This window comes from Halichoerus grypus, chromosome 1 (genome assembly GCF_964656455.1).
Source record: "Halichoerus grypus chromosome 1, mHalGry1.hap1.1, whole genome shotgun sequence".
NCBI lineage: Eukaryota > Metazoa > Chordata > Mammalia > Carnivora > Phocidae > Halichoerus > Halichoerus grypus.
The window spans coordinates 110393700-110465788 of NC_135712.1; the positions used below are offsets into that span (position 1 = coordinate 110393700).

Sequence of the window (72089 nt, forward strand, 5' to 3'; positions counted from 1 at the left end):
GTAACTTCCTTCCAGAATATAAACTTTATGAAGCCAAGGGCCTTGTAGGTCTCACTCCCAGCCATATCCTCCGAGACTAAAGCACTGAGATCAAATATTTGTTGGATAATTCTCTAACTGAATGCAAAAATTATGGAATAAACTGTTTGATGTGACAGAAAAATTAAATGATTAGAATATTTATGATGTCATGTTCAAATGAAGAAAAGCATGGTACAAAATTATATATACTCACAAGATGTAAAACAAATAAATATGCAGAGAAAGATGACTCACAGAAAATACCTCAAAATGTTAATAGTGTTTGTTTCAGGATGCTAGAAATATGGGTAGGCTTTTTTTCCCCCCTTTTATCTTTATTTTCTGCATTTCCAGATTTTCTGTAGTGAGCGTGTATTACTTTTTAAATGTCTGGAGCTCTGGGTTAGAAATAATCTACCAGGTCATACCAGGTAATGGCCGCCTCCTTCCTGAGTGTCTCCTGATTCCCCTCCCCTTGGTCCCTACCCAGGAGCAATCTCATCGAGCTCCAAGACATCCTCTGTGCCCGTCTGGCAGCCGGCCACACGTTTCATCTTCTGTTACAGTTATCAAAGAACTTGTCACATCTCCCCTCCCTCTCGGCTTCCTTATTCATCTCTGTATTCCCAACAGTATTTCTTTGGCCCTTGGGCTGCACTTCAAACATGCTGCCCATTACCATAACCTTTTATCTCTATCCTCTCTATTCTCCCTGATCCTACTCTCCCATAGTCTAGTGAGCCTAGCAGAGTCTAAATGTAACCACACCTTGCTCAAAGCCTCCAATGGCTCCCCATCTTCCCTCCACAATTGATCACTTGCTTTCTCCACTCCAGCCACACTGCCCCACCCCCACCCCCGCACTCCCTCCCTATGCCTAGAATACTCTTCCCCGAGATCCCCCGGACCAGCTCCCTCACCTACCTCAGGCCTCTGCCCAAATATTACCCTACTAGAGAGGTCTTCCCTGCCCGCCTCTATCAAAAAGCAACTATTCCTGCCCACAACTCTGCACCCCTCCTACACACATTCACTTTATGTTTCTCCATAGCACTTAGGACCTTCAGACACACTGTTTATGGTGTGGTCTCCCTCCAATCTAAGCACCATGAGTGAGAGCAGAAACTGTGCATGCCGCTGCTTCCCCAGAGCCCGGGACGGTGCGTGCTATGTAGCAGGCGCGCGATAAATAGTTTTTGAACGAACAAATTACTGAGTGTACTAGATGGATAGATGGATGGATGGACGGAAGGATGGATGGAAGGAAGGGAAGTCATGTAGGAGGCAGGAAGGAGAGGGATAGCTTCAGCAGGGATAAAGAGCATTTACTTCTCTGTAACTGTAGGGACAGTCCAGAGACAAGAAACAATAAATAGAGTTAGGCTTACAGATTGAAACGGATGGAAGCAGAAGGGCTATAAAGCCAGGCCTTTGATATGAAACCAGGGGGGAGAGAGAAGGAGGATTTAGGGACTTCCCGTAGAGACAAGTGTTTGTTACAGCACCTTTCAAGGCAGTCTCTGCTGCATGCATAGCAATCAGGGGGAGATAGCGTTTGAGATAAAATATTAAAGGGAAAGATAAAGTGCATGTCACTGCTAATTAAGAGGCATTAAACATGCTTTCAGAAATCATCTTGTGAAACGAGCTTGTGGGAAGGGGGGGGTCTGACATTTACAAAGATTCCTCTCATAGCTAATTGTTATGGTCTGAATCCTTGTGTGCTCCCAAAAGTCTCATGTTGAGATACTAAATAAAGCCCAATATGATGGTATTAGGAGGTCGGGCCTTTGGGAGGTGCTTGGGCTCCGAGCGTAGAGCCCTTGTGAATGTTCTTATAAAAGACCCCACTAAGCCCCCTACCCTGCCATCACCTGAGGACAGAGTGGAAAAAACAGAGGTCTATGAACCTGGAAGCAGGCTCTCACCAGACACCCAATCTGCCACCACCAAATCTCCAGAACTGTGAGAAATAAAGGCCTATTGTTTATAAATAAGCCACCCAGCCTGTGGTATTTTGTCATAGCAGCCCAAATGGACTAAGACACGAACACAGCCAGGCTCATTCTTCATCAGCCCTCATCAAGGCTGTGGTCCTTTGCTATTGTTCCTCCACTATGAATGAGAGCAATGCTTAGCCAAAGCATTCTGAAGGGACCCTGTGCTTTCCTTCTGAACTGAGAGCTAGCTACCAAAATATTCTGCATGCAAATACTGTTTGCACTGGGCAAAAATTCTCTCTCTCGCCTTTCTTAAAGTGGATGTATTCATGTCAGTCTTCAGAGAGACAATGGTAAATAGAGCAACAATATACCAAATGATGACAACAGAGAACAATTATATAGGACTATATACTTTTGATAGGAAAAAAAATTTTAAATTGACTTAGCATTGGAAGCACCTAAAACATTTTACGGGTTATAAAAGTAACATTTTCTAAACAAAACTGTGTGGTTTGAAAAGTAAAACACAAGGGGCACCGAGGTGGCTTGGTCATTTAAGTGACCGACTCTTGATTTTGGCTCAGGTCATGATCTCAGGGTCCTGGGATTGAGCTCCACATCCGGCCTCCATGCTCAGTGGGGAGTCTGCTTCTTTCCCTCTCCCTCAGCATCCCCCGCCCCCACCTTGCGCACACTCTCTCTGATAAATAAATCTTTTAAAAAATAAAAGATTAGTTCTCAATAAGAAAAAGTTTTAATAACATGTATAATATAATAAAAATAATAATCAAATTGTATCTCAAGATATCCCGGTGAATTAGATCGGAAATCTCAGATCGAGGGACCGAGGCTGAACAAGCTCAGAGTCAGTTAGTGAAGGGTGGTGCCTGGTTCTCCAATCCCAGGCCCCCAATTTCAGAGAGCACCTGGACTAGGGGAGAGGAACAATAATGGCCCAGTGCCATCTTGTCTCTGATTGGCCAAAACAGAGAATGATGTTCCATTAGGGGAAATAAATTTCTTTGTAAATGGATCCAGGGGAAGGGATTCCTAAGACTTTCAAAAAGGCCTTAACAAAGGTCCTAAATAAGGCTTACTTAAAAATGAATTCACTACACGAGAAAATTCTGTAACAGTCACTGAACCAAGGAAGGGGCAGGCAACTCAGAATAAGCACAAGGACTTTCACCCTTGCTCTCTCCTTCCCGCCCCCCTCCCCCCCCCACCTTCATTTCCATTCTGCTCTCTGAGGACCCTGGGAACAAACAAGCTTGCCTCCTCTGGAACAAGTCACTTCCCCACCTACAAGCAGCTGGTGAATTGCATGACCTCCAAGGGCCCTTCCAGCATCAAAATGCTTTTATTGCCCAAAAAAGGGTTGGGCTGTTTTTTTCAAATACCACTTATCTTATTTGTACCTCGACCTCTCTACCGCACTTCCCTGTGCCAGCCCCGTTTCCTGCCCTGAGCCTGTTGGCATTTTTGACGGCTTTTCACCTCCTCTCCAAACACCCACATTTTACCCTGCCTTCCAGAGCAGCTCAACTACCTTCTCTCATCTGTACCGACTGCTTTGCTAGCCTACGAGAACTCTCCTTCTTCCAACAATATTCCGAGTATCTTTCTCTCTGATTTTCCGGAGTGCCTGGGCGGTTTTGTGCCTTCACCTGCCCTGTCCTGCCCCACTGCCCCACAGCTTGCCAGACCCCTGCCAAGGCGCAGGCGCGGTCAGTGAGGGCGGGGACAATGCCTCTCCTCTTCGCCGCCATGGCCCAGCACCCAGGAGAGGGCTAGCTCCTAGCGCTCATTAAATATTTGACAGTCATACTGCTTGTGATTCCAGATACCTAACTTCTCACTTCCTGCTCCCTTGAGAGCCCTGTTAGTACAAGTCTTCGGGGCTGGAAAGCTCGTAAATGGGAGTCCCTGATGCCAGGAACTGACCGAATATTCACAGCCAGCTCTCATGATTATTACAAGCTGGTCTGACAGCCAGGCCATTTTGTTTTCCTGCTGGACAGAAACATTCTGGAAGAATAATAACCTCAGACAAGATGCTATAGACTAAATGTGTGCTCTTAAAATTCTTATGCTGAAACCTGATTTCCATGGTGATGGTATTTGGCGGTGGGGCCTTTGGGAGGTGATTAGGTCTTAAGGGGAGAGTTCTCATGAATGGGATTAGTGCTCCTTATAAAAGAGGCCCCAAGGAGTTCCCTTGTTTTCTGCCACATGAGGACAGAGCCAAAAGACAGAGGTGTATGAACCCGGAAGCAGATTCTCACTAGACATCAAGTCCGCCTGACCTTGTTCTTCCCAGCCTCTAGAACCATAAGAATAAATTTCTGCTCTTTATAAACACCCTGTTTATGGTGTTTTGGTATAGCAGCCCAAACTAAGTAAAACCAAGGTGACTCTGACACCATGATAAAATGAAATAAAACAAAGCACCTCATAATTTTGTCTAATCATAAAAATAAGGTCACTGAGCCACCACAAAATACTCCATCATAGAATAGCCCCCACTTTCTGACAGCATCCAATTCAGAGCAAAAGCCTGCTTGCTTCAACCTTCTCCCAAATCATATAACTGAAGGCTACACCCTACCATGCTCTAACTAAGACACCTTGTTGTCATTGGTGATAAGGTATTTAATTACATGTGTTCCTAGGGTGGTCTTTGGCTGAAATGCATGGACAGTTATAGGCTGTCATTTCACATTCACTGATATCCACAAACATCTTAGGGGTAAAGTATTATTATTCCCAATTTACCCCCAGGGAAACTGAAGCTGAATGAGGTCAAGCGATTGAACAGATATCATACAAGGAGACTGCTAGACCTAACCCTGTTCACTTAATATAAGGATCAGTCCAGGCCCTTTTTACAACACCCAGATGTCCTCAGCCACGGAGAATCTCAGTTTGCTTCCTTTACCTTAGAGGTGAAGTCAAACAGCAAAAACACAACTCCCACCAGGAACATTTCTCAGACTTAAGAGGCCTTTAAAAGGAAGCTGAACTCTAGAGTGAAGATGAATATTCCAGTCTGGGTGGTAAGTAAACGGATGTCCCTTACCTGTATTGTCTACCTCCTTGTGTGTATACAGATATTTTACCAAAAAATACAATGAACTGAAAACAAAGCCCCCCGGAAAGACACAGGTGGTACTTAGAGTAGCCAGATGCCTCAAGCCTTGCAACAAGCATGACTGGGTCTAGAGCGAGGCACCCATCTCGGGCACAAAATTTAAGGGGCACCCAAAATCTCATTAATCGAGATCAAATCGATTAAAAAATCAAATCAGCAAACTGCGACCCAAAGGCCAGCGCCTGTTTTTGTAATAAAGTTTTATGGTAAGTTCCAGCATGTGTCTACTCAAAAACAAGTCCAGCATCAACAATACCAAGCGGCCTCACCGTGTCACTAGTAGTGGCTCTCCCTACCCCACTCAAACAAACACGCTTCAAAGGAGCTGAGAGGAAAGGGAGGTCAGTTCGCCACAGGCTGCCAGGGGAAAGCAGGTGAGAAAGCTCCTGAGCAGCTCTCTGCCCCGCCGCTCCTCTCCCCGCACCGCGGTCCTGCCGCTTTAAATCCCAGGGGCTTGGAGGCGCGCGGCGGGCCGTTGCCCGGGGAGACAGACGCACAATAGCGCGCATGCTCCCAGGCCCGGAACGGCGGCCGCGCCGGCCAGTGCGCTCGCGGCCTATCCCCCGCTCCCCGCCAGCCATGGCCAACTTGTCCTCGCGTCGCAGCTTCAGAAAGCCCGAGGAGGAGGAGGACAGGCAGGAGGAAGAGGAGGAGGAGGAAGAGGAGGTGTTGGTAGAGATGGAGGAGGAGGTGGAGGAGGAAGAGGTGATGGAGGAGGAGGAAGAGGAGGAGGAGGCCCGCGACGCGGAGGAGAAGACGATGGAGGTCCATGGGACGTTCAGCGATGAGTACTTCTGGAACGTTGTGGACGTCGGTGACAGCAATGGCGAAAATTCAGAGCCCTTCCTTCCCCGCTTAGCCAGCATCGTCAGCCCCAGCCTGAGCCCGACCCCGCCGCTCAGCCAGACGTCGAGCCCGTCGTGGAGCGAGACCCCGAGCTGGAGCTCACAGTGGAGCACGTCCTCCCAGAAAAGTACAGCCCCTGCCCGCCCCTTCCTCTAGGGCTTCCCGGGCCCTAGGGGCCGCTGGTCCCGCGACTCCAGAGCCTTGGTCTCTTCGCGCGTCTGGTTTCTAAATACATGCTCCACTCCACACGCAACCCAGTCTACCTCCGGCCCTTCTGTCAAAGGCATTGAAATCTTGGCTGAGCCTTTGTGATGGCTCACAATTTCGGACATCGTTGAAACGCTTGGTGAAACTGGAAGCTTGGGTAGTGCCATACGGAGCGCATTTGTAGTACTCCTGTGTGCATTCACGCCGTGATTGTGTTCTCTCTCCCCACCCCCATTCTCCTCTCTCTCTTTCACGCACGCACACACACACACGCTCCTGGAAGACTAGTGCCTTCAGTGTTGTGCTACTAAGACAATCCTGCGAAAAACTCATTTTTGTGTTTAAGTTCCTGTGCTAAAACCACTTTAGTCACTTCCTTTAAAAAGAGACGCAGAACAGTTATTTAGAGTAGGATTCTCAACCTCCCAGTATTGACATTTCTGTCAGGAACCTTCTTTGTTGGGCAGAGGGTGGGAGGGGGCTGTCCTCTGCATTATAGATGTTTTGTAGCATCCCTAGCCTCTAGCGGGGACTATGCCATTAGCCCCCACTCTACGATAATCAAAAATGTCTTTAGACGTTGCCAAAGGTCTCGTGGCAGGAGGGGGGGGCGGGGAGCAGAAATTGTTCTTTTGAGAACCACTGATTTAGAAGGAGTGGCTAAATTTTTAAATGTTTCATTCAACAGGTTTTCCTAAAATATTTCAGACATTTAGGAAAGACTTGTCTGGAATGAATTTAGATAGGTAAGAAATGTTTTGTTTTCATATTATTTTTGGAAGCTTATGATGTTTACCTCTTGAATAAACATGTCTGGAAATAGAGTAAAATAATCCAGAGCACTTACAACTAATTTATTCAAAAAGGTTTTTTTAAAAAATCATACTGTTAGACACTTTGGAGATAGAGAGCAGGTACCTGTCCATCTACCTGCAGAGATGGCATGTCCTCTTAATATAACATGAAATGATAACACCCTGCCAGGTGGGCAATAGCAAGGGCTCTGAACGTTTAGGACATAGGTCTCTATTGGCTAAATGAGACCGTGATTATAGACACCTTCTGTGAAGGAGACTGGAAATTATGGTCTTTTTTTCTCTCTCTCTTTTTCTTATTGTTGTTATTGCTATTAGCCTTCAAGCACAGGAAGACACCAGAGAAATACCTTTTGGAACATCTTTATAAATCTTCCCTGAAATCTCACACCAAACCTGAGTCCACAATCTTGAACTACTGTTCACCTAAGCTTTGCTTTTACAAGCAACTTTTAAATTCCTAAGCATCAGGAGGATTGTTCTGTCCCATTTTTATATTTTTATTTATCCTTTTAATTCAACTTTTTAAGAAAAAAATAATGTGTACATGGTTAAAATATTGAAGTATACAAAGGTATAAAATAAAAAATCTCCATGCCCTTCTTCATCCCCACACTCCCACTCATCAGTTAACATATTATTAACGGTTTGTTTCTAATATAATTTTATTTTTTTAAAGATTTTATTTTTAAGTAATCTCTTCACCCAATGTGGGGCTTGAACTCACAACCTCGAGATCAAGAGTTGCAGGTTCTACTGACTTTGGCCAATGAGGTGCCCCTCCAATATAATTTTAAATAGCATATTTTCATTCCCTGATTTATCCATTTTTGACATAATTATGGGCTTCCCACCCATGAAAGATGAGGAATATAACTCATACTATTTCCCTCCTCTTCATTTTTGGTAATTATGTTATTTTTAGTTTTTCTAGCCTTTAGGACTTTAAGGCATTTAAGCCTCTGCTATCAAATTTATCAACTTTAGTGACTACCTATTAAGTCTTATTATGAGAAGTTAACACACTATCCTCTCACCCCTTCCTCCTCCAATTAACAACAAATTATATACATTTTATAACAAACTATATTAATGTGTAATATATATTCATATAAAGTCATTTTACTCTGCCAAGGTTTGTTATGTTCATATTATGTTTTATAATCATAATTAACTCAGTACAGGTTAATTCTAAAAATTGAAAACCAATCAACAATATAATTTCATGCTAAGAACCCAATAATGTGATTGGATTCGTGCACAAAAAAAAAAAAACAAAAAAAAACCCCAAATCCTTTGTCAGTAAAACTTGGCTCCTAAAAGGAGAACTTTTCAACTCTCAGTTGTTTTTAATTGTCTTCAGTTTTCCTGAGTTGGGTGCAGTGGTCACACTTTCTTGATTCCTATATTACTTGCTTTCTTCTATTCCTTTTCTCTTGGCTGGAGAAACTCCTCAGGTAATTCTCTCATGCAGATCTCATGAGTAGTCAGACTTCTGAGTTCTTGCCTGTCTGAAGATTTCTTCATTTGACCCTCATACTTAATTAATAGTATAACCTGGCATAGAAGAATACATTTAAAACCCTTTTCCTCAGAGCTCTGAAGACATTGCGTCTTTGCCTTCTAGTACCCAGTATTGCTAATCGTTCTGATTCTCAGACACTAGTGATGATACGTGAGTACTTCCTTCATTTGTCTCTGTCCTTTCCTTTAGGACTCCTACTAGATAGCTGTTGGGCCTCTTGGATATCTTCAAGATTTGGGGTGTTTATATGATAATATGCAGCCCTTGAGCAAAAATTTTTATTTTCGTATTCATTTTTGTCATTTCGAGGAGCCAGATCTTGTTCTCTTTTGCTTTTCAAATAGTGGTTGCTTTTAACTCTCTTTTGAGAGTACTCTTATACCAAAGTTCTTTTTTTTCAGGGTTAGTTCTGGTTATCTTGGTGCTTCTCTTCCATACTATTGATTGCCCTTAGGTGACTGGTAATCCTTGGTTATCGATTTGTATTTATAAATGAATGGCCAGGTAGGTGGCCAAAATGGCGTCGTTCTGCAGCTGAGTAGTTCCTCACAGGGCTTGCCTGGAAGGTTGGCTGTGAGTCCTATGTGGGTGGATGGGGGGATATCAGAGCCAGCCTCTTGTGGAGTGTCTGCAGGAAGCAGGCAAGCTGGATGCTCCACTATTACTAGATAAGGACACGTCACTCTGTGGTTGGAGTTCTTCATGCATTTCATTTCTGGATGGAATGTCCCTTCCTCCTTTCTCATCCAGGTCTATTGGGCAGGTCCTCTGGAACCTCATACTGTGCTCTGCTTCTCTTTCAGACCTAAAGCCTCCCCAGAGAGGCTGCCCACTCTTTGTAGGAAGCAGTTCTGTGGGCTTCATCTGGAAATAAAAACAACTGCCCTGTGTCAGGGGAGAAGAAGGGGGCCTGCCTGCCTGCCCAGTTGCTTTGAGTTGACTTCTTTAACTCCGCCGATGGCAGTCCCCAGCTCCCTCCTCGCTGCACTTGGTTGAGTCTGAGCTAGGAACTTCCCAGAAGAATTCGACTTACCTCTTTTGTCTGGAGCTGTGGTGTTCTCCACTCTGGTTTTCCATCAAATGAAAGCCATTTATTTTCATTCTTTAAGGACTTCAATATTACTTGTCTACTGATGACACCTTTCTTATTTTAAAGGGCTATTTTTGTATTTGTTTGTTTGTATTTGTTATTGCAGTAAAATCTTGGAAAGGAAGGGAATTGGGTGCTCAACTGCCATCTTGACCTGAACTTCCTAATATATGGGAACATCTCTTTACTTGATCAAACTCTTAATTTCTCCTCATAAATCTCCCTCAGAAGATGCTTCTTTTATATTTCTAAGCATTCTCTGGTGAAGTTGGTGAGACTGTGTTTTTAAGGAAATCTGTTCTTAAAAAGTCATAAAAATGCAACCAATCCTGGCTCACCTTCTATTTTGAATTGCCCCATTACTATTCTGGTTGAAAATGGGGCCAGCTGTAGATGGCAGATGAATGTGGAGAAACACAGGTTTTGAAGCCAAACAGGTCTGGACCCCATCTCCATCTGCCCCATGCAATGTTTCAGAAGTTCCCTAGAGCCTCAGTTTCCTTGCCTGGAGAAAGGGACTATTAATACATGCCTTGATTAGTTTTTGTTAATATGAATGAAATAATGTGAGTAAGGCAACTACTGTGAAAGTACTACTACATAGTAAGTTCTCAGTAAATGTTAATTTTGTTATCCCTCAGTCACCTGCCATCTTTACACAGAATTTCAGAAACAATCTTTGGGGTTGGTTTAAGGAAGGCAAAGAGACCTTGATGAATAATGTATTGATTTTGCTAACCATTGAATTGGGGAAAAAAATCCAAACATTAAATGTTGTGTAGGGATTGCTCTTTAATAGACCCTTGGTCCCTATAACTTGTTTCTCTGGGAGGTGACATAAACAGGACTCCCCCAGAGACTTGCACAGGTGGCTTTGGCATAGTTATTCATCACTTACTACAAGACACAGTCATTTCAGAATTATAACACCCCACTGATGCAACATGCCAAGGAACCAAGCATCCAAAAAGGAAGGTAGAGACATAAGAGAACTAAGAATGATGGGGGAAAAAAAAAGTGACAACCTAAAATTGACTCAATTATTTGAAAAGATTTGATAATTTTAGAAGATCCAGCAAATTATTACAAAAAACTGAAATTCAAAGAGGCAAAGGAACTTGAGGCAATAGATATTATTTACTTGTTACTGGTAACGGTCATTTTAACTAGTAAAAATCAATAAATTTCTGCCTTCCTATCATGTCAGTGATAACTCAAGTAACTGAACTACTTGTAGAAAGAATACAAATTGTTTGATTACAATGCATTTAACTTCAAACCTCCTAAAAATTTTTTTGGATTATTTTTAAGCTATTTAATTGGGGCACCTGGCTGGCTCAGTTGGGAGGAGCATAGGACTCTTGATCTCAGAGTCGTGAGTTCGAGCCCCATGTTGGATGTAGAAATTACTTAAATAAATAAAATGAACAAAATGTCTCATTTAAATTCAAGTAAATGCTTAAACACACACACCATCACCGCCACCGCCAACACACATGCCCAGATACAGTGGTAGTGCTTTATTCCCCGGGGCGGGGGAATGCGGCATTGGGAGCCTCGGGGACTTAGGAGTACTTTCCCTATGATGAAAACACACTGCCTGACTTTACTGAGACATAAGAATGGAAGAAAATATTTCAAAGAAAATAGAAACCAGAATCTTCTATGTACGTGCATTATTTGACTGTTAAAATGTGCTATATTTGGAAGAACTGCTAACAACTATATAGGTATACTCAAAACTAACTCTTTGTCTAAACTTCAGGACTATGTATCACACTTTGTATCCAGGAATCCCAACATCAGTACAAACAGAAGAAAGCTGGCTTCAAGAATTGTCTGGCAAAAGGCAGAGGAGTGAGTAGTTTGATTTCTTAGCTTTTGCTGGGCGATAGGCTTGCACACTGGAAAGAGCGTGGCTGGAGGTGGCGGGAGAGCCAGGTTTGAATCCCAGCCCAACACAAACTGACCTTTGCCCCACAGAGTCTCAGGCTCTTCATGTGCTGGTAATAAGAATAATACTTCCATCACAGAATTGTTAGGAAGATCAAAATGAGATGAAATCTTTAAACTCTTTGGCACCTAACCTGTGATAAATGCCAACGTTTATGTTCACATCAAGAAATAATCTGCCTTTATGTTTTGATACATATCTTCACTTTTTTATTAAGAAGTAACATGCATGCTGTTTCTAAATGCCAACCATTAAGAAATATGTAATATAAAAGTAAAAATTTTAATTTATCTCAGTATAAGGAATTATGAATAGCCCTTCCTTTGAACTTTTCTGTTTTATATTATGTCACTTAAACATCAGATGCTTATTGAGCACCTACCACATGCCAAGCACCCATCATAGTCCAAACCCTGTTTTAGGGAAATGGCAATGAAAAAAAACAAAACAAAACAAAACCCCTGTCTCAGTGATCTGGTATTAAAGTGTGGAAGGTGTGGGGAGTGGTGAAATAGATTATACACAAAAATAAGCAAATATGTAGTACATTAGGCTATAGACGTGCTAAGGAGAAAAAGCAGAGGAAAGGACAGGAGATGTTGGGTGGGAAGGGTGCAAGGTTACATGGGGTGCTGAGGGAAATCTTCACTGAGAAGCTAAAATTCTTGAGCAAAGACCTCAAGGATGCGAGAGACTGAGCCAGGATGATCCCTGGGGAAAGATGATTCCAGGCACTCGGACTAGCGCGTGCCTCCTCCTAGAACAAGGGGGCAGTTGGTGTGGCTGCAGCCAAGTAAGTGGGAGGAGAATCTGAGGGGAGAGGGTCAAAGGCACAATTGAGGACCAGATCTTTTTCAGTGGGAATGAAGTGGAAAGACGATAGAGAGTTTGCACAGAAGAGTGACACAATCTAACATAAAAATGGACCAAATACTAAAAAGATGTTAATAATTCCCAAATTAATCTGCACAGTCAATGTAACTCTGATGGGATTTTTCAATGGAATGTGACAAGTTGATTTGTTGCCCTGGCTTAGCAGTGTTAAAAGACAAACTGAGGCGTTTTCAGATTTCTGAGTTTGAGCAAACATGGATTGAAACAGAGCAGTGCCCAACAGGAGATAGTTAGGAGCGCTCCCCAGACAAGAGCGAGGGGAGAGGTTCTTACAGAGAAGACACCGGAGCAGAACAAGGAAATTTTTTGATTGGCTAGCTTACGGGCTTGAGTTATTTGGGAAGCCTAGTTGGCTGTTCCCGGTTGGCTGTTCTTAACCTTGAGGCATTTACAGGAATTGACTGGAACAGATCTTGGTTTGCTTACCTAGGCTACCAAGGAAGGTGTTAGAGCCACCTCATCTGATGGCTGCTCAGTGTGAACCAAGCAGGAACCTAGTGAGCCTACGTGTGCCTCTCCATTTCTTTCAGATCTTCTTCCATAGTTTCGTGGGGTTTTTTTCCCCCATAAAGGATTCATGCAGCTCTTCCTAGTTTATTCCTAGGTATTTTATAGTCTTGTACTGATGTAACAATTGGACACCTTTTTCCTGTTATATTTTCTAATTTTTGTCAATGCATAAGAAAATTATTGATTTCTATATATTAATCTTGTATCTGACCCCGCCCCTTGGTGAAATCCCTTATTAATTCTAATAGTTTGTACGTTGAAAGTCTACAAAACAATTAACATTTCCTCTGAGTAATGGCAACTTTATCTCTTCTTGAGCTTTTTTACTTAGCAGTGCATCATGGACATCTTTCCATGTCATGAAAGATTGATCTAATTCATTGAAACAACAGCACAGTATTCCCTTTTATACAGTTATTGTGGGTTATGTAATAAAACTGATTGCTAGATATTTCAGAGTTGGGTTGGTTTGGTTTGATGTTTTGAGCTCTTCCCCTTAACAACTAAATGCCTTAATAAAAATCTTGGTGCATTCATTTTTTTATACCTGTGCTGGTATTTCTGTTGGACAAAATGCCTAAAACATATTTAAAATTTTTTTCAGATACTTCACATAGGAAGTGCATCATTTTCTGAAGCCCACTTCTTTCTCCAACAGCAGTCCTTGCTGGCCCCGGCTCTGTGAGCAAATGGGCCAGCTCCCTCCCCTTACCTCTGTCCCATTGTACGTTGATCTGGTTGGTTTTCATCGTTCCAATTCTATCCGTTTAAATCTTCCAGACATTTATTCGAAGTTGCTGATGGTCACCTTCCCCATTTCCAGTACTGCCGTGGAATCTGGGGAGGGAATAATCCTCATGGTTGAGTTCAGTGTCTTAAAGGAGAACCCCCAGCACCCTTTGACCTGAAAAGTCTTTTACAGAATAACAGACATAGATAGACAAAGTAGTACTTTAAAAAAGCAGAAAACAAAAGAGCCCGCAAACCATGTTTATAATCAAGTACAGTGTGTGTCTCTGTAGTAGTCTAGGACCAGAAAGGAACAGGGAAACATTTTTAAATGTGATCCATCAGTGGTGGCTTTCCTCTGTTCCCCACTGTCGATAAAAAGTTATTTGGAAAAGGCAAAAAAAAAGTAAAAGGTAAAACAAACACAAATAAGCGTATTTGTTTTTCCAAAGGGCATATTTTCTTTTACATTAAACTTCCTTCCTACTTTGTCAGGATTGATGACGAATGTACACTCATTTTACAGGGAAGAAAGCATCCTCTGTAATTAAAGAAACTGACCATGAAAATCTGGCTTCTAAGTTAAGAGGTAAATGGATGTTTGGAGACCTTCCCTTTGCCCACGAAGGCAAACTGCCATTGGGAAACCAGCTTTAACGGGGACAGTGCCCACCCCCTCTCGAAAAGCCCTCCCCTAAGAATCTATGTGAGGAGGTGGTGAAAAGGTTTCAGGGCATTGTAACTCTGTGTGTGTGTGTGTGTGTGTGTGTGTGTGTTTGAGATGGGTAGTAGGTGCCGAGAAAGTAGAAGACCCTGTTACGAAGGTTTTAAACTTTATTGATGCTTTTCTCTTCAGAAAAATGGGTAATTAATCCAAAAGAGCGAAGACTGAGTATTTTATGTGAGCTGGAGGTAAGAAATGTTTATCAGTCCAATAGTACACAGTGTTCATGGTAAATATCATTTATTCAAACTTCAATTCTCTCTCTTTCTAAAAACGTAGTTTAAAGAAGACTTCATAACCCTGTTTGAGCCTTCTCTGAGAACATTGCCTAGCATCGGGCCACCGTCCATTCTGACATTCAAACAAGAGAGTTCCAATTTAGGCATTAACTTCAAGGTGATTTTAATTCATATTATTTTAAAATTTTGAAATTTTGCTTATTAATGAATGATGTAATAAGCCACACGATGATTTGCACAGAAGACGTGAACATACTTTAAAAAACAAAAACAGGCGAAGAGCTCTTTTCCCTGGAACAGCGCTTAGGGTGGCTCTGTCTCTCTGCTGGGGCTGCTAGAACAAAGTACTGCCCAGCGGGCGGCCTAAAACCACAGCAACTTGTTGTCTCACGGTTCCGAAGGCTGGAAGTTCAAAGTCAATGTGTCAGCCAGTCCAGCCTCTAGGGGAGCATCTTTCCTTGCCTCTTCCTCGCTTCCAGCGGGGCCATCGAACCCTGGCCTTCCTTGGCTTGTGCTGGCTCCACTCCTATGTCCGCCTCAGCTGTCCCGGCATTCTCTGTGGGTCTGTGTCCCAGTGTCCCTCTTCTCCAAGGACACCAGTCATGTTGGATTATAATCTGATCACCTCATCCTCACTTGATGACATCTGCAAAGACCCCACTTCTACATAAGGCCCCATTCCCAGGTACCAGGGGTTGGGACTTCAATATATCTTTTCAGGGGACACGATTCATCCCATGACAGTGGCCACAAGGCCTGGAAACAAAGGTGAATGTTGCCATACTTGATCATCTTAAGTGACCGATTAATGCCTCTGCCTGATGGGCAAGGGAAGAGCCGCCCTCCTAATTCCAACAGGACTGCACACCGTCCCGCTGTACCAGAACTGTGAGGGACTGATTGGTGGTAGGATTATTTCCATACTCAGATGGCCTGGCCATGTCGAGAGAGCTGCACACTGATCGGAACCCCCTTCATTATTTCCTTCGGGGTAGGCTAAAGGTACAGGCTTACTCCCTGGAAATAAGAGCCAGCAGCCGTGGGAGGCGGCCTGCGGCAGGTGTGTGTGCGGGGCTGCTGCGGATGCTGGGTGGGCGCGCTCCCGTGCTGCTCAGGGCCGCCTCGGGCAGTGCATTAAACTATACAAGTCTAAATATGCCACGTAAGGTAACATCAGTCAGTGTTTGCTGCTTGTATTTGTCCTGGTTTTTCTAAACTTTAGGGTCACCCTTTAGACTCTGCAGGCTGAAATTATTCAAACATAGCTCCTTCCTCTTTCTGAACCACAAAAGCTTGTACCCAAGGAAGTGTCTGGAGTTTTCTTCTGCTGACACCCAGAGATGGTCCTGAACATGAGGAAAGCCTGGTGGCCTTTCTTCCACGGGAGTTGTCCCTGCGCTGGCCCCCAGATCTTGGGCAGCTCTTTCAGGCCCGCTTACACGGGGCTTTGACAGGGGCAGCTGTAGCTGGCCTGCCCGCTCTCCTCTCCAGCTGCACCCTCTTCGGGTGCAGATTCCGGCCCCGCTCATGGTCTTCGGAAGCATCCCCGCCTTGCTTCCCCTGCAGGTGAAGGGGTGAAGGGACTGTGGGCTGAGGAGCTAATTACCAAGACCCTGGTAGGGAAATGGCCTGGCCTCACCACACTCTCTTTTTGTCCTGTCACCTGGGAGGCAAACTAGATGTTTCACCACCATCTCTCCAGGGCAGGTCTTTACCCGCGCCCCCGACCCATGGTTCCGCTTTCAGCCATGTGCAGTACTGATTATCAGGTAGTTTCTTTTTTTTTTTTTTTTAAGATTTTATTTATTTGACAGAGACAGAGCGAGAGAGGGAACACAAGCAGGGGGAGTGGGAGAGGGAGAAGCAGGCTCCCTGCTGAGCAGCGACCCCGATGCGGGGCTCGATCCCAGGACCCTGGGATCATGACCTGAGCCGAAGGCAGACGCTTAACGACTGAGCCACCCAGGCGCCCCTATCGGGTAGTTTCAGTAGCCTCAAGATAGTGGCCATCACTCCAGAGTGGTGAAGGCCTGGCTGCACTGGCCACTTCAGCCACCCTTTGGCCCCACGGTGGCCATTTTGCCGGTCCCAGAGAATGGCAGATACAGCTGGCCTGGTAGTGTTCATGACCTGCGAGTCACACATGAGTCACGCACGAGGTGGGTTTCTCCTGGAGGCCTATGCTGAGACTTGGCTGCTTGCCTGCCCAGGAGCCCCTGCAGTCACAGTGGTGACCTCAGGCCACTCACATGGCCATAGTGCCTCAACCCTTGAGCCCCTAACTCCAAGTCTCCTGTTGCTTCCCCTGGCCTCCCACACCCCTTCTGAATTACCGTCACCGCACAGACAGGAGAATTCAGAGCCCCAACCTGGGGCTCGTGTGTGTTATCCTTTGTCTCCTGCATCTAGTCACACACTGTAATCCCCCTCCCCCACAAGGGACTCTGATGTCAACAGTAAAGTCATTTGTGCAACTTTCTTTCTTCACTGAGGAGGCATCCTAAGGACCCACAAGCTCCTGATGGGCTCAGCTGCGCTCTGGTGAACCAGACAGAGGCCCTGAAAACACCACCCCTGCCTCTTCAGGCCTCCCCAGCCCTTGAATAGAAATAATGTCTCAATCCTGGAATATACAGATCTTGCTGGCTTGGTGCCTTCTGGTATAGGATCTCAGCCCCCTGCAAGTTCCCCACCAACTATTTCAGCCCCCAGGGATTCTGACAGGTTGGCACATCCCCCACCACCCCTTGCTCCCCTACTGGACGTTTGCTGGCCCTGCCCAGAGCCCTGGATCCTACTGCTCCCAGAGGCTCTGGGCCTCCTTGTGGGCACCGATTCATTTCTGTTTTCCCTTCTCTGAAGGAAGAAGAGGAGGAAATATCACCCCAGTGTGAGTTTTGTGGGTGCGATCTAAGAACATTTCTTTCCAATATGGATATTTTCTCTGATGATGATAACTCGGAATCAATAGAAGAAGTAAGTTCTAAAGCAGGTTTATGGAGGAAATCATGTTATTTTTCAATGTATGAAGTATTTCTGCATCTTCCCCTGCACTGCAATGCTTAAAAGAGTTACATGTTAGCTGGTGGGGAAATATAAATCATAGTCACGATGGGATACCATTTCATACCCACTCTGATAGCTCTAATCAAAAGGATGGATAATACTAAAAAATGTTGGCAAGGATGTAGAGAAACTGGAAGATAATATGGTGTAGCCACTTCGAGAAGCAGTCTGGCAATTCCTTGAAAAGTTAAATACATAGTTACCTATAGCCCAGCAATTACACTTCTAGGTTTATGCCCAAGAGAATTGACAACCTCTATCGACACAAAAACTTGTACACAAATGTTCATAATAACATGGTTCATAACAGCTGAAAAGTGAAAACAACCCAAATATCCATCAGCTGATAAACAGGTAAATAAATGTGGTGTATCCATACAATGGAATTTTATTCAACCATAAAAAGAACTGAAGTACTGATACATGCTTACATGCTACAACATAGATGGACCTAGAAAACGTTATGCTAAGCAAAAGCCAATCACAAAGTACCACAAGTGTATGATTCCACTTATATGAACTGTACAGAACAGGAAATCTATGCAGACAGAACACAGGTCAGTTGCTTCCAGGGGCTGAGAGGAGAAGAGGATGGGGGGTGGGGGGATGTGTTAAGGGATAAGGGTTCACATTCTAAAAGTTGGCTGAGGTGATGGTTTTGCACAACTCTGTGAGTTCACTAAAAACCATTGACTTGTACACTTGAAATGGATGCGAATTACGGAATGTGAATTCTATCCCAAGAAAGCTGTTACCAAAAAAAGTTACCATAGATCGTTATCCAAAGTTCATTAGCCATTTTGGGATTTTTCCCCCCTAAGTATCTTCATCGAGGACTAGTGAGATGAAAAATGACCTCTTTGTTTTTCAGGCCTCCTGTTGTAGGTATTTTCAAAATCTGATTGACTACATCTATGAGGAAAAAAAAAAAACCCAGGGCCCCAAAGCGGAATTAATCTGTATTAACCCTCACGCAGCCCACGGCAGTGAAGTTGATAGACTCAAAGCAAAGGAAAAAGCCCTGCGGAGGTAACACTGAGCCTTTGATATTGAAACTCAGGCCCACTGAAGTAGAGGGCTTTTGGTCGATGAACCTTGTTTTTTTCAAAATTTATAATTTTGAAGAGGTATTCCCAGAAAAGAAATAAAAATTGGGGGCCCCTGGGTGGCTCAGTCGGTTAAGCGTCTGCCTTCGGCTCCAGTCATGATCCCAGGGTCCTGGGATCTAGTCCCACGTCGGGCTCCCTGCTCAGTGGGGGGTCTGCTTCTCCCTCTGCCCTTCACCCCACTTGTGCGCCCTCTCTCTCCCTATCTCAAATAAATAAATAAAATCTTTAAAAATAAATAAATAAATAATTGGCCAAAGCAAACCCATTAAAATTCCTGGTAGATGTTATTGAGATTCAGAAGCTCCCAGAAACTCTGTGAATTTTTTAACAATTTAAAGTAGAAATCTACCAACTGCAAATTCTCAGCTCAATTTAGAATTCCCATGTTGGAGAAATTTGTCGACTAAAGAGAGTAGAGACCTATATGTACTGATTAAATGCCTGGATTCACAAGTAATGATAGGTAAAAATAATAAGGGACAGCATTTAAACAGTTAAAATTTGTACTAAAATTCTGTTTTAAGCTTCAAAACACATTTCAGACTTTTGCATCATATTTTTCAATTTTGTAGAAAACAGGAGCGACAAATGGCCAGACAATTTACAATAATGACAAATGGACAGCCTAATTTTTCTGAAGAAGGTGAGTTCCTCAACACTGATGCTATCAATCAGTTCTACATCAGAAAGCTCAGATGTTTGACCAAGAGCTGAAATTGGTATATTTAAAAAATAATATTTAAAATGTTCATTCCAAGGGTGCCTGGTTGGCTCAGTCATTAAGAGTCTGCCTTTGGCTCAGATCATGATCCAGGAGTTCTGGGATTGAGCCCCCCCATCAGGCTCCCTGCTCTTCGGGGTGTCTGCTTCTCCCTCTCTGCCCCTCCCCCTGCTCCTTCTCTCTCTCTCTCTCTCCCTCTCTCTCTCTCTCTCTCTCGCGTGTGCGCGCGCACGCACATTTGCTCTCTCTCAAGTAAATAAATAAAATCTTAAAAAATGGTAATAATTAAAAATAAAATGTTCATCCAGTCAATGCATCAGGTAAGATGGTTCAGAAAATCTGGTATTTCATTTAAGTGGCTTCCACTTACAGCTGTTATTGATCGAAATAAATTTGCAACATCTATAGAGCACTTTACAGGTAGCTGCAAAGAGCTTATGAGTTGCTATAGTATGGATAAAATTGAAGGAGCACTGATTTTTAGAACCAGAAGTTCTTGATTTATCTCCTTGCTTTTCTCCCTATAGGCTGGCTGATTTGGGGTAATTACTTAATCTTTCTGAGCATCAGGCAGCAACTCTACCACTCAGGAGCTATTGAAAAGATACTTAGAAAAGATAAATATTTGTTGTGGTTTAAACGAAATCCCTAGTATAAAGTTCCTTGATATTCAACTATTTCCTACTAAACATAAGGTCAGAAAATTCCACTTAATGAAAATCATCTTTCTTCTTTTAACAAAGGAATGTTTTCATTTTTTAACAAAAGAAGGCACTCACTTTAATTTAATGAAGGACCTCATTTTTCTTCCATTAAAAAAAGTCTGATGAATCAATGCATTTGTAATAGGTTTGAAATTTCATTTTAGAAGAGAGGTTTTGGAACATTTTAAACAAATATCTACTTTCATGTGTTTTTTTTCCTTAGATTCAAAGCACTTAAAAACAATTTCTTATCAACTTTCCGTGGATATTCCAAAAAAAGAGCTAATTGCTGACAGACTACTTGATTTCCAACTAGAAAATAGAAACATTTCCATTGTTTGCTGTGATGCTAGAATAGCATGTGGAAAGGTGATTCTCTTGTAATTTTTTTACCCGTGACTCTTTAAAATCAGTTCTTCCTAAAATTGTAAAAGCTGTCATAATGAATATAACAGGTTGGCTACATAACACATTTAACTCTTTGTCAAGAAGAAATGGTTCACACTTGGCTCTTTAACTTCTACTAGACTTTATGTTTTTTAGTCTCCATTGGATAAATTCTAGTTCACAACTCTCTAAACCATGTCTGTGAGAATTAAAAAGTCATTTTTGAGGGTCATAACCAGTAGAAATCAGACCAGGACTGCGTACTGCCCTTATTTTGGATGCCGTGGCCCTTGGGATGTAGCTGGAGACTGTGTCATCTTCCTTGGAGGCCTCCTGCACTGCTGAGTTGTCGGCATGAGCCAGCAGAGCATTTTGGACTCTCTGACCGTTTCAGCTGTTAGCCCTGTCACCACCGCTCATCATGCTTACATTTTTGCTGTTCTCAATAAAGCTTGTCAAAACCTGAAAAAAAATGCTTTTACATACATTTTATGGCAAGCTATTTTGGTTAAAGCCTTTTTATTTTAAAATGTGATCATTGGAACATTTGGAAGCCTTAAAAAACTAGAAAGAAGGGGGAGAAAATCACCAAAAGCTTCAAGCACTTCCCCAAAATCATTGCTAATATTTCAATATTTTCTAGATCCACACTGCCCAATAGGGTAGCAACAACTACATATGGTTATCTAAATTTAAAATAACTAAAATAAAATTTAAAATGGAATTCTTCAGTCACACTAGTCTCATTTCTAGTGCTGAACAGCTGTGTGTGACTAAGGGCTACCATATTGTATGTGGTATCAGCAGTGCTGATACAGAACATTCTTATGGTCACCAAAATTTCTGTTAGACGGCACTGTTCTAGACTTTTTACCCTTTGGCTTTGGTTGACATTCTTGTAATTATATTACACGTGTAATTTTTATCTCTTTTTAAAATTTATTATAAAAAATATTTCCATGATATTATATAGCTTACATTAACAGCATTTTAATATCTATGTGCTCCTTTATGTAGTTTATCTCACCCTTCCCCTGTTATTGGACAATACAGGTTAACAGTTTTTTTGCTATACTAAATAACATTGCTTTGAATATCTTTGTGTATAAATGTATGTTTATATATTTTTTCAGAATAGATTTCTAGAAATTAAATTATTTCCATTGGAAATTATGGAGACCAGATTTCTTTCTTTTGGGTGATATAGAATTTAAGGTGTGGCAGTGAACTGAGGTAACTGACAGAATCAAATCCAAATCCTGTCTGGGGGAAAGTCACCTGTCCGGCCCTCAGATTTCTCCTGCAAATTATACTTCAGGTTCAGTTACTAGCACATAGTGAAAAAGAATCAAGAATGCAAGGAAATTCAACACCACAATTGAAAACCCAGAGGAATAATATCTAATTAAAAAAAGACCTGCAAAGACTCTGGAAATTAAACTATGCTTATAAAAATAAAATATCAGCTTGAAGATATATGGAGGGAACAGAAATCTATTGTGACATAATCAGTTTGTAAAGAAAAAAATGGAACTTATAGAAATGAAAAATATAACAACTGAAGTTAAAAACTTAAAAGATGACAGTAACACAGGTTAGACCCAACTAAAGAGAGAACCAATGACCTGGAAAAAAGGTAAAAAAAAAAACAAATAAATAATGAAATTCTCCATGGGAACAAAAATAAGAATACAGAATATAAAGTATATGATATGATATGAAAATGAGGTGTCTAAAACACATTTATTCAAAATCCCAAAAGGAGAAGAAAAAGATAATCAGACAGAGGCAGTATCTGAATTTTCTAGAACTGATAAATGAGAAGAGCCCGCAGATTTTGCCCAGTGAATCCCAATCAAGATGAAATAAAGAAAAAAAATCCTAGACATGTCAGAGCAAAACCAAGGAACACAGAGGAAAAACACATCTTAAAAGCAGCAGAGAACAAAAAGTTCTGTTTATATTTAAAGAGAATTATACCATCAGATAACCTCCCAACAGCAACAATGGAAGCCAGAAGGCAATGGGAATTATCTTTAGGGTGCTTAAAGAAAATAGTGGTCAATCTAGAAGTCTATAACCAGTTAAAATATTTTTCAAGAAAATGTGTCCAAAAGGACATTGTCTAGTAAAGTCAAAGATAATTTGTCACTAGTAGCCCCTCATTAAAGGAAATTCTAAAGAATGTGCTTTGTGTAATTGGATGGTCTGAGATTCAAGAAATATGAAGAGAAAAAGTGGTACATTAGACCTTTTTTCATGTTGATTTATAAAAATTCTTATACATTTAGGATACGAGCCCTTTGTATGTCATATTGCTGCAACCACTTTTCACTTCTTGGTTTGTCCTTCACCATTTTAATTGTAATTTATCAAATCCTTCATGGATACTGCTTTTTTTCATTGGTTGGTAAATCTTTCCCAGACCTGAGATAATACAGCTATTCTCCTATGTTAAAGAAATCTCTGTAGTTCTGCATTTCACATTTAGATCTTTAATCCACTTGGAATTGATTTTTACATATAATGTGAGGTAGTGGTCCTAATTTCATTTAAAAAATATGGACGGGCGCCTGGGTAGCTCAGTTGCATCTGCCTTCGGCTCAGGTCATGATCTCAGGGTCCTGGGATCCAACCCCACTTTGGGCTCCCTGCTCAGCGAGGGGTCTGCTTCTCCCTCTCCCTGTGCCCCTCCCCCTCTTTGTGCTGGCACTCTCTCTCTCTCTCTCAAATAAATAAATAAAATCTTAAAATATACATATATGGATACCAGATTGTATCCAGCACTATGTATTGAAAAAGATTTCCTTTTTTCCATTACCATGCACTGGCACTGCTGTCCCACATCAGATGTTTATGGCTGCATGAGTCTGATTCTGGACTCCTTACTCTGTATCATGGATTTCTTTATCCTGCCCCAACACTACACAGTCTTAATTACTATATTTTGTGATAGATCTTAACATCTGGTAGAGCATATTCCTCTCTCTCAACCGCCTTCTTTAAGAATGTCGGCTCAGGGCACCTGGGTGGCTCAGTCGGTTAAGTGTCTGCCTTTGGCGCAGGTCATGATCCCAGGGTCCTGGGATCAAGCCCCGCATCGGGCTCCCTGCTCCGTGGGAAGCCTGCTTCTCCCTCTGCCACTCCCCCTGCTTGTGTTCTCTCTCTCGCTGTGTCTCTCTCTGTCAAATAAATAAATAAATAAATATTAAAGGAAAAAAAAAAAAGAATGTCTTGGCTCTTCTAAGTTCTTGACATTTCCTGTAAATTTTAGAATTGACTTGTGAAGACCTCCATTACCCCAACAACACACAAATAATACAATCTTGTTAAAATGTGAATTGCAGTTGCATTGGATCTAAAATCAATTTGGGAAGAATGTCATCTTTAAAATACTTAATCTTCCAATCTATGAACATTGGGTCAAATTTATTAGAGGGGTTGTTCAAATATTCTATTGTTTTATTACTTTTTTGGTCTAACAATCCTTGCAATTTTTGAGAGAGGTAGGCTAAAATATCCCATTATGATTACGGAATTTTTTAATTTTTCCTTTTCCTTTTGTGAAATTTTGCTTTATATATATTGAAACTATCTTAATATGGGAAAAATATTTTGTAAGGTTATATCCTCCTAGTGGATTTAAACTTTTATCATTATGAAGTAATCTTCTTTATCTCTGGTAATATTCCTTAGTATTTTCATGTATCATTTTTATTTATAATCTTTTTGTATCCTTATATTTTAGATTTGTCTCCTGTAAACAATATATGGTTGGAATTTTTCCTTAAAAAAAGAACTAATCTGACATTCTTTGTCTATTAACTGGAGTATTTAGTCTATTTACATATAATAACGGACATTCCTTGATATTTTCTATTTGTTCCCTGTTATGTGTTTTTCTTTTCCTTTATCCTTTCTTGTCTTTTGGGAGAATATTTAAAATATGTTGTTCTATTTTTTCTTCTACCTCTACAAGCTTAGAAGTTACACTCTCTGCTTCTATCATTTTTCTGGCTACCCTAGAAATTTCAGCAAGTAAACTTAATTTATCCAAGTCTGAAGTTAAGCTTTATTATTTGCCCTTCTCTCATATATTATACCCAGAGATAGAATGGCTGAATCCCAAGATATGCCTGTCTTTCACTTTACTAGATGAAGCCAAAATGATTTCCAAGTTTTTGGACCAAATTACATTGATCCACTAGACAATGGTGACTGTTGTTCTGCATCCTTTCCAATAGTTAGTACTATCAGATGTCCCATTTTCTTTGCCAGTATGATAGGTATGTACTGATCTCTAATTGCGGTTTTAATTTTCCTTTCCCAGGTTACTAATGATGTTGAGCACCTTTTCGTTTATTGACTGAGATTTCTCCTTCGAGAAGTGCTCAAGGGTATTTTGAACCCATTTTTTTTCAAATGGTCATAATATCCAAGAGGAACTGGGTACCAGCATACATGCATAAGAATGTTGGTGGTATCATTGTTTACAATAGTCGAAAACTGGGAATGACCCAAATATCTATTAAATAAATAGTGATAAATTCATACCATGAAATACTATACACAAATGAAAGTTAGTGGACCACAGCCACAAACTGGAACACGCATGAAACTCACCTACATAATATTGACAGAAAGAAACAAAATATTAAAGATATTTTCTTTGTTTCTACTTATGTAAAATTCGAAATGAGAAAAAATTGAAGCTATATTGTTTAGAAATTATAAAAGTGCAAAGAAATGACTATGAAATCAGAATAGTGGTTATGTCTAGGAAAGAAAGGTATCGACTTTGAGATAGACACACAGAGGGCCTCCTCGAGTATTGGCATTGTTCTATTTCTTGACCTGGATGGCGATAATAATGGGTGTTCACTTTATAATTACTCATTACAAAACAGCATGTTTTAGCACTTTTCTGAATGTATTTCATATTTCATAATTTTTAAAATGAAAAAAATGTGTTATCTTCCAAAATAAATGGCAACATTTATGTGAATATTTCAGTAGTTTCATTGTTTAGCCCTAGAAATTCTTAAACCTATTTTACTACAATTCAGGATTAAGAATAAAAAGAATATTTAAATAGAAATGTTACTGGGGGTGCCTGGGTGGCTCAGTCAGTTAAGCGGCTGCCTTTGGCTCAGGTCATGATCCCAGAGTCCTGGGATCGAGCCCTGCATCAGGCTCCCTGCTCAGCGGGAAGTCTGCTTCTCCCTCTCCCTGTGCCCTTCCCCCTGCCTGTGCTCTCTCTCTCTTTGTCAAATAAATAAATAGAATCTTAAAAAAAAAGAAAAAGAAAATGTTACTGGGCACAAATTCATTTCCCTATTGAGTATTACATATAAAATAGTTTAACTTGGAGATATATTAAGGATTATCTCCCTGTATTTCTTTCTTCATCTTCTCATACACCATTAGTGTTTTGCTCAAATAACTTCAAGAACAAACTTGAAGAGACAGCAGATGCTACAGCTTATACTTGAGTTTAAAGTCAGTCTGTTGAAGTATAATTTATATACAGTAAAATTCATCTTTTTTAGATGTACAGCTCTATGAATTTTGGCAGTTATGTAACCACTACTACAATCAGCATATAGAATATTTCCATCGTGCTAAGGCTGCTATTTAATCTTCTATTTTGTTTCTATAGTAATATGTGAATAAGGTAAAAATTAAAAAAAAAACACAAAACCCTTCAAACAGATATGTAATGTCAGATTCCTGCCTGAAAGCTTTTATCAAGTTATCTGCAGGGGTTAGGAACAATCCTTAATGATTCCTAAGAATTGTTCCCTGTCACTGTTGCAGGGCCAAAAATTTAAATTAAGAAATGGTTTGTAGGGGCGCCTGGGTGGCTCAGTCATTGAGCGTCTGCCTTCGGCTCAGGTCATGATCCCAGGGTCCTCGGATCGAGCCCCGCATCGGGCTCCCTGCTCTGCGGAAAGCCTGCTTCTCCCTCTCCCACTCCCCCTGCTTGTGTTCCCTCTCTCGCCATGTCCCTCTCTGTCAAATAAATAAATAAAATCTTCAAAAAAAAAAAAAAAGAAATGGTTTGTATCACTGTCCAGCAAGCAAGGAATGCCTTTTATTATCATAATTAATGCGTTGTATCTGGAACAATTAACAGTTAAGCGTCCTTTCATTTTCTGTGCTATATACATAGATCATGAGGAACGAGCTCTTAGAGAAGCACTACAAACATGGAAGCAAGTTTCTGACTTCATTTCCAGATGGAACAACACAAATATTGTATCCTTTCAACAAGTTGTTTTTATTAGCCTTATTTCTTCACATAAAAAGAGAAAAAAATATATAGAAAACTATAAAGAAAAAACGGATATTACCCAAATCCTACCACCCAGAGAAAAGCTATTAACATCTTTTTAATATATCTTTCCTTTTTTCTATGAGCATATATATAATTCTTTAAAAATTAATTCAACTCGTTATTCGTATCTTTCAACTTGCCCTCTTTGATTAATATTAAATAGCAATGTTATGAGTATATCATAAACAATAAAGATAGAAATACACCACCATTTTTATAACCACAAGGTATTTCATTATAGGGATGTACCATAATTCATTTAATCTAACCACAAAGGTGGTTTCATAATTTTTTGCCTTATATACAACAGCTAAATGAACAACTTTTTGCAGACTTTGTTGCATACTTATCACTTATTTCCTTGAATTGAATGTCTAGGGGTAGTAACTCTGACTAAGAAATTACAGACATTTTAAAGCTTTGATAGATTTTGTCCCCCAGAAAATGTGTACCAGTTTACACATCCATGAGCAGCACATTATTTTTTAATACAAAAATTCGATATCCATTTTATGGAACACTAAGTTATTCATCACTTGAACTTCTGCCTGGTGGCCAAGCCATTTGCTATTTTGACATAAAGGCCATTTAATACATCAAGGAAAGTAAAAACAAAAAACAAAAAACTATGAAATAAGGAGAGCTTTTTGGTGAATGAAGGTCCCACTTTTATAGGAGAAAGTCATGTTTAGTTTTAGTTTCCTAAAAGTTTAGTCAAACCCCAATAATCAACCAGAAAAATGACTTTCATGGCATAGGAAGTATATGAAGTTTTTGTTGAGGCCCCATGAGAAAAAGTGTAGGTTTTGTCTTAATTATATCAATAAATTTTCCATAACTCCCCCCAAATTTTATTATTAGTTATCATTTCATGCCCTGGCTTTAATTCTTAATTCTCCTGAAAGCTTTGGCTGCTTTTCAGAGTGACTCAATCTTGTGTTTACTTTTCCTCTGGGCTTTGCTGATCAGCTTAGATGGGACTGAGTATTAACAGTAAATTATCCTCAGTAGACTTTACTCATTTTGATGCTATTGTAAATGGAATTATTTTCTTAATTACATTTTCAGAATGTTCACTGCTAGTATGCAGACGTACAATTTAATTTTTGTACATCGGTCCTGTAGCCTACAATCCTGCGGAACTCGTTTGTTAGTTCTAATATATTGTTTTGTGGATTCCTTAGGATTTTCTATATACAAGAGTAGGATAGTTTCACAGCATTCATTTCCAATCTGGATGGCTTTTGTTTCTTCTTCTTTCATAAAATTTCCCTAGTTAGACCCTTCAGTGCAATGTTGAATAGAAGTGGGGAGAGTAGACATTTTCATTTGTTTCCTAATCTTAGGGGGAAATCACTCAGTCTTTCACCATTAAGTATGATGTCAGCCGTGGGTTTTTGTTAGACACTATCAGCTTGAGGAGTTTCCCTTTTATTCCTAGTTCATTGAGTTGTTTATCATGAAAAGGTATTGGATTTTGTCAAATGCTTTTTCTGTGTATATTGAGATTATCATTTTTTTGCTCTTTATTCTATCAATATATTTCATTGATTGATTTTTAGATGTCAAGCCAACCTTGCATTCCTGGGATAACTCCACTTTGTCATAGTATATATGTTTTTTTATATGTTGCTAGATTCCATTTGCTAGTATTTTGTTGAGACTTTTTGCATCTTGTAAAAATATTTTGATCCCATGAAAAGCATAAAATTATTTTTGTAATAACAGTAGCTCTCATTCCAGAATGGTTTCAAAGTCTCTCTCATAAATTGACTTTATTCCCAGAAGGACCATTAGAACAACTCAAATGACCTTATCTGATCTCAGCTACCCATCTGGAAACCTAGCCATCATCCGAGTGCCCAACAAAGTAAGTGGTTTCACTTGTATAGTCCAAGAAGACATGCCAACTGACCCTGCGATCCTGGCATTGCTAGATTCTTCTGGCAGAAGTTCCTGCTATCATCCCAATGGAAATGTCTGGTAGGCTTCTAGGTTTCTCCTGCTGCCATTTGGGGGGGGGTGGGGGGTGGTTGTGAAATTTTACTTTTTCTTTTATTTTTTCCAACTTTATTGAGATATAATTGACATATAACATTGTGTAAGTTAAAGGCATAAAATGTGTTGATTTGATACACTTACATATTGCAAAATGATTATCACATTGCATTAGCTAACACCTCCATCATGTCACATAATTATCACTTCTTTTTTGTGTTGAGAACATTTAAGATATACTCTCTTAGCAACTTTCAAATACACACACACACACACACACACATAGTATTATTAACTATAATCTCTATGCAGTACATAAATCCCTAGAATTTATTCATCTTATAGCTGGAAGGTTTTTTTTTCCTTTCAAATGATAAAAATAAAAATAATTTAAGAATTATTTAAGTTAGTGATCTTTAGATAGTAATGTTCAACTCAGAGAAAATTTTTATTTATGTCATCCCATTTCTTCTCAGTGGAAAAATCCCAGGCAACTATGTAAAACAAAGCTCATGATATTCTTTCTATAAACTGTAAGAAAATATGAACTTTGTGATGTCAATATTAGAAAAAAATCTCTAAACAAATTATATGGTCACCCAAGGGATTTGTGATAGGAATCCAGGTGGTCTCTCTAGAGCCTATGCCTGTTAATGTTATACTACCTCATCTATGGAAATAATTTACAATGGATAGCTGCCACACTGTGTTGTTATAGTTTTGTGTGTGTGTGTGTTATGTTTTGAGATATATCTGTAACTATTCCAAGATCCCTATAGCCACAACCAACAATAACATACAAACAAAATCTCGGCAGATCCTGATCTTATTTTGATCTACAAACTTATCTATTCTGTGACTTTGCATTATTTCATTTAGCCTGAGAAAGTGAAATTTGGGTTCTAACTTCAAAGACACTTCCAACTTCCTGAGCTTTTCAGAAAGAGATACTATTCCCCTTTAAATTATTTACAGGAATAACAATCTCATCTTGAGAAATTCCATTCATAATTGACAAAGTCTGGACATTCTGCCAGTACTTGAGAAAGTTAAGACATTTGTGTTTTTCAGGTCTAATGCAGTAGTCAGTCCATTAACCCTATGTGTAGTGGAGAATTTCTATTTATCCTTCGGGGTTCAATAGCAATTCTAGATTACATCTGGTCAGGTACTGTATTAATTGTCACCAGATATCCATTGGTTTCTAGAACATTTGCCCTCTCTATGAAGTCCCCTGACCCACTAGCTGGATCCCTGGTCCTCTCATGTGACTTCTGCATACTCTCACTGCCCCTTCTAGCTGCCTCTGCCTTTCGTATAGCAAGCCCATCTCCGCTGCTGGCCCCATGTTCCTTGAAGGCATACTCTGAATCTTTGCCACTACCAGCATGTATCTGTACATGATATAGACTCAAATAATGTTTATTAAATGAACAATTTATCTACATAATTTTAGCCAAGTATTATTTTCATCCACATTTCAAGACAAAAGGAAACTTCCTCCTCCCACATACAATAAGATCATCACCTCAATTTCTCATTTGCACTTTTGGTATTAGATTACTGCCATTAATCAACAGTGGGGAAATAAGATGTGATCTTACCCTAGGGCCCCTCATGGCCAATTCATCTAGTTTTTGAAAAAATAATTTATTATCAAATTCAGCCACCTTTCTAAATACCCAGAACTGTACCTATTCCCTCTCCTCAAGAAAGCAATGGCGATCCAAGTTGGAAGAAGGTGAGAGAAGAGGAGATAACTAAGTAGAATGGCAGTCCTTAGTGCCACTGGAGCTCAGACTGTGCTGGGCCTAATATGTATGTAATGTAGGAAAATGTGGCATCAGCTACACCAAGAGACTGGGGAGACCCCATTAGTCTAAGCTCCACTTTGTGCTCCATCACAAGGCTCTTCACTGGCACTCTAAGCCATCTCAGAGATGTTCCCTGAGCCTCTCCTGCCCACACCTGGCCCTGATGAGAGCCCTCCTAGAAGGACTCCTGGCTCCCAATTGCTGGGTACTGTTAGAACACAGCTGTCCTGTACTGAGGCCAATGGGGCCTTCCCCAAGACTTACAGCCACTGGTCTTCATTTTGTCCTGGGGAAAATCTAAGCACTGGTATTCTCCCCTCTTTGGGTACAGCCTGCTCGCCTCTTCTGCATGTCTTCTTGTCCAGACTAAACCTTCCCTGCTCCCCCTTCATTCTCCCCAGCACACAGTTTTCCAGATCCCTTTATGATCCCGGTTCTCTCTTTGGGACCCAGTTTGGTTTATCAGTAGGTCTTGGATTGGATCCACCACTTTAAATTAATATAAAATTCAGTCACAGTATTATCATTCCCAAGATTACCTGAGGTTTTGCACTATTCGTATGCTGTTGGCTAGCATTAACTGTTGCTCCCCTTGGCTAGCAAGCGACAGGGCTAATTTTAAGGTCGAAGTATAATGTTACTGTTTATAATTTTTAATTTCCTTTCTGCCCAGGGTATACATCAATATCTTGGGAGGTCAATACTCAGATCAAGCTGGCAACAGAATAAGGGCTTGGAATTGGTCCAGTTCTGTCGCTTCCTCACCCTTTGTTTCATTTAAACCTGTCTTTCTGGCTTTGAACCATTACATTGGAATTCGCATCCTAGAACAAGACAAGATTTCAATCACTTTTCTAGCAATGGGCCAACAGGCAAGAATCAGCGTTGGGACCAAAGTGAAGGTAGGTACATTTTTGAAAACAGTTCTAAGCATTTAGAATAATAAGAGTAAATGACTTTCGTTAATGTTATTACTGACAGATTATACTTGCGTGTAATCTACTGTCCACTAAGAGTTTTGGAATTCAATGAAAAAACACATAATGAAAATTTCATATGGAATTGAGGTAACCTTTTTGTTTGTTCTTCAGAAATTCCTTTTAGTTCAGAGTGGATCCAACTAACGTTTACTGTGTTTACTCTGTGCCCAAGTAGTGCTACTTTGGGGGTTTGGTTTTAGGATTTTGTATTGTGTTTGTTTTTCCTTCGTGCTATAGCAGAAAGCCCTGGGCTGAGTCAGGAGACCCAGGTTCTAACCATGTTCAAGACCAAGCATAAGTCCCATCTCCTTGGAGACACTTCCCAGACCTCCTAGCCCTTTGCCCAATCAGGGTCCCTCATGGCTTTCCCTAGGGTATCCATGTACTCACCTCTGTCCCTGTGCTTGCTGGACCATGCTGCCTTACTTGCCCTTGGGGCTGCCTTTCCTACCAGATGGTGAGCTCCAGAGGGACAAAATCTCTGCCTTACTGATTCCTCTACCCCACCCAGGGCATGGCCTAGAATACATTCTCAGTAACTGGCAGTGGTTAAGAACGTGGCCTTCAGGTTACAGGGACATAGTTTCATACCTCAACTTTGCCACTTAGCTAAGTGGGTGAACTTGAACTTCAGTTCCCTCTTCTATAAGATGAGGATAATGATTCCCACCAAATAGATTGCTGTGAAGAGTCAATGCGAATGCAAAGTACTTAGCATGGTGCTTGGTACCAAGTACTCAGTAAACGATAGCTCCGTATAGAGTTTGTCAATTTATGTCAATAATGTTGAAATATATATAGAGATAGAGATAGAGATAAATAGAGGTCTATGTAGCTTATCTAGTGTGTGGCTCTGAACAAGTCCCTTAAACTCTGAAACCCTTTGTTTCATCAATTATTAAAGGAAGAGATTGCTCCAGATTTCAAAGGCGTTGTCAACCTCGAAAAATTCTACACTTTTAAATAAGTGGAAATATAACCTCAATATTCAGCACAGGCAGGAATATCTCATAAAGACCAAACAAAAGGGATACTTCGGAGTCCGCCAACAGAGAGTGAGGGTCTACAATGTGCTCAGTATTATTCCAGCCACTTTTGGTCAATCTGGCTACTGCGGTCAGTGGTTCAGACTCCAGACAAACTTCTTTGTTAGAAATCTATAAGATAGGCTTCTTTTGGTACATTACATTCATGGTGAATGCATTCTTAGCAAAAATGTAAAAAATGTTCTCTCTCTCTCCCCCCTCGCTCCTTAGAAAAGAATTTTAATCAGAAAGAGTCATTGTGATGCAAAAAAAAAATTGATGTTAAAAGTTTTTCCATTTCTCATTGTCCTCATGTTCACCCTTATGTTAGGTTTTTAAAAATTACAAAAGTGATATGTTAAATACATTTTCATGTTTAAAGATTCAAATAATATAGAAATAGAGTAAAAAATCGAGATTCCACTTTCATCCTTTCATCTATTCTAATCCCTTTCCCAAAAGTAATCACCACCCCAAATTTAGTATTCCTCTATTCAGTGTATTTATAAATTATTCCTACACATCTCTTTTAAAATAAAAGTTGAATCCTATTGCTTGTATTGTTGGGGGGATTCTCTTTGTTTTTGTTTTCCACTTAAGGAGTATTAGGGGTTTTTCCATGTCTACATTTCCAAGCATATTTGTCTATTTTATTTTTAATTGCTCCATAACGTTTCATATGCACTATAGTTAATTTATGCCACATAGAGCGGCCTCCCAGTGGCACCGGCCAATTATTCACTTCCTCCTCCTGGAAGCATTTCATGCCTTGCTTCCAGGACACTGCTCTCCCTTGATTTTCCTTCCACCTCGGGGACTGTTCCTTCTCATTTTTCTTTGCTGACTCTCTTCACCTCCCCATTTTCTACATATTGAGGGGCTCCAGGCCTCTCCCTGGGGCTCTTCTTCATCTCCTTAGGTGAATCACTCCCTAGGTGGTCTCATGAAGTCTCCTGTCCTTAAATACCACCTCCATCTTGATAACCCTTTCATTTTCTCTCCCATGAACTTTCAGCTTGCACATCCCGGATTCCAACCCTGCATCTCTGCTTGCGTGTCTAAGAGGGCATTAAAAACTTAGCGAAATTAGATCTTAGAGCTTGCCCCACCCTCAGTCTTCTCTTGGCACGTTGTGCCTTCTGCCTTGGGCCGGCCTGATCATCCACCTCACGCACGTATTAGCTCTTCAGCTCTGCCCATTACGGGGCTCAGTGTAATCAGTGAAGTTCTTTGTTTTTATTTTGACAAATAGATTATAATATTATCAATATGTATTATTCCCAGTGTCCCTACTAGTGACCTTTGCCTCAAATGCTATTCTGTATGATGTTAAATTGCTACACCTGCTTTCTTTTTAGTTAGCATCTGCTTGGTACATTTTTTGCATCCTTTGATTTTCTATGTTTTTATACAGTTTTAAGGTAGATGTGTCTCTTGCAAACAGTATATAACTGGATTTTGTTGCTTTCCCCAACCTTATAGACTTAATCTTTTAATACGTTTTATTTTAATGATCACTCTAAAATTGTTAACACCTCTTTTTTTCTATATGCATAGAATTTCCAAGTCCTCTAGTTATTGCTTCTCTTTGACAACAATAATTCTCTCCAATCCCTCAGAAGATATTTACCATATATATCCCAGAGTCTTCCTCTGGCTACTGTCTCCTTGAGTATTGGTATCTCTGATAGGTAAATCTGGCCTCTCTCTCACGGCCTCAAATTTCCTCAGATATTTGGTGATTCCTGGTTGCGTGTTCATTTTGTATTTGAGAATCCCTGCTTTCCTGCATGTTCTGCTTACTGAAGTTTGTTTGTGGGGACTGTGGGAAAGCGGTATGCGCTGTTGAGGGCTAGAAGGCTAGCCCCAGTGCCAGACTTCCAGCTCCAGCCTGTGCAGCCTGGGGGCACGGGGGTTGAAAACGGGAACACCCCCACCCACGTAAGGGCTGCCTCCCAGCTGATCAACTGATCCTTCTAATATTTACCTCAGGGCCCCTCCTCCTTCTCACTTCTGTTAACTTTGATCTCAGGATGTGTGTGTTTGGGTTCGTGGTTACATTTGGTCGTTTATCTCTCTATGGATATGTCCCATCTGTTTTTTGATATTCAGGAATTCCGTAAGATTATTCCTGTTGATCTAAATCTTTTCTATTTCCTAGAACCATTATTGATTTACTCTCTTAAAAAGTTTTCTGTGATTCTATGGAATTCGGGATTGAAGGGAAGTTAAAAATGCTGGTCCATTCTTTGTTACTCATCCGTCTCATACTCCCTCCCCGTCCTTCCGTCCCTCCCTCCCCTCCTCCTCCCTCCCTCCCCTTCCCTTCCCTCCCTCCCTCCCCTTCTCCTTCCTCCCTCCCTCCCTACCTTCCGATGCCGACGCCTGAGGGAATGCCGTGCGTCGCGCGTCTCTTGCAGGTAGGTGGTCACTCCGCTCGCGGCAGGTAGCGGTTCAGCTTGCATTTCGCCCACCCCACTGAGGCTAAACGCCCCTCCTCAGCTGGTCCTGAATCCACACACGGGAAACACACACAGGCGAGCCTGTCCTGACAGAGCCATTCCCCTTCCTGCAGCTGCAAGGAGACGCCAGCCTGCCGCACCCAAGGCTGTGGGGAAGGGGAAGAGCAGAGGCCAAGGGCTGCTCAGGGAAAGGTTAATGCGGACCGGCTTCCTGGAGGTAGCGGCACATTTCAGAAGGAAAGGAGCTTCAGCCGTCCGGCTCCTACCTGAAAGCTCAGCTGAGGTGCCGCGCCTTCTCTGAGGAAGGCTGCCCGCCCAGTGCCTTCCTGGCCTCCAGTCCAGCGCTGACCACGCCCTCCCCCCTGGGAATCGCCCCGCGAAGGGACCGTGCTCGCGGCATCTTGGTGCTCCCCTCTGTATACGCTGAGACAGTACTTGAATAACTTGTAAGCCTTTGAAAGTACCCAAATTCGATGTGGTCAGGCCTGCTCTGGTCTCTCAAATCTCCGCAGCATTCTAGCTCATTCCTCCTTCAGATGAGATTAACACCGCTGCCCCCCGTTTGTAGATAACGAGACTCAGGGGATCCAGCTCCAAATTAGTGCCGCCCGCGCACCTCCTCCCGCCCCCCGCTGCCACAGGTGGACCCTGAGCTTCCCTTCTCTTTCTCTTTGCCGAAAAGCTCCCTAACCCTGAGGAGATTCCAGTTCTCCGGCACCTGAATGGGGAGGACCTGCTGCTGCTGGCCAATTTAATAAAGATTCGACGCCTGTTTCATAAACTTGAAGGATGCGCGCATTTTCCCTCCAGCCAGGTCTGGGAAAAATTAAAGCAACCTTCCTACCTTTCCTCACTTTCTGTAAAACTAATTGCCCTTTGTCACAATTCCGGTATAAAGAAAGATACAATAAAAACAATATCAGCTATAATAAATGAAAACACTTAACAAATGATGGTGCCTTCATTTTTTGTTATTTTGGGAGGCGGTCTGAGAGATTTCAAGAAAAGTGTAATGACCAGGAAATACCAAGAAATACGCTTTATTACACGTTTAGAACACATCCTGAGTCACCAGTAGCTTACATTCGAAGTTGGAAAACTAAACAACTCACTTTCGGGACACCAGAGAATGAGCGTGGTCATTCCTAAGTGTCCATTATCAGAGTTCTATCAGGAAAACAGAAAGCAGGGAGGATGAGATGCTTGCAAAACCATCCGAAAGGCTCTGGAAGTGAAGGTCAAGGAAATCCCCTGCTGGCTCTTGGGAAATCTGGAAGAGAAGGAGTCTCAGGAAGCCATGAAGCCAACAGCACCACAGTGAGCAGGAGCTCTGCCCGATGAGCTGCGGCCTCACCCAGGAGCGCAGGATCACAAGAAGGGGCCATCTACCCCCTGTCCACCCCTCCTGCCCACCTCACAAACTTCAGGCCTCTCCCTAGGCAATGGACGGAGGTTCCTAGACTCAGGTCTTGATCAATGCTAAGTGTTTCAATTTTATTTTTGCCTTCTCCCCTCTTCCTTTTCACTGATGAATGAAATTTTAGTTTCTATCAAGTGAGACAAATATTAAACTAATTGAACTAATAGGTATCTGTATAGCTCTTAAAAAAATAGCACATTTGTACAACACATAACAGTCACAACAGAGCCTTAACTGAATCTGTTTTTTGTACATCAGTAAGAACTATTTTGGGAAGCTAAACCCAGAGTGGATACTGAATGAGGCCTTGATTAATTGGAGACTGGCGGGATAAAGAAATGACATCCTTTATCATGTGGCTTCATGTTTAGTGACAGAATGTTATTTAAAATTATCTTCACTTTTATACTCTGGTTTCTCTTCAGATCAGATAAAGCTTTCACCTTTTAAAATTATCTTAACTTTAAAAATAATTACATGTAATAAAGAAATTGATGTTCTTTCTTTAAAAATGTATTAAAAATAAAAATGTTTCCAAGTGAAGAACATATCTATATCTATTAATCTATTAGGGTCATATCTCAAGGCAGTTTTATTTATTTAAAGGATTGGGTTGTTAAAAATAATAATAATGATATATCTTGAGTATATATACAAAAAGTGGATTGGGGCATGCCATAGATTTTATATCAATGTCTGCTTTTCCATATGGCTGTTTTAGGCAATCTCAGTATTGAATAATCCACTCTGCTAATTCATGGGTGGTTTTTTCTTTTTTTCACAATAACAACCTCTTCGAAAAAATTAAACTCTTATGGCCATAAAGTTGTCATATACTAATACTACATAAATTGAGGGAGAAGAAAACACTTCAAATGTGTAGGTTTTTCCAGATGTAAATGTTAAAGAAATTACTGATGTACTTAAAGCTTAAAGGAGTACTACAAATCTTTGTCCCTCTTTATTTCTGATCTCAGGATTATGACTTTTATTTTTATTGTTTATGCATATTTTAGATTTATGTATACATTTCTGACAGATAAAATAATCATATTTTAAGAAGACATATATGCACTTCAATGTAACTGATAAGCAAAGAAATTACAACACTTTGCTCCAGGTAAAGTTGGCAGCAAAGTGTGTTCAGCAAAGCCCTGCCTGGATCAAGATGTAAAAATCATGTCCGGTATCTCAGCCTACACAAACTTTTTGCGATATATGAGCCAAATATTTTAAAGTACATTTCACTGGTGACCTTTTCTGCTAACAAAAGTAATACCAACTCGTTGTAGAAAATTTGGGAGATTACAGAAAAGTATAAAGATTTTAAAAGTACTCATAATCCCACCACAGGGAGACAGTCATCTTTTATTGTGCTCTATTTCTTTCTAGTCCCTTATCTGTATTTATGTATGGATATTTTTTTCAAAGATTTTTTATTTATTTGAGAGAGAGAGAGAGCACAAGCAGGGGGAGAGGCAGAAGGAGAGGGAGAAGCAGGCTCCCCACTGAGCAGGGAGCCCGATGCGGGGCTCCATCCCAGGACCCTGGGATCATGACCTGAGCCAAAGGCAGACACTTAACTGACTGAGCCACCAGGGCACCCCTGGATATGTTTTTAAAAAAAATTTTTTTCAAGCACGGGAATCAGTCATTGCCAATAAGCATTTTGAAACCTGGAGCAGCCACTCTGGAAAACAGTATGGAGGTTCCTCAGAAAGTTGAAAATAGAACTACTGTACAACCCAGCAATTGCACTACTGGGTATTTACCCCAAAGATACAAAAGTAGGGATCCGAAGGGGTACATGCACCCCAATGTTTATAGCAGCAATGTCCACAATAGCCAAACTATGGAAAGAGCCAAAATGTCCATCAACAGATGAATGGATAAAGAAGATGTGGTATATATATACAATGGAATATTATGCAGCCATCAAAAAAACCGAAATCTTGCCATTTGCAATGACGTGGATGGAACTGGAGGGTATTATGCTAAGCGGTATAAGTCAATCAGAGAAAGACATGTATCATATGATCTCACTGATATTAGGAATTCTTAATCTCAGGAGACAAACTGAGGGTTGCTGGAGTGGTGGGGGGTGGGAGGGATGGGGTGGCTGGGTGACGGACATTGGGGAGGGTATGTACTATGGTGAGCACTGTGAACTGTGTAAGACTGTTGAATCACAGACCTGTACCCCTGAAACAAATAATACATTATATGTTAAAAAAAAAAAAAGAGGATAGTAGGAAGGGAAAAATGAAGGGGAAATCGGAGGGGGAGACAAACCATGAGAGACTATGGACTCTGAGAAACAAACTGAGGGTTCTAGAGGGGAGGGGGTGGGGGGATGGGTTAGCCTGGTGATGGGTATTAAGGAGAGCATGTATTGGATGGAGCACTGGGTGTTATACGCAAACAATGAATCATGGAACACTACATCAAAAACTAATGATGTAATGTATGGTGCTTAACATAACATAATAAAATTAAATTAAAAAAAAAGATAGGAAGAAAATTGCATTTCTACTCCCCAAAGAAAGTTGTAGAAATTAATCTCTATTAAATGGAGAGCTACTAAATAAGCCAATAAATTAAATGCACACTATTTGTTAGTAAAGAAACAAATACCTTCTGGAACTGTTAGTATTTCCATTTTCACAGGTAAATTCACTACCAGTTTATAAAAAATAAATGAATGAATAAATAAAGCAAAATCTTTTCAAGTTTAAATTTTAATGAAGGTACTAAATAAAATTGGTAACATTTGGGATGCCAATCACATATTCAGAAGCAAATGTTATACTTTAATAATAACTTTTTAAAACACAGAAATGAACTGTGCTTTTCTCCAACTGTGTTAGATAATACACAAAGGGTGATTTAAAAATATATTTTACTTCAAACTCAGTAATTTATTATGATCATTCTATTGTTTCATTTTCCTACAACAGATATTACGTATGTATATTTTGTGCTCTACCTTATTCCAGAAACAGTGTAAGGAATCTTTTAGGAATATATTCAATTTAGAAAAAGAAAATAATTTTAAAGCATGTAAATATAACTGAGGCACTATGAAATGGGTTAAACTGTTTCAAAAACACATCCCCTAGTCCTCTTGCTGAAGCCGGCACAAGACAACCTATAGTGAAAAGATAACTCTCCTCAAATGACACGCTTCCTTGGAGGGAGTGTCTTACCAGACATTACACTCGATCTTAGCTAAAAGGCTGAGAAGCGATGGGGAGCGATGGGGCGTGTCTTGTCATTTTCTCCCCTATGACACAGAGTGAAATGCAGGAACTAGGAATACCCTGGTTGGAGCCAAACTGGCAAATCAAAAGCAGGTGATAAAGACACTGTATGTGTGTCCACACCCAGCAAGAGAACCGCTGGACTCTCTCTGTCACACCTCCTGGTGGCCCAGCAGTAGACGATGCACAGAACAGTCTAGGTGCAAACCAACACTGCTCTTCGCACCCACTTTTTACACACTGCTCTCCAGGACTGGCACTGAGAAACGAAAACAACGGTGTAACGTCCATCCAGATTCTTCAGAGATGATGCTCAATTGAATCATTTTCCAAATACCCCAGGCGCTTCCTCTGTGTGAAACCATCAAGCAAAGTGACAACACGGTGGGAAAACAATCCACCTCTTGCTCGCCTGTTGATGGGAAAACCTACAAACACCTGACAAACACTGAATGAATCAACAAAGGGAAATCTCTACCGGGGATATACGTGGCATGGAGCGGAATTCTGGGTGTCTCGTCGCTGCTCCAGCCTAAGGACAGACTAACAGTGCCCCCAATTCAAATGCTAGTTCTTACCTCAACAGTGCGTGGAGAACCTGGTTTTCTGTGGAGCTGCGCTGTGCCTGCTTACAGATTTGTCAGACACACAGCTGGGGGTACTCTCTCTGTATAAACCAAATGTATTCATAAACCAGGTTTTCATTCCAGGTCTAGAATTCACCCCATTTATTTGTTCATCTGCTTAATAAACATTTATTAAATGACTCCTTTGTGCCAAGCACTGGTGATACAAAGTTTAAAACCATAGTTTCCTCTCTCCAGGGAAAAAGAGAGCATGACACAACAATGAGGTAAGTGCAGTGATTGGAAGTAGTACAGGGAGCACCCAAAAGAGACCACCTGTCCCAGCCCAGGATCTAGGTGTCATGAGGGGTGGAGGGCACAAAGGTGAGCAAATCAACTGTTCGATCTCAGAATAATCACAGTATTTTCTCCCAGAAGCAACAAGTAATCCCTTAGTAGGTCAACTGGATGCAGGAATCACCGGTGATTCAAATGATGCCCACAAAGTCACCACTGCCCAGACGATGAGTAAATGAATTATTCCCAGAGCCTTGAGGAGTCTTCCACACCATCAGTTAGCAAGAAAGGGCCAGAGGTGAGTCAGGCAAACCTCATCCTTTACCAAGCACTTATGGAAGCAATAACGACCTCCAGAAAGATGGTGGGAGTCAGCGGTTCTGGGCATTGCAAGTAGAGGGGGCGGTGGCCTGACTTCAGTCCAAAGAAGAAGGTTCAACTGTGGACAGAGTCAATGCATGAGATCTTGGGACATCTCAGAAGGAAACAGATAGCACTAGACAGGTGTCTGTATAGGATACCATCAGGGTCCTCTACATTCACCCTAATCTATACATACACCAGTGATCAGAAAAATGCTGGGACAGTGAATGTGGGAGAAGTGACAGGAAGGGGTAACAAGTCACCAAGTAGAGGAGGCATCAATGTGTACATTTTCACTCAATAAAAATTTGGCACATGTCAGGCATTGTATGTGGTCCTCATAGAGTTTATATTCCATTGAGAGAAACAAAGTAAATAATTTCAAATTCTGATAAATACAGTGAAAAAAAAAACAAACCCAGTAATGTGAATGAGAGCTATGGGTTAAGTAGGAAGATAAATAGGAGGACTACTTTATATTATGTGTTCAGAGAAGGCCTCTCCGAGGGGCTGATATACAAAGGTTGAGAAGAAGCCAGTCATGCTGGGCACCTGGGCAACTCAGTTGCTTAAGCGACTGCCTTCAGCTCAGGTCATGATCCTGGAGTCCCGGGCTCGAGTCCCGCATCGGGCTCCCTGCTCAGCAGGGGGTCTGCTTCTCCTCTGACCCTCCCCCCTCTCATGCTCTCTCTCTCTCATTCTCTCTCTCTCAAATAAATAAATAAAATCTTTAAAAAAAAAAAAAAAACCGGTCATGCAATGAGCTGGGAGGAGAGTGTCAGGCAGAGAGAGCATCCGGCTCTGAGGTGGGAATGAGTTTGCCTGCATGTTCCCGTCACAGAAAGGCCACCCAGAATGAGGTGAGGCTGGAGAGGTTGATCAGGCAAGGCAGGGCCGTGTGTGCCATGGCAAGGAGTTTGGATTTTATTCCACAGACACTTGTCCTTTTCTTTAAGGGGCTCCAATTTCTAGTCTTCGGAGTTGACCCTGCACTTTTTCTCTGTCTTATCCAGTAATGACAGGGGGAGCAAGGATGAAAAGCCACGGGGACACCCAGGTACCTTTGGAGAAAATATAAACTGGCAGCATCACTTTGGCCAGCAATCTATACTAATAAAGCTGAGGATGTGTATACCCAACACAAGGAGACAAAAACAAGCTTGTGCACTGCAGCAGTTTATAATAGCAAAACAAATTGTCCATCGACAGAAGAACAGGTAAATTGTGGTGTGTTATGGACTGAATGTTTGTGTTCCTCCAAAACTCATATGTTGAAATCTAATCCCCAATGTGGTGGTCTTTGGAAGTGGGGGCCTTCGGGAGATTATTAGGTCATAAAGACCAGGCCCTTTAGAATGAGGATAGTGCCTTTATAAGAAGAACCCAGAGAGTTAGCTCATGCTCTTTCCTCCACGTAAGAATAAAAGGAGAAATCAGTCTGCAAGCCAGAGGAGGGCTTTCACCAGAACCCAACCATCCTGACACCCTGATCTCAGACTTCTGGCTTCCAGAACTGTGAGAAATAAATTCATGTTGTTTATAAGCTATCAAGTCCATGGTGCTTTGTTACAGCAGCCCAAACTAAGACATGGTGTCTCCATACAGTGGAATTTCATACAACAGTGAAAATGAATAAACTAGAACTATCTGAGTCAAAATAAACAACCCTCAAAAACATTCTCATTTTGAAGGAAAATATCAAAAGGGAAGAGGAATACTTTCAGTATTATTCTATTTATATAAAGTCTTAAAACATGCAAAGCAATCCCACATACCACTTAGGTAGACACACCTATGTAGAAAAAGTATGAAGAAAGACATGGGAGTGATAAACGTCAGGGTTCGGGCTAGTGCTTCCCACTGGAGGTTTACATGATGGGGAGAGGGATGCAGGGCTTTGACTATCTCTCAAGCAAGGTGGTAAGTTTGTGGGCCTTCATTAATTATTCTTTATATGTATTTTTAATATCCAAAATTGGTCTTTTTTTCTCTTTTAAAAGGCTAGCCAGAAGCAGGCGAGCAAACAATAGAAGGCACTTGAAGAATTTTTTAGGAGAAGCAACAATCTTTGACTCAGCAGAAGCTTTAACTGGATTCTTGAAATCAGAGTAGGGAAGCAGACCATGTAAGCCAGAACTTAGAAATTTCTTCTCTCCTCAGCCAAAGAATAAGTGATGTTCCTTTAATACATGACATTCTTGTTTTTTAACTCTACCCTTACATAATTCACCAGAGACAGAGACCAGATTCAGAGCTTAACATGAACCATTTAGACATTCTTTACTCAGGTTCATTCAATTCACGGATTATCTGGAATGCTCACAGGTGATATTTTTCTATCTAAAAAGATGTGCTACATTTTCCTGTGTCCACACTACCTGACCCCTTTCCCCAGTGCCAGAATTATGCAGGGATACTACACACTTCCATACACTTCCAAGCTCTTGACAATCCATTCACTGCAACATTCAACAGAGATGGGGAAAAAATCTCATTCCTAATTCCATAAAATCAAATGATGTTTTATGAACTACTCTGTGGTCAAAAGGTAGATATGATGGTTTTTGACCAATTCTACAACAAAATAAGAGCGGGAGACAGGGTAAACTAATCCTCTGTCACACACCTCCATTGATTATAGTTTAAATCTCACATAATCCTGCAAATTTCCGACACCACCACAGACTGAAAGATGCTAAGTGACTTACTTAGGTCTCACAGCTGACCAGACAGTGCAACTAGAAAGTGAGCCCTGGTCTTCAGATCTGATCCAATGTTCTTCGTTCTGTTCCTCGCCTGGATGCTCTTTGCCCAGAGCCAGAGCCCCGAGAGCCATGGGCTGAAGTGGAAATCATCGGTTAGACCATCCAGGGGCGAGTCCCACTTCTCCACCAACTAGCTTTGTGCCCTTGGGCTGGTTACTTAACCTCTGTGAGCCTCAGTTCTCTCAGCTGTAAAACAAAAAAGATAAAATCAAAGTCCCACAGCTATAGTGACCATGAGAGAGAATAGAGGTAGGGTGCCCAGCCCGCGGCAAGCTGTGCTCAGCCATTAGGGCCACTGTGATTGCTACGGAGACCCGGCAAAGCCGTGCTGGGATCTCAGCAGCCCATTCACACAGTCCTTCCCAAACCAGGAAAGGACCTCACCTCTCTTCTGAGGACCAACAGAATTAGAAATCGATCACAGAATAGTTTAAAAGTACTAATAGGAATGGAAAGCTGATTTCAGAAGAGAATGATTTCATTATTACTATTAAAATAAGTTATATTAATAAGTATTAAAAATAGTGGAAGTAACTTTGTATCATACAAACACATTGGCTTCTCTGTTACCCACAGATTAGATAGAAAGTGCTAGATCAAACATACGCACACAATTCTGTAAGGGCGCATTTAAGTTTCTGCCACGTTTATTGTTTATCAGTCCTAAAACAGATGAAATTGTAGGGTATGGATCCATTTCTGCTTCATTGAACTACAAAGACAAGGTTTAAAATAAATTATATCCTAGTGAATGGCCCATAGGCCCTCCAGAAGGAAAAAAGCAATCCATCCAGACCAGTGATGTCAAACTTTTCCCTTCTCATGCCCTTAAAAAAGTGTTTTTAATGCATGTTTTCCCTTGCATATCTTTCATTTGATGTCTATAAGGAAGGATTCATAATAAGTTTAAGAGGTTGTGAGGAACGTAATTTCTAATGTACTGTGAATCTTGACATTTTGAAATAAAACATTACTTTCTAAGATGAATTCAGTGGAATCTAAATGCCACCAACCTTAATGTAATATGACACCCACCCTTATCCATTTAAAAAATATATGAACTAGCTCTTCTTCAACATACCACCAGTTTGAAGATCACTATTCTTTCCACTTTGGTATATATTTTAAAATTTCCACATAATAAGTAAACAAACGAACAAACACCACACACAACGTCCAAATATACATACATACATTTTATATTATATATATGTATATTTTTATACTTATACACACATACATATATACACGCACAAAATCAGATGGCCTGGATTCTAAATTTAAATTGGTCTGGTATATCATATGACCTCACTGATATGAGGAATTCTTAATCTCATTATTTTTTTTTAAAGCTTCCCAGCTGATTCTCCAGAGCAGCCAAGGTTGATAACGACTGGATTAGGGCTAACATCAGGGAGAAAATCCATTTCCCTAAAAGCATCCTAATCAGCACACACTCCTGCCGACACTGGGACCAGCACAGTAGGGAGGGGCAGCAGGGCCTACTCCTTGTGTTCTTTCCCTTTGTGCTGGAAAGAAAAATCACCACCTCTACTCGGAAGAACTCTGGGACAGAGTGGTTGTCCAGGAATTCAGGGACAGCGAAGGGTTCTGTCTCGTAAAGCATACGGCCTCATGCAGAGATCAAGCTGACAACCTCAGACTCAAAGGAAATGTGCTTTTTTTTGTTTAATCTGCTTCTCTGAAGAATCACTGCATCAGTTTCAAGTGTAGGGCTATTCCATCATCTGCTGTGTTGCAGGGCTTCGTCTACCTCTATAAGCAATGTGTCTGGTGTTCTACCGGCTACTTTAAAGATTTTTCCCTTTATTATTGGTTTCCAGAAGGTAGAAAAGCAATAGAAAAAAAAAAAAATCAATGAAACCAAAATTTGGTTCTTTGAAAAGATCAACAGAATTGACAAACCTTTAGCTAGACCAGCCAAAGGAAGAGAGAAGACTCAAATTACTTCAAACAGGAATAAAAGAGGGGACATTTACCAAACTTACAGAAATAAAAAGGATTATAAGGGAAAACTAGGAGCAGCTGTATGCTAACACATCAGATAATTTAAATGAAATGGAAAAATTGCCAGGATACACAAAATACTGAAACTGACATAAAATGAAATGGAAAATGTGACTTGGTCTATAATAAGTAAAGAGATTAAATTAGTAATTTTTAAGTTTCCACAAAGAAAAGCTCAGGCCCAAAGAAAAGATAGTGTCACTGGTGAATTTCACCAAATAGTCAGAGAAGAATTAAGATGAGTTCTTCACAAGTTCCAGAAAACAGAAGAGGAATAGACACTTCCTAACCCATTCATTGTATGAGGGCAGTATTACCCTGATAGCAAATCAGACAAAAATTGCCCAAGAAAAGAAACTACAGATCTACATTGCTTGTGAAAAGAGATGTAAAAATTCTCAACAAACGCTAGTAAACCAAATCCAGCAACATATAAAAAAGATTATACACTGTGACCAAGTGAAATTTATCCCAGAAATACAAGGCTGGTTTAACACCTGAAAATTAATGAATGTAACAGACAATAATACAGCGTAAAAGGGAGAAAATATGATCATTTCAATAAATGCAGAAAAAGCAAGGGACTTCCTCACCCTGACAGAGGACATCTCTGGAAACTTCACAGCTAGCATCAGGCTTAAAGGTGAAAGACTGGATGCTTTCCACCAAGATCAGAAAAGGCAAGGATGTCTGCTCTAGTTACTTCTAATTATCATTGTACTGGAGGTTCTGGTCAGGGCAAGAAAAAGAAATAAAAAGCATCCAGATCAAAAAAGAAAAAAAGTAAAACTATCTCTATTTGCAGATGGAATGATCTTATATATAAAAAACCCTAAGTAATCCACACATACACACAAATATTAGAACAAATACACAACTTCAGCCAAGTGACAGAACACAGGATTACTATACAAAAATAAATTGTATTTCTACACACTAGCAATGAACATTCTGAAATGAAATTAAGAAAACAGTTCCATTTATGATACCATCAAAAAATAAAATACCTAGTTATAATTTTAACAAAAGAAGCCAACACTTATACACTGAAATTTACAAAATATTGTGTCAAGAAATTAAAACCTAAGTAAATGGAATAACACCCATGGTCATGGATCAGAAGACTTCATATTGTTAGGATGGCAATACTCTCCAAACTGAACTACAGATTAACATAATTTCTACCCAAATCCTGGCTTTCGTGCAGAAATTGACAAGCTAATCCTAAAATTCATGTGGAAATGCAAGGGACCCAGAATACCCCAAACAATTTTGAAAAGGCAGAAGAAAGTTGAAGGACTCATACACCCCTAATTTAAAACTCACTACAGGGGTGCCTGGGTGGCTCAGTTGGTTAAGCGTCCAATTCTTGATTTCAGCTCAGGTCATGATCTCAGTGTTGTGAGATCAAGCCCTGCACTGAGCCCTGCATTGGGCTCCATGCTCAGTGCGGAGTCTGCTAAGATTCTCTCTCTCTCTCTCTTTCTCTCTCCCTCTGCCCCTCCCCTTGCTCTTTCTCTCTCAAAATAAAAAAATAAATCTTAAAAAAAAACCTACTACAAAACTACAGTGATCAAGATAGTGTCATCCTGGCATAAGGCTAGACATACAGATCAATAGAACAGAATTGAGAATCCATATATAAATTCTCACATTTATAATCAATTGGGGGATTTTTGACAAGGTGACAGCACAATTCAACAAGAAAACAATAGTCTTTTCAACAAATGGTCTGGGATAACTGGATATTCACATGCAAAAAACAAAATTGGGCCCCCCTCTTCATACAATATACAAAAATTAATGCAAAATGGATCAGAGACCTAACTTTAAGAACTAAAACTATAAAACATTAAAAGAAAACATAAGCATAAATCTCAATGACCTTGAATTAGGCAATGGTTTTCAGACATGACACCAAAAGAAAATACATCAGTTCATCAATATTAAAATTTTTTGTGCTTCAAAAGACACAATTAAGAAAGCAAAAAGACAGGGTGCCTGGGTGGCTCAGTTGGTTAAGCGACTGCCTTCAGCTCAGGTCATGATCCTGGAGTCCCGGGATCGAGTCCCGCATCGGGCTCCCTGCTCAGCAGGGAGTCTGCTTCTCCCTCTGACCCTCCCCCCTCTCATGTGCTCTCTCTCTCTCTCTCTCAAATAAATAAATAAAATCTTTAAAAAAAAAAAAAAGAAAGCAAAAAGACAACCTGCAGAATGGGAGAAAATATTTGCAAATCATACATCTAATAAAAATCTAGTATGCAGAATATATAAAGAACTCTTACAACTCATAAATAAGACAAATAACCCAATTAAAAATGGGCAAAAGATCTGAATAGACATTTCTCCAAGGAAGATATACAAATGGCCAATAACACATGAGAAGATCAACATCATCTGCTATCAAGAAAAAAATGCAAATAAAACCTCAATGAAATACTACATCATAACCACAAGGATGGCTGTAATCAAATAGTGAGATAAGATTTCAAGTGTTGGCCAAGGATGTAGAGAAATTATAATACTCATACAATGCTGGTGGGAATGTAAAACAGTACAGCCACTTTGGAAAGGCATTCTGTTCATTCCTCAAAATACTAAACATAAAGTTACCAAATGACCTGGTAACTCCACTCCTAGGTATATACCCAAGAGAACTGAAAACATATTTCCATACAAAAACTTTCACACAAATGTTTATAGCAGCATTATTCTTACCAGGCAAAAGAAGCAACCCAAATGTCCATCAACTGATGCAATAGAATGTGGTATATCCATACAAGGGAATATTATTCAGCAATAAAAAATACTGACCACATGCCACAACATGGATGAAACTTGAAAATATTATGCTAAGTGAAAGAAACTAGTCACGCAAGACCACAAATTATATGATGACTTCATTCATATGAATTGTCCAGAATTAGCATATCTGTAGAGACAGAACATAGATTAGGGTTGCCTAGGGGTGGAGGGTTCCAGAATAGGGGGAGGATGGCTAACGGGCATAGACTTTCTCTTTGAGGTGATTAAAATACTCTAAAACTGACTGTGATTGCAGGGGTTTGTTTTAGGGAGGACAAAAATGATCTAAAATTAGGTTGTAGTGATAGTTGCACAAGCCTATAAATATCCTAAACCTCAAATTGTATAGTTTAAATGAGTGAATTGCATGGCATGTGAATCATATTTCAATAAAACTTTAAAAATTTTTGGAACATTTTTCACCATTATTTTTCAAATATTTTCTTCTCCCTGCCCCTTTGAGATTCTAATTACACAAAAACTATATCTCATCATATTGTCCCACAGGTCACTGATGCTCTGTTAATTTTTTCAGTCTTTGGTCTCTTCATTCAGTTTAGTTTCTTTTGCCATGTCTTCAAGTTCACCAATCTTTTCATCAGTGTTTAATCTTCTTTTAAGCTCCTCCAGTGAATTATTCATACAAGATATTGCATTGTTTCACTGCTAGAAATTCCATTTGGTTTTTTTATACATCCAATTTCTCTCATCATTGTATTCATGTTTTTAAATACTTGAACATGTGTATAAAAAATTATATTAAAATCTTTGTCTGCTAATTCCATCATTTTAGTCATTTCTGGGTGGTTTCTACTTATTGGTTTTTCAACTGGCTATGACTCACATTTTCCTGCTTCTTTCCATGTGCGGTAATTTCTTATTAAATCAACATTGCAAACTCTATACTCGGGAGTGTTAAATTTTGTTGTTTCTTTTATAGGGTGTAAGAATGTCCTGTGAGGCAGTTAGTTTAATTTTGAATCATGCTGAGCCTTTCAAGGCTTGTTATTAAGCTCAAGGCTTGTTATTAAGCTCAGAGGTGTGAGTTGAGGGCAGTCTTTACCCTGGGCTAGTTTAGCCCTATTGCCAAGGTGTGACCCTTCCAGAATCTCATTTGAATGCCCTATATGTATAACTCCATCCTGGCAGCTCAGAACATGAATGTTTCCCAGTCCTTTTGAGCTCTGGGAATTGTTCGGCCTACAACTCCTTGTTTTTTGCAGCCTCCTGGAGTTTCAGCAATACTAAGGAAACTCCTACAGAGACTTCTGGGGGTCTTTCTTCACATAGCTTCCACCTCTGTGGTTTCTGCCCTAAAATTCTAGCCACCACCTTGAACTCCAATCTGCATCCTTAGCTTGGTAAAATTATTGTGTTCTGCTTGGGATCTCTGCACCTTGGACTGGAAAGTGCCCCTGTTATGGACTGAATTGTGTTCCCTTCAATATATTGAAGCCCTAACCCTCAATGTGACTGTATTCAGAGATAGGGCCTTTAGTAAGGTAATTAAAGTAAATAAGCTCATAAGAATGGGGCCCTAATCCTATAGGACTGGTGTCCTTATAAGAAGAGACACCAGGGTTCTCTTTCTCTCTCTCTCTCCATGTAGGCACAGAAGAATAGTGAGGACAGAGTGAGAAGACAGTCATCCATAAGCTAGAAGGCAGGCCTTACCAGGAACCAACCCTGATCTCACCTTGACTTTGGCCTTCTAGTTTTCAGAACTGTGAGAACATAAATTTCTTTTGTTTAAGCCACCCACTCTATGATATTTTGTTACAGCACTCTGAGCCAATACAGCCTCCAAGAGAAAGCCTGAACTATATGTGGTTCCTTGCTATTTTCCTCTTAGGGATCAAGGTCCTGCACTGCCTGCTGTCCAATTTCTGAAAATAGTCATTTTACATATTTCATCTACTTGAAGGCTAGTTCAGTCCCAGTTAATCCATCATGGCCAGAAGCATGAGTCTCTCTGCAACATGTTTTGTATCTTTTAACTAAATGATTTTCGGAAATTACTGAGAAGAGGAAAAGATGGAGAGTCAAAACCCCACATTGAGGGACACTTGAGAAATCTTCAGTCACCACCCACTATTCTCCAGGAAAAAAACAAGTACGTTACGCCATCTTGATTGGGGTGGGAGTGAGGACCATATATATATATATCAGGCAGGCCAGCATAGTCCTAGCAAGATTTCAGATTTCAGCACGGTAACCCTTCCAGTCCTATTCATACTTGTACTGCCATGGAGTTCTCATTCAGTCCAAGAGGGTAATCAATTTACTTTCCATCATACAATTTTCCTTGGGATGAATAAGAAAAATTAATCCCTCAAGTGAATGTCTAGGCTCAGTGTCCTTCCTGAAATCAGTACTCACAGGACATGGATTGTCCCTAGAGATTAAAGCCAAGATTATATCCTGTGCTGGGCCACAAAGGGCAAGGATGACTTCTCAGAAAAACATGAAAGAACAATCACACTAAACCACAGGCACTTTAATTACAGTGAATTTCATGCTCTCAGGGCAAGAAGGGAAGCTCCTTAGCCATGGAGCAGAAAATAGATACCAAGAGGAATGTAAATGATACCCAAGGGTTAAAAGCTAGATTGTAAACACGAAACTTTAGATTTAAGGAGGAGAATTCTGAGGGAGTCTAGTTTCAGCATGACACTGAACCCTAAAGTAAAACTCTGGAATACAAAGGGACTGTGACCACAAAAGTTGACAGTGATTTTTTAATTGAATAAATTATTGTATATCTTTCCAAGGTCAAAGATGTCTAAAGGGATACTAAGAGAATGCCAGAATAATGTTTTTGTTAGAGCCTCTGGTTACTTCTTTTCCCTCTGCTGCCTCCCCTCTATTCCCACCCCCATATAGGCAGAATCACTTAAAACCCAGATATGATCGTAATGCTCATCTGCACAAAAACCTTCTGTGGCTATCATCCATAGAATGCAGCCCAGTTCCTCAGCTCTTAATGCCCTCAATCATCTTTCCCCAACCTCCCTTTCCAGCGTACTTCCCACCGTATCACCCATCCCTCTTCCCTTGCCCCTCCCCCATATGCTATGCTCCAGCCACCTTCCCCTACAGGAATTAACCACAAAGACCCTGTGCCTCTGTGCTTTCTTATCTCTAAAATGCTGTTCCTTCTGTGCCTTCCCCCCTCACACCCATTTATTGAAAATTCTATCTTCAAGGGATTAAATCCAATGCCGCATCCCTCTCTGTTCTCGTAGCCCTCTTGTGAGGATTTAACATGTTTTGCTGTGTTTGGTATTTTTGTGTGGTTGGCTCTTCTGCTAGAAGCTCCTTGAATGCAGAAATTGTGTTACACATTTTCACAACTTTTATCTTCCACGTTACCAAACACATAGGAACCCCTCCAAAAAAAGCTTTTAAGAAACCAAATGGAAATGTTATTCTGAAGGTGGAAAATTCTAAAAATAGGGTTCACTTACAAGTGTGGATTTGCTTGGCTCTCAGTGCAGATTCCAAAGCTAGTTTTCCCCCCTCAGTCAGCCTAAGGAAAGGTAGAAGCCCAGAGGATTAAAATACAGGTTATTTTATTTGTTGGAAAACATTTCTGGACTCCAGTGGTCCAGAATGTTATCACTTCTTATCATCCAACTCATTCATACAAAAGCTGAGGGGGGTGGGGGGGTGGAGAAGGGCTCTACACCAAAGTCAGTCTTTTTTTCCCCCTTAAGTTATATATTTCAAAGCTGCTTCTGATCACAAGTTCACTTTCCCTCACGTTCCAAGGAAAGAGGAACTTCCCTAGAAAGCACTGTGAACCCTCTTCTTTCTGTACCCCCTTCTGTCCTCTAGGTGGCCCACTACCAACTTTAAGCCCTCGAAGTTCTCTGGCATGTTCCCCTATTCAAAAAGAAAAAGGATTTAATCAGAGCCATTTCTCTTTGTTGGCTTGTTACATTTGACAGTCTTTCCCACGAAAATGTTTGTCCCCTTCAATTTAGCCTTTATTTCATTATTGGAATGAAAGACGTCCTCTGTTAAGGTAATTTTAAACATAAACACAGAAAAACTTCTCAAAGAGGTGAAGGAGAAGCTTTGAAAGCACACTAGGCCTCTCTGATGGCAAATCCCTTTCAGGCTTGACCGAAAGAGAAGGGCTGCCCTCTCCTACCCCAAGGGGCAGATCCGGCTAAGGCATCTCCCTGCCTAGGTTCCAACTAGAGGCTGTGGTTGTGAGGCTCCAAGGCGGGGAGATGCCTTAGCCGGACCCCAAGAGGCCACTCTGCACAAGCACGTCTCAGATCATGTGTCCCCTGACCGGTGTCTCTTTGTCTTCTCCTTTCCCAGCCCCTTCCTCCAAATCTCCTAACCTTAACCCAGAGTTCTCAATACCAGCCCTATTGACATTTTAGACCAGATTATTCGTTGTGGTGAGTTGTCTTGGGCATCGTAGGTTATTTTGCAGCATCTCTGGCTCTACTCACAGCTGCCAGGAACAACGCACCCCTGCCTCCCAGCCATGACAATCAGAAGTATCCCATCACCAATGTCCCCTAGACAGTAACACTCCCAGTTGAGAACCAATGCCTTAACAAAACCCATTCCTTCATCTACCCTTTCACTCACAGGTGGCATTTATTGGGCTACCATTTTTGCCCTCCTTAAGACTTTCAGAGGCTTATGTTCTCAGCATGTTTGTCACTACTTTACCCGGTACAGTATTTCATTAGCTTTTCGGTATTTAACTCTCTTTATGTAACATTTTATAACTCACAGTTGTGCTTCTCATATGATCTTTCCACATGCATCTTCTGGAAAAAAATTTCCTGGAACATTTTCCTTCAGCTACTATAGTAATTCTTAAGCATAGTCCTTTACTGCAGATTATACAGAAAGTTCATGTAAGTTTAAAAGAAGTGAGTCTATAATGTAGATCACTTGGTTTCCTAGGATGATGTGTATACACAAGCACACTCCCCCAATACCCCAAGAGAAATAAGATACAATGGAACAGAAGTTACACATAGCCTCAGGAGAAACACAATTTTAAGAGTATGAATTTTGCTTGAAGCTTTAGAAAGTTATTAAGAATAAAACAAAATTTTTATGTTAAAACCAGTATAAACAATCTGGAGTGAAATGAATTTTTTTTTTTTTTTTTTTTTTTGCATGATTTTAAACTAAAGGAGGTCAACGAAGTTTTTTTGCAATGGGTCACATCGAGCCACAGTTTTAGGCAGACCTGTGCTTCAGGAGGAACATTGAGAAACCCTAGTTTGGTGGCATGAAGAATCTTCATTGCATTAAAAATCCAAGAAACCTAAAGAGAACGTATGATCCAAACTCCAGCTGAGAGGCAGGTGTGGTGTTTTTAAACTCATCTTATGGATGAGGTAATTTCCCTTCCTAGGACAAGAAAATGGAAATCTCTCCATAGGCTTTGCAATTGTCACACAAGCAGTGAAGAGGATAAGCGGTCAGGAAAACCGCAATTCGTAAATCCGATTTTAGGGCTTTCTAGGTGGGGAAACAGGCTGAGTCCATCTGTAGCTTGCATTTGCTTGTGTTAGGATAAGAATTTGTCCTGTCAACTTGCCTTCTCTCCGGGTGTCTCCTGCACTCCCTCGCCTTTTTTAGTTTGGTTGGTTTGGAAAATTCCAGTCCACCTTAGCTAAAGTAAAAGTAAAATAAACAGTTGTAAAGTGAAGCTGAGATTAAAATTTTACGTCTGCTTTGTTACTGTCTCTTCTCTTCCCACCCGGAGTAATTTCTAACAAAGCCCTCTTTACTGTTACTCCTTCTTCCCCAAGCCGCACCAAGGATGGAGTTGTTTTTCTTTTTGTTGTAGCACTGCACAAACTATAGAATCATGGCAAGATACTTAACCTCTCCTGCCCTTTCCTTCAAGTATTGAAGTAGATCTCAAAATCTTTTACAACACCAAATTTCTATATATTATAGAATTTTACTGGGAGAATCACATTTATAGGTAACCTATTGTTTAAACATATATTTTAATGCTTTAAAAAAAGGCATCTCATCTCTAGATTCCATCTCTAGAAAATGTCGTCAGCACACTTACCTGCAAACATATGTGCTCCTAGCAACTCAACAGTAACAATAAACAAAGGAGCAGTAATTGTTTTTTTCTTTAGTAAGAGTTGCTAGTACACAAAGTAAAGGAGCATAGCCAGTGGCCCGAGGGAACCTGGGAACCCGCTGCCCAGATTCTAATGCCTGTATTAAGCAGGCCAAGTGACCTAATGCTGGCTCTATCCATTCCAGATTAATTCCCAATAGCTAAGCATTTAATCTGAGCAGCTTATAACCACAAAGCCATAAACTTGTCTTAAAGAATTATAATCCTCAATAGGAAGGAGGTTGGGTGAGGGAGTGAAGTCACTAATTAGAGGAAAGGAAGGGTTAACAGAGCACAGTATTTGCAGAGTGGCTATCAAGTGAAAAATAGGATTCAAAGATAGGAACGTGACCCAAGTTGCACCAGAATAGTTTTCTGAGACTTTATCCATGCTCCTTCCTCCCCCATCCTCCCCAGCCCCATGCAGTCTTCTCCCACTTTGGTGAAGGCTCATGGAGAAGTGAGACCAACTTAAATGAAGAGTTCGGACGATCACATTTGAATCCCTGAGGACAACTCTACAATGGATTTTTCAGTTACACGAACTAATAAGTCCTTTGCTTTGGTAGGGGGACTGAATTAAGTTCAGAATTAGTTTCCCTACTCATTTTATGGGTTCTATTATGGTTACTACAATGAAACTAAAAGTATGCATTTTCCCAACTCAGAATTATAAGCACTTAAAAAGATTTGTTTTGGGGTGCCTGGGTGGCTCAGTCAGTTAAGTGTCTGCCTTTGGCTCAGGTCATGATCCCAGGGCCCAGAGATCGAGCCCCACAACGAGCCCCACAACAGGCTCTCTGCTCAGCAGACAGCCTACTTTTCCCTTTCCCTCTGCCTGTCGCTCCCCCTGCTTGTGCCTTCTCTTTGTCAAATAAATAAAATCTTAAAAAAAAATAAAAATAGATTTGTTTTACGTAAAAATCAACATTGGTTGTGACTATTAAATATAAGCATAATGTAGCCTCTGGAAAAATCTACAATTAAAATCAATTTGATATCCAAAGATTTTACATTTCCTTTTAAAACATCCATCTAAAAAGTTTCAAAATATAAACTCAACAAAGTTTAACAGGCCATACTGATAAAACAGATTACTTGGGACAAGTCCTCATTGTTTTCTAGAAACACAATCTCCCTCTCATTGTTTCTCTCCTCTTTGAGTTCCCACTTTACTGAATTCTTACTAAGTCATTTTTCTTTTTAAAGATTTTATTTGAGAGAGAGAGCACACGCACAAGCAAGGGGAGAGGCAGAGGGAGAGAGAGAAGCAGGCTCCCCGCTGCGCAGGGAGCCCGATGCGGGGCTTGATCCCAGGATGCTAGGATCATGACCTGAGCCGGAGGCAGACGCTTAACCGACTGAGCCACCCAGGCGCCTCTCTTATTAAGTCATTCTATAAATGTGAAGCAAATAGACAAAATTTTCTTCTGTTCCATGAATTACATTTTCTTCCAGGATGAGTCGTTGAGTCTTTTGCATTGTGCTGTAGGTACGGCGCTCCTCAGGACCACAGACTGACAGCGTCAGCGTTACCTGGAAGCTTGTTTGAAATGCAAATTATTTGGTACCATCTCAGACCAACTGAATCAGAATCTCTACGGAGGGAATCCCGGATTTTGTCCCAATGATTCTTAGGCACACGGAAGTTTTAAAACTAATGCTGCTGTATGTTTACATAGTTACGTTTCTTTTTATTTTGCTCAAGCTTAACATAGGCAACAGAAGACATTCCATAAGCTCTGATAGCGTAGGTGACTTAACACTTCCCACTCTGAGACCAGTTTATTTTCTTCTTCAAGATACAGTTCGGAGCTGAGTCTGTATCCGTTTGCTTTTCTGAAGCCTAGTGAAAAAGAGCCAAGGACTGTGAAGGGAAAGGCTCACCTGGATTATCAAAAAATATTTGAACTTTGTTTTCTCTTCTGAGATTAAGTTGTCCCTATTAGTCAAGAGGGAAGGTCCTCACACTATTTTATTTGGGAATGTCAGTATTACTTCCTCAGGAATTCTGGAGGTTGGGGGTAATGATGGACAATGACGTACACTGCTGCTTTCTGCTCCAACCCAGCACAGAATTACACCACAGAGCTGTTGTTAGCTCGGCAACACCGAAACACAAGTGGACCATAAGGCTTGAGAAGTAGTTTAAGGTCCAAGAGCAGTAAGACTTCAGTGCCAGACTGAGAGGGAGGGGTGAAGTGTTAGCACTGGTTGGGTTAAGAAGTCATTAGAAAGTAAACATACTTTTTGATACCAACAGTTTTTACAAAACAAAATTTCCTAAATATAGTTATCATGTGAAATGTTCTAGCACAGATTTAGTTCCACAAAAGAGGGGTTCCTTTTACATCAGCTTAATAGAAGTTTATTTTCACACTGCTATGGTAGTAAGCCCCTAAACTTTACAAACCCTCATGTTTCTCTCAAGAGAGATTTTTTAAAGCCTTAGTGTTGAATATCATCAAATCATGCTTAAAAATTCTGCAGGCTGGTTTTAAAATCTGAATTAACTAAAATTATGACAATGATAAAATGCCAACCAATCAAGGTCCCAAACTAACAACCTTCAAAATAAGAAAGAATTATTATTGGAATCTTGTTGTGTTTTGACAATGGTAAAGGCTGACCAACTGCTGTCATTAATGTTAATGCCATTAAAAAATGTATTTATATTCTGAAAGCATATTTGTCTTGCACATCTTGACACTGAGGTATAAAGCCATGTTTTGTCAACATTTTTTATTAATCTAACAAGTATTTTCTTCCATAACAGCAACTGTGGTAAAAACCCCAATAACATTAGCCAACCTGCTATAATGTTCTATGGTCTTCTACTTAATATAGTACATAAACATTTATAAACTACACAGCCACACCAATTTGTAAGCAACTAATAAATTCTGAAATGTTAGAAATATAATAAAACTAATTCTAAATAGTTTCTAACTTTCCCCTTTTCCTTGTTTATATTCATGCTTCCCACTAATTTTTTCACTAGACTCTATTAAATCCTAGATTTAAATAGGGTCAAAGGTAAAACAGTATTGAGATGCGTGTCAAAAGAACACACTGAGTTTTATCAGTGTCTAAGCCACTTAAAGCTATTCTCCAAAAGACAAGTTATTCACCCAAGACAAACATGAAAAAAGAATTTAATCTTAAGTTTTTCAGGGTTGACCTGTCACATACATGGGAACATCCAAAGGCTCAAGTTTGGAAGGTCTAAATGCCAAAAGGTTAATTTGTCACTAGGGGAATGGCCATCCACTGAAGAAGGGCCCTACACACACTGAGCACTGTGTTCAACGTGCAGAAGACAGACATTTGGGCTGCTACAAATGAAGGTAACGAGGCTTTAAGCCTTTATCATAAGTAAGATAAAATATTACACCTGAATAATAACCTCTAAGTAACTTCCAGCTTAATCTCTATTGACTCTTGCCACTGTATCGACTTAGGTTAACAGTTCTGCAGTCTTAATTAAAAGGAGAAGTCATTAAATCAATTTTCTGCAGTGAATTATCAGACTACCTTCCTGTTAGCTAGAAATTACAGTATGTTCCAGCTTGAGGCTGTAAAATCATGATGATTACCAGACATTAATTCAACAAATATTCACTGATAAATGAAGTATATGGTTGTGCTAAGTGCTTGGTAGACCAAACGTTGAATTATCTCTTAATTTTTCCTCAAATCCCTTTATTTCTAGCAACAAATCTAGACCTACCCCTTCTATTCCCATATGGAAGCTAAAATATGTTAAGACTGCTGATATATGACTATTTTTCTATATTATGATCCTATTTCTGCTAAATTACCTTTATAGTCCAGCAGTTTAAATTTTTTGCTTAAAAAAACTATCTTTTTAGAACTCTGAAAAGATATTAAATTCACTGAATAAAAAACTTTTCGATTTTGTTCCTTAAATATAATAAAATTCTGATATATGATGTTAAACAAGTTAAATTATTAGACAAGTAATCTCTATTCACCTAAAATTAATGGTGTAAAGAGGTTTACCTGAACTTTCAAGGGAACTAAGTTTCAATTACCCTAAAAATGGTAAATGACTTATTATTTGTGTGTGAAACTAAAGCATGTTCCTTATGAAATTATCTGTAAGTCAAAAACAAAAATTGAGGAAGACAACTTTTAAATATAATGTTAATAGGTACGCTGGGCAATAAATTCAAACTTTTTATTTAACTTACATCTGCTTAGTTTTTTATTGAGTTAAGTATAAAGGCCCAGTTAATCAACTCATTAGATTGGTCAAGGCAAGACACTTGAACTACATAACAATATTTAAAAAGCAGTTGGTCTTTTAGTAATTCTCTGGTAATCACACACACACACACACGCACATACACACAAATTGGTAGAGTACTCTGGATATAGGATTTCCCCCCATAATCTCGTATAATGCACTGTTCACAATCTGCAGTATTTTGAAAACTATGTAAATTGGACATGACCAAATTAAAGATGCCTGATAACCTCTTATAAAGTATTGGGGAATTTCAGCTGTATTCCCAAAAGATCAATTTTAAACTATAAAAAAGGAAAATTCATATAAAATCACAACAGATTTAACAGACATCTTTGAAAAGAAAGTCAAATTGTAACTCAATTTTCTACTTTTCCAAATATGACTAAGGAAAAAAGGTACAAGTGGTAATGTCTACATTTTTTAAAAACTGTTAACTGAGTGGATTTGGGGAAGAAAAAAAAGCTATACAGTATTATTGCACTCCACGAATGTGCAGAATTCCAAAATGTGCCAGCACTGAAAAACTGTCTTGCATTGAGGTTTTTCAAGAGGTACAACGAGCCTGCCAAGAAAGCATCTGGTCTGTACTAACAGCTTGCTGTCTTCAGTACAGGCCTTCATAATGTCAGTCACGCTGCTCTTGCAAAAAATCCCTTAATGTCTGAAAGAGAAAAAAGAATATTTTATTTCAAAATTCACTCTTATAAAATCAACCCATTGATAAGAAAAGAACTGAGAACATCTCTGCTATGCAAAAGTTAACTAACATTCACCTCTCTCTGTTCACACACATTTGCTTACAAATTTTCTATCTCGAGCATGTTAAAAGAATCTGCATACTCTTAGGAACTAGTTATTTGCAGGTAAAGAGAAGATATGTATATAAATATTCTAGCATAATATACCAACTCTGACTATTAGGAGTTCCAGCCAAAAAAGTGATGTTATATAAAGGCCCAGTTATTAAGCCTTGAAGATAAAATTAGTAGCACAACCTTACCTTGTTTTGGCAGGTCCAAACGCTCTTGATCACTTAATAAATTTTAAGAAAGAAAACATCTATCTATTAAATCTTAAATTGGGAACTCAAGTGGTATGGAATATCTAGTATCTTTTGTGATGAGAATGATATCTATAAATGGTTACTGTATTCTTAAACTACTTACAAAAGAGTTTTCAGTGCTGATAGGTGGGGCTATGATCGATGATGTGGGATTGAATCCATATGCACATTGAGCTTCATTTCATTGTCAAGAATTTGAACAAGCTGTTGCATGGATGGGAGGTGGCCAGATTCCAGCTTAGACCACACAGGCACATCTATAATAAAAATAAACAGTACCACCCCTTAAAATTAAAGATGAGTCTATAATAAATGCTCGTTCCACAAATATTTATTGTCTATATATACAGCTGGGGATACAGTAGTGAACCAGAGAATTACCCTTCTTGCTGCTATGGAGTTTACATTCCAGTAGGGGAGATACTAAAAGCACTACACAAATAGCCACAAATCACAATTGTGTGCTAAGAATTAAAACTAGAAGATGCTGAGGGACATAGGAGGCTAGAAAGGAGCCTTTGTACTTATTAAGTGAGAGGTATCACTAAAATTGGAAAATACTGTCATTAAAAGTGAGAGCTGAAATACAAGAGAAGAGGGGTACAAGGGAGGCTGGAGAGGCAAGCACTGACTAGATCAGGGTCAGCAAACTATAAAGCGCCAGACAGTAAGCATTTTCAGCTTGGGAAGACATACAGTCCATCACAGCTACTCAACTCTGATTGTAGTCTGAAACAAACAACAGGCAATACATAAATGAGTAGGCACGGTTGTGTTCCAATAAAATTTTATTTAAAAAAAAAAGGCAGCTGGACATAGGATCCACGTGGCCACGGTTTGCCAATCCTGAGGCTACATCAAGCAAGGCCTTTTGGGTGTTATTAAATGTTCTGGTCTTTATCTTGAAGACAAAATAAAGCCACTTAATGAACTTGAGGCAGTGAAGCAACGAGATGAAAATGATGTGCATTAAAAAAAAAAAAAAATCACTCTACTGTTTGGAGCTGGTATCAGCAGATTTTTCTGTAAGAAGCCAGAATAAATATTTTAGGCTTTATGGCTCAAGAGAAAATCAAAAATATCTCATAGGTACTTACATAACCAGAGAAATAAATTTCCACAAATTTTTCATTGATGAAACTCAAAACTTTAGGTATAAACACTAAAATCTGAATTTTATATAACTTCCATGTGCTATAAAATAGTCTTGATTTTTTTGCAACCACTAAAAAAATTTTAAAAATACTGTTAACTCATAGGCTATATCTGACAACCTCTAGTTTAGAGAATGTATTAGAGGGTAAGAAAATAATCGTGATAAAGATAATCAGAAGTAGAACTCTGAGAAATGTAGAAGGTAGAATTAAGAATCAGACTTGGTAATCCATTAGATATGGAGACTAAGGGAGAAACTGAGGTTATCCTAGCTTTCTGACATGGGAAACTCTGGGAAGAATGATAACAGTGCCATTATAAATAAATGAGCAATGCCAGGGAAGGTGCAAACTGGAGTACCCAAGAATTGCAGGAAGCAGAGGTAATCAACAGTTTGGGAGGAGTTTAAGATTCCCGGATATACCAATGTTTATAGCAGCAATGTCCACAATAGCCAAACTATGGACAGAGCCTAGATGTCCATCAACAGATGAATGGATAAAGAAGATGTGGTGTATATATATATATATACACACAATGGAATATCATGCAGTCATCAAAAAAAATGAAATCTTGCCATTTGCAATGACATGGATGGAACTAGAGGGTATTATGCTAAGCAAAATAAGTCAATCAGAGAAACACAATTATCGTATGATCTCACTGATATGAGGAATTTGAGAAACAAGACAGGGGACCATAGGGGAAGGGAGGGAAAAATGAAACAAGATGAAACCAGAGAGGGAGACAAACCGTAAGAGACTCCTAATCTTAGGAAACAAACTGAGGGTTGCTGGAGGGGAGGTGGTGGGAGGGATGGGGTGGCTGGGTGATGGACATTGGGGAGGGTATGTCCTATGGTGAGCGCTGTGAATTGTGTAAGACTGATGAATCACAGATCTGTACCCCTGAAACAAATAATACATTATGTGTTAAAAAAAAAAAAAAAAAAAAGATTCCCGGGTATAGCATCTAGAAGAGAGATCTAGAGCTCTCTAGAGTTATACATTCAGGGGTCATCATATGGACATAATTCTCAAGCTAGGGGAGTTGAGGACCATATAAAGTGATAGTTTTGCATACTATGAAAAACAGAAAAGCCCAATGGTCATTATAAATCATTTAAAATGTGTTACAGAATGCAAACTATTCAGAACCCACCATTCAAAGTTATCTCAAATGCACCTGTTGACATACACTGGTTTTCAATCATGTTGCTCAAGAAGAAAACCATCATACATGCATAGACCTAAAAGAAAATATAATTAAGTACAGCAGGCAAAGTTATTTTAAAGGCAAAACATTACAACTGAAGACAGTAATCTTTTAAATACAGAGTCTCATTTTTATTTGGTAACGGCTGTTTTTAAATCTACTTTAAAAGTTTCTATACGGGGCAGGGAAGCCTGGGTGGCTCAGTCAGTCAACCATCCGACTCTTGGTTTCGGCTCAGGTCATGATCTCAGGGTTCTGGGCTGTGGTATCAAGCCTCATGTCGGGCTCTGCGCTCAGCGCAGAACCTGTCTGAGATTCTTTCCCCTCCCTCTTCCTCCCACTCTGCTCCTCCCCCTGCTCTTTCACTCTCTCTCTCTCTCTCTCTCTCTCTCTAAAATAAATAAATAAATAAATTCTTAAAAAAAGTTTCTATACAGACTATTATTGCTATTCTGTATATTCAGATAACATACATGGAATAAGGAAAATGAAACATTAATTCACAGCTTTACACACACTGAATATATATTCATAATGTAGAGACAGAAATTCTAGAGATTTCATAATAGCCTTAATAAGTTAAACAAAAGAATTCCAGCATAAGAAGGGTTTATTTCACCATTTTTATAATATAAGGTATGAATTCACAAGAGACTAGTGATGCAATAATCAGCAACTCCATGTATTCAATACAACCTGTCCATGTTCCAAACAAATCATTTTAAGTCAAATAAGAAAAAAGTAAATTAGAAAGCACTAGCATATTAAATTATATTCGCTCCCCTTTTGAAGGCAAATCTATACCCTTTCAAAAGAGGCTAGAAGTTCCTTGGTGGACAGGAAGGTTTTAATTTAACAAAATCACCTGACTAAAAACAGGATGTAATGAGGATGTCAATTCACAGCAAGTTATTTCAAAAAAGTAAATAAAAATGCCCATAGCGAGTGAGAAAAAGCTCTCCTCCCATCCCACTTGAACTAGGTGGGCTTTGATTTCATAGGGGTTACCCTCGCATTTGGAAACTGTATGTCTATTTTCATGGGAACAATACACAAGGAAGTGTCAGGAAAGCTAGAGCTTTCAAGTACATTCCTCTTCCCCAGCAGATTAACAATGTTATATGTCTTCAGAAGTAAAATGCACTAAAGTTGGAATCAATAGAATTAATAAATATAACACAAAACATCATCAGTACTTAACTTTCAATTCTTAATCTTATGCATACCAATCTTACTAATAATAGGTAGAGACACAGTTCAATAAGAGGAAGCACCTGAGGATGTTTATGTTAAGAAGCCTTGCCTGTTACTGGAAATAAATGGTTCCCTAAGAAAAAGAAGCATAGATATGTAGGAGTCCACTAAAGGTAGTTTCAGCCTAGAACTAAAGAACAAGACCAGAGAGAGGACTCCAAAACAGAATACTCCTTAGAAGGAAACCTAAGCAATCCCATCCAAGAGAGAAATATAATTAGTCCCATTCCTCACAGCAAAAAGATAAACCCTCTAGAAAAGATGATTTTAAGTAAAACAAATGAAAGAAATCTAAAAAGAATATATGCCACAGCAAGACCCTACAAAGGAAAATAGAAATAGCACCAAAGATTCATATATATATAAGGACAAATAAAAACAGACAAAATTTTAGTAAGGACAAATCCATAATGGATTTATTCTTGGAAATGTCATTTTCAATGTAAATAAACCCATTAATACCTATAAAGTTAGTATAAAAGGCCTACATTATGTGTATATTATGTTTTGTTGGATATGATTTGACCTAATCTATATAATCAATATCAGGTATTAAATTATTTTGTGTCCAGTTTCTACTAAAGTCACACCTCCCTATCCTTCAAATAGTAAAAAGATAAAACCCACTCATTCTTTTTTTTTTTTAAAGATTTTATTTATTTATTTAATTGATAGAGAGAGACACAGCAAGAGAGGGAACACAAGCAGGGGGAGTGGGAGAGGGAGAAGCAGGCTTCCAGCCGAGCAGGGAGCCTGTGGGGGCTTGATCCCAGGACCCTGGAACCATGACCTGAGCCAAAGGCAGTCACTTAACTAACTGAGCCACCCAGGTGCCCCAAAACCCAATCATTCTTAATACATAGTTATAAAAACTAAGGCCGAGAAAAAACAATCACAAACAAAAAACTAAGGCCATTAAAGGTTAAGTGCCATGCCCAAAGATTAAAAAGTGATCGAAGCTGAAATAATACAAGTGAACAGGTGAATCAGCAACAAGTACTTAAAAAAAACAAACAATCCATTAAAATATTTTCATTTACAACCTAAAAATCTACAACTATCAAAACTATAGGTTACATACCTTATTTTCTTGGCCCCACTGCCAGATGCTAGGAGCTTGCATGCCAAAGAAAGCAAAAGGATCCTTGCCAACAATTATTAAGCCTATTAATACTAGTTTGAAGACTGACAGGAAAGATGCTATGTGTCTATCAAAAGAAAAAAAAAATTCATCAGAAGCCACAATTTCTCACCTAATTCAAAACTTCATAACTCAAGTATATGTGTATAGACAATTTCTAGACACCAAATCTAAAGGTTACTAATTACAAGTAGTGAAAAAGATAGTAACTAAAGCTTATTGTGGAGTTTTAAAACAAAAATGTTTAATATCTTTTAAATCAATCAAAAATCAACTTGTAAAAATATATAGTATTAGCCTTTAAAATATTATTTTAACAGTACAGACTTCGTATAAAAATTTGGGAGTTCTTGATCTATTTCCACAGTAAAAATTATATAAGAAAACACATCCTTAGAAGGTTACCATCTCTGAAATAATCCTCTTTTCCTTCTTACAGAAAAATTCTTCCATATTTGGATCAAATAAACTTGCTATTTATAAAACAGTGTTCTGTTTATTGTAACCAACTAAAAAATTATAATAACCAAGAAAAGTTAATTGAACTAGTTCACAAAAGTTTACTCACAAAAGTGAAAAAAATTCACTTTAAAAATTCCTTTTAAGTTACTGAAATTTACTTACCTATATATGGGTTGAGGGAGGTAATTTTCTCCTTCAATGCGGATGTCTGGGTACCGCTGGCTTATAACCCGCATGTACTCCTCAAACACCCGCCTATAACCTCAGGAAACACTGCAGAAAAATAAAAGTGCTACTGTTAAGCGATTTAGAATATGCCTACACTTACTTTGCATTTAGACAAAGCCTAAAAATTGCCAAGATTAAAAAAGCATTTCTCACAAACAGTGACAAAGTAGTAACAACTGATGCTCTCCACCATGTATATCCATCTGTTAGAACATTAAACTTTATAGATTTGGGTTATTGTTGGGCAGCAGCAAATACCTATTCATACATGTCAGCATATTTTGAGCTCTCAAATCAAGTTGCTTTTTGTGGGGGTATCAATGAGGATAAATACTGAAACGACAACAATTCTTATACATCTGAAAGAGGGACTTTCAAAACTGGGGCACAGAAAGCTTAAAAAATACCAAGGCAGGAGACATGAAAACTTTGGTTCTTATTCCACTCTGCCCCTAACTGGGCAAACATGCCTGCTCAATCACAATAAAAGGAACTTAAAGAACTCTTAAATCCCTTCTGACTCTAAAATTTGCTTCTACTTTGCAAAGGAAAACAAAGATTGGGAAGGTAATTTTCAGCAGTATGACAGCAATCCATAACATTACTCCAGAAATTAAGTCAACAGCATCAAATATCTCCATTAAAATTTCTGAACAACTATACTGTGGATATATATTTCCCCAACAAGAAAAGGGGAAAAGGCCACCAGAGTGCATCTATAAGGGGAGGATACACTGACAACTTCAAGACACTGATGAAAAAAATTGAAGACACAAATAAATGAAAAGATATCTTGTGCTCATGGATCAGAATTTATATTGTAAAAATGTCCACATTACCAAAAGCAATTTACAGATTCAATGCAATCCTTAACAAAATTCCAATGGCATTTTTCACAGAAATGGAACAAACAATCCTACAATTTGTATGGAACCACAAAAAAACCAGAATAGCCAAAGCAATCTTGAGAAGGAAGAACAAAGCTGGAGGCACCATGCTTCCTTACGTCAAAGCTATATTACAAAGCTACAGCAATCAAAATTGTATAGTAGCAGCACAAAACAGACACATGGATCAATGGGACAGAATCAAGAGCCCAGTAATAAACCCACAGAAATATGGCCAATTAATTTACAACAAAGGAGCCAAGACTGCAGAAAGGATAGTCTCTTTAACAAATGGTGTTGGGAAACTGTCAGCAACGTGAAAAGAATGAAAATGGACCAACTATCTCCCATCACACACAAAAATCAACTCAAAATGGATTAAAGACTTAAACATAAGACCTGAAACCATAAGCATCCTAGAAGAAAACACAGTGGGTAAACACCTTGACATTAGTCTTGGCAACGATTTTGTGGATTTGACCATAAAAGCAAAGGTATCAAAAGCAAAATAAACAAGTGGGACTACATCAAACTAAAAAGCTTCTGCAGGGCAAAGGAAGCCATCAACAAAATGAACAGGCAACCTACAGAACGGGAGAAAATATCTTCAAATCAGATATCTGATAAAGGGGGTTAATATCCAAAATGTATAAGGAACTCATACAACGCAATAGCCAAAAGTCAATAATCTAACTAAAAATGGGCAAAAGGACCTGAACACTTTTCCAAAGATGACATAAAGATGGCCAACAGATACATGAAAAGGTGCTCCATATCACTAATCAACAGGGAAATGCAAATCAAAATCACAGAGAGATATATCCCCATACCTGTTAGGATGCCTATCATCCAAAAGACAAGAGATAGTTAAGTGTTGGCAGTGATGTAGACAAAAGAGAATACTTGTGCACTGTTGGTGGGAATGTAAATGGTACAGCCACTATGAAAACATTTTGGAAGTTCCACAAAAAATTAAACATAGAACTACCATATGATCTAGCAATCCCATTTCTAGATATACCCGAAGGAAATGAAATCACTCTAAGAGGTATCTGCATCCCCATGTTCATTTTAGCGTTACTTAAAATAGTCAAGACATGGAAACAACTTAAATGTCCATCGATAGATGAATGGATAAAGAAAATGTGGTATAAATACACATAGGAATATTATTCAGCAAAAAAAAATCCTACCATTTGCAACAATATGGATGAAACTTAAAGGCATTATGCTAAGTGAAATAAGTCAGACAGAGAAACACAAATTGTATAATTTCATTTTACATGGAATCTAAGAAAGCCAAGCTCAGAGACATGGAGAGTAGACTGGTGGTTGCCAGGGGCTGTGGAATAGGCAAAATGGGGAGATGGTGGAAGGATACAAACCTCCAGATGCAAAACAAATTTTAGGGATCTAATTTACAGCAAGGTGACTGTAGCTAACTATACTGTATTACTTGAAAGTTGTCAAGAGAATAAACATTAAATGTTCTCACCCGATAAAAAAGGTAATTATATGAGGTGATGGATGTGTTAACTAACCTTACTGTGGTAATCATTTCACAATATACATGTAAATGAAATCATCACCTTAACTATACATAATTTCTATTTGTCAATCATAATTCAATAATGTTGAGAGAAAAAAAGGAGGTGGTACCACCAAATCAACAAAAGAGCTTACAAATTCAGGTAAGATTGTTAAACACATAACCACATTAAGTTCTAAGTTAATGAATATATAAAGCAAGGAAAGTACAGAGGAAGCAGAATCAGTAACTAAGGTGCCAACTTCGTTGATCACACTATCATCAAGGAAAAAGAAACCAACCACCAGCATCAGGTTTGTATCTGGCAGGGTGTAACAGCCCAAATATTAGTAGATCTCAATTTAAGAAAACGCACTTGGGGGGGGGGGAGGGAGAAGTAAGAGAGAGAGAGAGAGTCACCAATTTTCTTTACAATTAATACTTCCTCTACATTTAGAATAAAAATTTCACAAGAGATTAAGTCCCTAAAAAGTATGAAATTTTTGCAAAAGGAGACAAATTTCTACAGCTAAATACTTAACTTATGAATCTCCACATACTTTGTTTAGTAAACATTCACCTTAGCTAATGTTATTACTGTGTTAGAGTCACCAAATTGTAGTATTTTGTCAATTGCTTTCTCTATAAGAAAATTTTTAATGTTGCTTTTGTTTTGAGGATATTACAAAAAATAATACCTATATGCCTAACTACCTTGAAACCAAGACATGGCAACTGATTTCAATGTCCTCAAGTTTGCATCAGTGTTTACAATGGAGTTAATTATCTAAAATGATATTCACTAACTTTTAATGAAACACTGTGAGAGCTAGAGACAAAGTTAATTGAGTTGAAACTTTTTTTTTTATAGATGGAGAAAATATGAAGCCCAAAGAGATGAAGTGACTTTCCACGGTTATACATCCATATATACTATTTATTTATTCACTCACTCAAATACTTATTGAATGTCTACTACATGTCAAGCACTATATTAGACACTAGGCATGTAGTAATGAGTGACACAGATGTGGTCCCTGCCTTAGTCAGGGGCTGAGAGACCAGAACATGGACTTTGTGATTTGACATCCTAGCCCTTTCCACTAGACCCCAATAAAACAGTTAGATGGTACAAGAGCTATTCTTCCCTTTGTCCAGGAAATAAGTTCCCTTTGGCCAAAATGCCACAAGCAAGTACCTATATAGTTGACCTCTTGATGGCAGAGATCTCTGAAGTTTTTCCATGACGAAGACCTAGAGATTCTCCCTCTGTAAAAACCTGTGGGCCCCCATAAGTCCCTCATATTTGTTCTGGGAGTTCCAATCCTTTGCCAAGGGAAGCCCTAAGAGGCCCAGCTAGAGAGGTGTATTTATGTGCAGGCAACACTTCTGGTCAGATTCCTCCTAGTCACCTACTTTTCTGGCTACTGTGCTCAGAAGCCTAGCTCTATCCTCCGTTCTCCCAGTCCCAAGTCTTCAGTATGGTCTCAGACCTTTGCATCAAACTCCAAATGGAATTAGTCCATAATCTTGAAATCCAAAAAGGACTTTAAAACTGTATCTTTTTTCAAATTTTCAGTTATAAAACGTGTTAAGTCATGAGGATAGAATGTACAGCATAGTGACTATAGTTAGTAATAGTGTATGGGATATTTGAAAGTAGCTAGGAGAATGGATCTTAAAAGTTCTCATCACAAGAAAAAAAAATTTGTGACTGTATGGTGATTGCTGTTAACTGGACTTACGGTAGTAATCATTTTGCACTACATACAAATATTGAAATCTTTATGTTGTACAACTGAAACTAATATGTCAATTATACCTCAACAAAAAAACAAAAACAAAACAAAAAAACTGTACCTATTTTATTTCTGAAAGATGAAGCAGTTTACAAAACTGACAACATATTTTTAGACAAGTTTACTTACATATAAGTAAACTTTCCTCCCTATCATTGCCTCCAGAATTGTGAAGAAAACCTAAGGAACTTTTTTCCTAAATAACTGTTTTCCCAAAATCAATTTTCCTGTTTTGAAATAGCAATCTCTACTGCTTACAGATGTTTTCCAAAACAAAACATACCTGGGGTTCACATTACAAAATGTGAAATTCAAGGCATACATAGTGAGGAGCCAGTCATTTCCACTTCTACTACCACACCCAGCTCTTCCAATTTACTTCATTCTTTCTGGGTCCATGAGTAAAACTATGACTTCCAGTGTACCCCCAACACATAAATATGGGAACATGCTAAAAATATGCTGCAGCAGCTGCCTCTTCTTCCTGCAGTGGGACCAAAGGTCCTTAAGAAGTAGATTTAAACTCTGAAATCTTAACGTTAAGTCCTAATCACTTTGCAAATCCCTAGTAATATAGAAATATCTTACTATATGGAATCAACTTTTGCAATTGCTCACTTTAAAATATTTTTCACAGTACTTTTCTAAAAGAAAAAACCTGGATACAAATGAGATGATCTATGTGAAAGGAAATTTAAGAAATAAAGAAAATGCCTTGTCTGTGCTATTTCAAATAGATTCTGTGCTTTTTTTTTTTTTTTTTTTTTTAAAGATTTATTTATTTATTTGAGAGAGTGAGAATGAGAGAGAGAGAGAGAGAGAGAGTACATGAGAGGGGGGGAGGGTCAGAGGGAGAAGCAGGCTCCTCGCCGAGCAGGGAGCCCGATGCGGGACTCGATCCAGGGACTCCAGGATCACGACCCGAGCCGAAGGCAGTCGCTTAACCAACGGAGCCACCCAGGCGCCCCGATTCTGTGCTTTTTTGAGTCCATCATGTATTCAGTGTCCTGATTCACGATGCCAACCACTCTCCCTTTTCCCCTTTCTATATTATGTCTGCCCCTAATTGTAGTCAAATACTTATATCAAACTTGAGCCCATCACAAACCCCAATCTCTCAGATCTTTTTATATCAAACTTGAGCCCATCACAAATCCCAATCTCTCAGATCTTCTTACTAAAACAAAACAGGGCATGAAACAAACTGAGAAAGACACAAAGAAATGGAAAAACGTTCCATGCTCATGGATTGGAAGAATAAATATTGTGAAAATGTCTATGCTACCTAGAGCAATCTACACATTTAATGCAATCCCTATCAAAATACCATCAACTATTTTCAAAGAAATGGAACAAATAATCCTAAAATTGATATGGAACCAGAAAAGACCCCGAATCGCCAGGGGAATGTTGAAAAAGAAAACCAAAGCTGGTGGCATCACAATTCCAGACTTCCAGCTCTATTACAAAGCTGTAATCATCAAGACAGTATGGTACTGGCACAAAAACAGACAAATAGATCAATGGAACAGAACAGAGAGCCCAGAAATGGACCCTCAACTCTATGGTCAACTAATCTTTGACAAAGCAGGAAAGAATATCCAATGGAAAAAAGACAGTCTCTTCAACAAATGGTGTTGGGAAAACTGGACGGCTACATGCAGAAGAATGAAACTAGACCATTTCCTTACATCACACACAAAAATAGACTCAAAATGGATGAAAGACCTCAATATGAGACAGGAATCCATCAAAATCCTTGAGAACACCAGCAGCAACCTCTTTGACCTCAGCTGCAGCAACTTCTTGCTAGACACATCTCCAAAGGCAAGGGAAGCAAGGGCAAAAATGAACTATTGGGACTTCATCGAGATAAAAAGCTTCTGCACAGCAAAGAAAACAGTCAACAAAGCCAAAAGACAACTGACAGAATGGGAGAAGATATTTGCAAATGACGTATCACATAAAGGGCTAGTATCCAAAATCTATAAAGAACTTACCAAACTCAACACCCAAAGAACAAATAATCCAATCAAGAAATGGGCAGAAGACATGAACAGAAATTTCTGCAAAGAAGACATCCAAATGGCCAACAGACACATGAAAAAGTGCTCAATATCACTTGGCATCAGGGAAATACAAATCAAAACCACAATGAGATACCACCTCACACCAGTCAGAATGGCTAAAACTAACAAGTCAGGA

General features: G+C 39.5%; 2 protein-coding genes and 1 long non-coding RNA gene across 4 annotated transcripts in view; 1 reads left to right on the forward strand and 2 right to left on the reverse strand.

The window, feature by feature from the left end:
* Positions 1-4874: 4874 nt before the first annotated feature.
* ERICH6 (glutamate rich 6) lies at positions 4875-36197 on the forward strand. The gene is made up of 14 exons (XM_078059142.1): positions 4875-6088; positions 6857-6914; positions 11364-11455; positions 14212-14274; positions 14542-14597; positions 14689-14805; positions 17511-17624; positions 18586-18743; positions 19396-19466; positions 20472-20617; positions 26808-26893; positions 28800-28955; positions 31458-31686; positions 35934-36197. Exons 1-14 carry the CDS (start codon positions 5623-5625, stop codon positions 36195-36197), a joined length of 2076 nt encoding a protein of 691 aa, XP_077915268.1. The 5' UTR covers positions 4875-5622.
* A 3196-nt stretch (positions 36198-39393) lies between these two features.
* Positions 39394-52900, reverse strand: LOC144381580 (uncharacterized). 2 transcript variants are annotated; one of them, XR_013446980.1, is made up of 3 exons: positions 52223-52900; positions 43866-44108; positions 39394-41233 (listed from the first exon to the last, which is right to left on the reverse strand). It is a non-coding gene; the product is annotated as an uncharacterized LOC144381580 (long non-coding RNA). The 2 variants fall into 2 exon arrangements; XR_013446981.1 differs by lacking the exon at positions 52223-52900 and adding an exon at positions 46544-46991.
* Positions 52901-56548: 3648 nt separating this feature from the next.
* Positions 56549-72089, reverse strand: part of SELENOT (selenoprotein T) — a 26579-nt gene continuing 11038 nt past the window's right edge. The window contains exons 2-6 of the mRNA XM_036095580.2: positions 65605-65715; positions 64921-65047; positions 62532-62619; positions 60319-60472; positions 56549-59813 (exon numbers count right to left, since the gene is read on the reverse strand). Of these exons, the coding sequence (XP_035951473.1) occupies positions 60348-60472; positions 62532-62619; positions 64921-65047; positions 65605-65715 (451 nt within the window). The 3' untranslated portion in view covers positions 56549-59813; positions 60319-60347. The remainder of the gene's footprint in view (positions 59814-60318; positions 60473-62531; positions 62620-64920; positions 65048-65604; positions 65716-72089) is intronic.

What these genes read in the sequence shown, in the direction of transcription:
- ERICH6 (XM_078059142.1), top strand. Translation starts at nt 5,623, where the DNA reads ATGCTCCCAGGCCCGGAACGGCGGCCGCGCCGGCCAGTGCGCTCGCGG. An exon ending in GTATTTTATGTGAGCTGGAG is followed by an intron (nt 14,598 to 14,688) that starts GTAAGAAATGTT and finishes CTAAAAACGTAG; the next exon opens with TTTAAAGAAGACTTCATAAC. An exon ending in CTAGAATAGCATGTGGAAAG is followed by an intron (nt 20,618 to 26,807) that starts GTGATTCTCTTG and finishes CTATATACATAG; the next exon opens with ATCATGAGGAACGAGCTCTT.